General features: G+C 41.0%; 2 protein-coding genes across 5 annotated transcripts in view; one reads left to right on the top strand and one right to left on the bottom strand.

Annotated features, from left to right (window-relative positions):
• The first annotated feature begins 23886 nt into the window (after window positions 1-23886).
• On the top strand, window positions 23887-59643 carry LOC128689031 (uncharacterized). Of its 4 annotated transcripts, none has more exons than XM_070087327.1 (7): window positions 23887-24086; window positions 25521-25576; window positions 33368-33460; window positions 41845-41896; window positions 43446-43531; window positions 50128-50358; window positions 57411-59643. In XM_070087327.1, exons 3-7 carry the CDS (start codon window positions 33368-33370, stop codon window positions 57582-57584), a joined length of 636 nt encoding a protein of 211 aa, XP_069943428.1. In that variant the 5' UTR covers window positions 23887-24086; window positions 25521-25576; the 3' UTR covers window positions 57585-59643. The 4 variants fall into 4 exon arrangements, with proteins under 4 accessions (XP_069943428.1, XP_069943430.1, XP_069943432.1 ...); XM_070087330.1 differs by lacking the exon at window positions 23887-24086 and adding an exon at window positions 24269-24289; XM_070087329.1 differs by lacking the exon at window positions 25521-25576.
• Window positions 59644-62846: 3203 nt separating this feature from the next.
• The window catches only part of LOC138853032 (uncharacterized), a 10618-nt gene continuing 1375 nt past the window's right edge, over window positions 62847-72089 (bottom strand). The window contains exon 2 of the mRNA XM_070087332.1: window positions 62847-70507. Within this exon, the coding sequence (XP_069943433.1) occupies window positions 70282-70507 (226 nt within the window). The 3' untranslated portion in view covers window positions 62847-70281. The remainder of the gene's footprint in view (window positions 70508-72089) is intronic.

Below are 72089 nucleotides of genomic sequence, written 5' to 3'. Positions count from 1 at the left end.
TTGCCAGGCGTCCATATGCTGCAGCAGTTATCTGATTGATGTGTGCTTCCGGAGATATGCTCGGTGTTATACTCACCCCAAGATCTTTCTCCTTGAGTGAGGTTTGCAGTCTTTGGCCACCTAGCCTATTCTCTGTCTGTGGTCTTCTGTGCCCTTCCCCTATCTTCATGACTTTGCATTTGGCAGGATTAAATTCGAGAAGCCATTTGCTGGACCAGGTGTCCAGTCTGTCCAGGTCTCTTTGAAGTCCTGCCTGGTCCTCATCAGATTTAATTCTCCTCATTAACTTCACATCATCTGCAAACAGGGACACTTCTGAGTCTAACCCTTCCATCATGTCGTTCACATATACCAAAAATAGCACTGGTCCTAGGACCGACCCCTGTGGGACCCCGCTCGTCACAGGTGCCCACTGTGATACATCATTACGTACCATGACTCGTTGTTGCCTCCCTGTCAGGTATTCTCTGATCCATTGCAGTGCCCTTCCTGTTATATGCGCCTGATGCTCTAGCTTCTGCACTAATCTCTTGTGAGGAACTGTGTCAAAGGCCTTCTTGCAGTCCAAGAAGATGCAATCAACCCACCCCTCTCTCTCGTGTCTTACTTCTGTTATTTTATCATAAAACTCCAGAAGGTTTGTGAATCCGTGAATCCGTGCTGGTTGGCATTTATACTCTTGTTCCGTTCCAGGTGCTCCACCACTCTCCTCCTGATAATCTTCTCCATAATTTTGCATACTATACACGTCAATGACACAGGTCTATAGTTTAGTGCCTCTTTTCTGTCTCCTTTTTTAAAAATGGGAACTACATTTGCCATCTTCCATACCTCAGGTAGTTGCCCAGTTTCCAGGGACGTGTTGAAGATTGTGGTAAGTGGCACGCACAACATATCTGCTCCCTCTCTAAGGACCCATGGGGAGATGTTGTCCGGTCCCATTGCCTTTGAGGTATTGATGTCCCTTAGCAGTTTCCTCACCTTCTCCTCATCTGTATGTATGTCGTCCAGCACTTGTTGGTGTATTCCTTGCTGGTGTCCCCATCTGGTCTGTCCCCCCAGAGTCCTTCCTGTCTCTACTGTAAATACTTCCTTAAATCTCGTGTTGAGCTCCTCACATACCTCTTGATCGTTTCTTGTGAGTTCTCCACCTTTTTTCCTCAGCCTTATCACCTGGTCCTTGACTGTTGTCTTCCTCCTAATGTGGCTATACAGCAGTTTCGGGTCAGATTTGACTTTCGATGCTATGTCGTTTTCATACTGTCGCTGTGTGTGTGTGTGTGTGTGTGTGTGTGTGTGTGTGTGTGTGTACTCACCTAATTGTGGTTCCAGGGGTCGAGACTCAGCTCCTGTGTGTGTGTGTGTGTGTGTGTGTGTGTGTATGTGTGTGTGTGTGTGTGTGTGTATGTGTGTTAGTTACCATTTTGTCTTAGGCACATGTCGATTAGACACTAGGCCTGTTGTTAGTTACCATTTTGTCCTAGGCACATGTCGATTAGACACTAGGCCTGTTGTTAGTTACCATTTTGTCCTAGGCACATGTCGATTAGACACTAGGCCTGTTGTATATGCGTGCTTGTATGTGTGCATGTGTGTGTGTGTGTGTGTGTGTGTGTGTGTGTGTGTGTGTGTGTGTGTGTGTGTGTGTGTGTGTGTGTGTGTGTGTGCTGAGGTGTGACTGACCGCTACTGGGTCCTCCCTCTCCCTGCTCCATGAGCTTTATCATACCTCGTCTTAAAACTATGTATGATTCCTCCCTCTACTACATCACTTGCCAGACTATTCCACTTCCTAACAACTCTGTGGCTGAAGAAATACTTCCTAACATCCCTTTGACTCATCTGAGTCTTCAGCTTCCAATTGTGACCCCTTGTTTCTGTCTCACATCTCGGGAATGTGTGTGTGTGTGTGTGTGTGTACTCACCTATTTGTACTCACCTATTTGTGGTTGCAGGGGTCGAGTCCTAGCTCCTGGCCCCGCCTCTGTGTGTGTGTGTGTGTTTGTGTGTGTTTGTGTGTGTTTGTGTGTGTGTGTGTGTGTGTGTGTGTGTGTGTGTGTGTGTGTGTGTGTGTGTGTGTGTGTGTGTGTGTGTGTGTGTGTGTGTGTGTGTGTTGTGTGAGTGTATGTGTGTGTGTATGCGTGTGTTTATGTAAGCAGTCCTTATTTCCCTCGTATCTACTACATATGTTTTGCATATGTATCCAATCTCTTGGTTCCCACTGTACTGTCTTGTGCCTAAAATTACGTTCAATTCTGTATGATAGGCTTCGCTAGGCTATCTCTCATACTAGGCTACATGTCATTAACTGCTTAACTCTCCTACACTTCAATAAATTCTGTTAAATACCAGTAAATGCTGCTTATTCTAATTCTGATAGCTCGAGAAGAGTGACCCCCAATTTCCAGCTAGAGACTGGTGCTGACCCCATGCAACTCAAACTAGGTGAATATTATGTGCGGCTGGTAGTGGAGTAATGTTGTCGTCCCTCCTGGGTCCCAGTAGTTGAAAAATGCTTGATGCTTCTCGGTAATTTTTCCACTAACTTCCTGTAGGCACTGTAGTCTCTAGCACCTCTAATTTTTTTTTTCACTCACTCACTGTATTTACTGGCACATCTATACATATCTCTCATCTCCCTGATCTTGAATCGCACTTATTCTTCAAATACCCCACTGCGTTATTATGGCAACACTATTTAGGGCTGACACAACCGTTCACCTTCCTTCCAACGGCCCCCACAAAGTAACTGTCACTATTTACTAAATTGCTTTTCTGTGATCACTTATATTTCCTTTTTTCTGGGCTTAAGTGATTATATTCACTCTTATGCGTGCACACGCCTATATCCCACACTCTATTCCTTATGATACAGTCAGAAATTACCACCAAAACACGAGCTCAAACCGCGTGACTCCTCCACGAGTGTGTGCATGTGTGTGTGTGTGTTTGTGTGTGTTTGTGTGTGTTTGTGTGTGTGTGTGTGTGTGTGTGTGTATGTGTGTGTGTGTGTGTTGTGTGAGTGTATGTGTGTGTGTATGTGTGTGTTTATGTAAGCAGTCCTTATTTCCCTCGTATCTACTACATATGTTTTGCATATGTATCCAATCTCTTGGTTCCCACTGTACTGTCTTGTGCCTAAAATTACGTTCAATTCTGTATGATAGGCTTCGCTAGGCTATCTCTCATACTAGGCTACATGTCATTAACTGCTTAACTCTCCTACACCTCAATAAATTCTGTTAAATACCAGTAAATGCTGCTTATTCTAATTCTGATAGCTCGAGAAGAGTGACCCCCAATTTCCAGCTAGAGACTGGTGCTGACCCCATGCAACTCAAACTAGGTGAATATTATGTGCGGCTGGCAGTGGAGTAATGTTGTCGTCCCTCCTGGGTCCCAGTAGTTGAAAAATGCTTGATGCTTCTCGGTAATTTTTCCACTAACTTCCTGTAGGCACTGTAGTCTCTAGCACCTCTAATTTTTTTTTCACTCACTCACTGTATTTACTGGCACATCTATACATATCTCTCATCTCCCTGATCTTGAGTCGCACTTATTCTTCAAATACCCCACTGTGTTATTATGGCAACACTATTAGGGCTGACACAACCGTTCACCTTCCTTCCAACGGCCCCCACAAAGTAACTGTCACTATTTACTAAATTGCTTTTCTGTGATCACTTATATTTCCTTTTTTCTGGGCTTAAGTGATTATATTCACTCTTATGCGTGCACACGCCTATATCCCACACTCTATTCCTTATGATACAGACAGAAATTACCACCAAAACACGAGCTCAAACCGCGTGACTCCTCCACGAGTGTGTGCATGTGTGTGTGTGTGTGTGTGTGTGTGTGTGTGTGTGTGTGTGTGTGTGTGTATGTGCATGTGTGTGCATGTGTGTGTGTGGATGTGTATGTGTCTGTATGTGTGTGTGTGGATGTGTATGTGTCTGTATGTGTGTGTGTATGCTTGTATGTGTGTGTGTGTGTGTGTATGTGTGTGTGTGCATGTGTGTGTGTGTGTGTGTGTGTTTCTGTGTGTATGTGTGTGTGTGTGTGTGTGTGTGTGTGTGTGTGTGTATTCGCCTAGTTAGTTAGTTACCATTTTGTCCTAGTGCAGGTGTGTGTGTGTATGTGTGTATATATGTGAGTTCGTGTGTATGGAGGAGGTGTGAGGGGGAGATACTGCTAATACATACCAGTAATTCTGGGTTATAAAAAGCTGAAATTGCTACTAGGGTCTAAAGCTTCTATGAGTGTCTGCCCTTGTGTGTGTGTGTGAGGGAGGAATGGTTAGGGGGGGTAGGTGGGGTGGTTGAAAGATCCGTTATACCTCTCTGTCGTGTAGGCTCAAATTTAGTCCCAGCTGTCATTCCTAGTAATGCTACTCTCTCCACTTAGTGCACTTTTTGGGTTTAAGTATCAATTATTGCTGGTTATTATCCTATTACTTGTTCACATTGAGAGAGGACTTCCTAGCTTCCTAAGTATTCATACTGCTAATAACTACCAGTAGTAATACTGCGTTACCCCTCGCTAGTCTGCTCTACACCTCACACTCGTCAACACTATCTTCACTTTATCTAAGCTATTTCTACTTTAATTCTGGTAATAGCTTGCAGGAGTGAGTGACCAGTATCTAACAGTGATGCAAGACCAGGAGCCAGAGCCCACATGCAAACCACAATAGATGAGTAATACTTGCGCTGGCAGCGGTGCAGTGACAAGTTGCCAGATGCTGATGACGCAGTTGTCGTACATAGGCCTTAAATTACTATTTTGGAGATCCTTCACCCGTGATGTTTATACCCATATATGCTCATACATCCTGCGTTCGTCACGCAATTTCACTTTTCACTTATGATAGTATACACTTCACATTACATACACTTCACTTTATATTTATAATGGCACGCAACTTGTTGTGACGTCACTGCCTCATCAGGCCTACTACTGCCACCTTCCCTTGTTGTATATTTTATTTTTCCTTTCTCTTTTTGCTTATTAACTTTTTCACTCTCACTGTGTGGTGCCCCACATTTCACTTGTTAACCAAACGCTGGTAATTCTTGAACACCCACTTCCACACTCACTTTGATCTTTGTATGTTTGAATCTGTGTGGCAACAGTGCCTAGTAGACCCACAACGGTTTGGCACTTTGAAATATTAATGATTTCAGGCTTCCTCTCGACTTTTTTTTAACTAATAACTTTACTTATCACTCGCAGGATTGTTCACTAACGTTGTCACTACCACTGATTACTGCTAGCAGTTACTGCACGCCTTAAAAACACTAAGGTTCTCGGAACCTTGTGCACCCACGTGTGTGTGTGTGTGTGTGTGTGTGTGTGTGTGTGTGTGTGTGTGTGTGTGTGTGTGTGTGTGTGTGTGTGTGTGTGTGTGCGTGTCTGTGTGTGTGTGTGTGTGTGTGTGTGTGTGTGTGTGTGTGTGTGTGTACAGAACAACCAAGGGGGAGTTAAATGATAGCTTTAGGCCTTTCTTGCTGTAATCAACACATCATCAGGAACTTGCAATGTTGCAGAAAAGAGGAGGAGGTCCAAGCAAATACGATCACAGGAACGCCTTTGTAGGAATGAGGCAGAGAGACGGGAGGCAGAATGAAGGAGTCAGGAAGTGCCCCCAGGCATACCAATACCCATAGCCAGAAGGAATGCTTCTTATAGCATCAGGAGACAGCCAACCCACAAGCACTGATATTGTAATAGTAACCTAACGAACGTAATATGGCAATTATCAAAAATTCGGACAGATTACGATATTATATAAATGACTTTACATACCAAATATAGATATCACCGAGAAACAGGTCCATTTAAAGGGATTTATTCAAGGCAGCCATAGTTTATATATCCTACAAGTTTTTGAGGCAGATTTTGGATATGATATAAAAGACTTTACATACCAAATAAAGGTAGATTTGGTAATTATCTTAGAAATATTCGTACCTCTATAAAACGTTTCCATTTAAAGGGACTCATTTACAGGGAGACATCTGTAATTTATCCCACGGAAGACATAGTTTATCTATCCCACAAGATTCTGAGGCAAACGGTGGTCTAGCCATCAGAAAAAAAAACAGGAAAAACAGGCCCTAAAGCTAGATGATACGGCTATGTAGATGACATCTTGTGTCTTTGGCCAAATGATATGGCCCTTGGTACATTTTTCCCGAGACTTAACTCTTTGGTCCCGTCTAATAAATAACATGGAGAAATAAGCGGAATCAAAACTTCCATGTTTAGATGAAGAGGCGGGGCCAGGAGCTACGAATCGACCCGTGCAACCACAATTAGATTAGTACAATTACGTGAGTACACACAGACTCACATCAGGGCAAGTGTCTATCGACAAATGCCGTTGACATCTAGTAACTACAAGAACATTGCATGTCTCTGCGGCCATAATGCGCTGCGTGACGTGTTTCTTTTCACCTCAAGTTACTGAGAATGTTACCGAAGCTCAGGAAGGTAAATATTATGGCATTACGACATCGTACGTTTACCCTGAATGAGATGTTGTTGCCAGGTACGTATTATCAGTGTACGAAAATGGCGTTTATTCAGGTGTCAGTCCCTTAAGCGTTAAGCCTCCATGGCAGAGTAGGCACAAGCAGCAACCAACATTCCCTACCTCATATGAAATCATTTTTCCACCCGGTAGTAAGCGGCTTAAATAATTTGGCCCTTGCGCTTACAGTGATATGGAAAATATTTCCCGTCTCCCGTCTGGGTACTAGATTAGTTTCCCCACCACCGCTCTAAAACTAGCAATACAGTCACTGTCACTCTTGTTCTTAAGCATCTTACACAGCTGGTTATTATACACTGTTTATATTATACACTTGTGAGCTGTTAAACTGCTTACAACTGTATTTCCCATCCTGTTAAATAACAGCTCAGAGCAAAATGTGTGTGTACTCACCTAATTGTACTCACCTAATTGTACTCACCTAATTGTACTCACCTAATTGTGGTTGCAGGAGTCGAGACTCAGCTCCTGGCCCCGCCTCTTCACTGATCGCTACTAGGTCCTCTCTCTCTCTGCTTCCTGGTCTTTGTCATACCTTGTCTTAAAGCTATGTATGGTTCCTGCCTCCACTACATCACTTGCTAAGCTATTCCACTTCCTGACAACTCTATGACTCAAGAAATACTTCCTAACATCCCTCTGACTCGTCTGAGTCTTCAGCTTCCAATTGTGATCCCTTGTTTCTGTGTCCCCTCTCTGGAACAACCTGTCTCTGTCCACCTTATCTATTCCACGCAGTATTTTGTATGTCGTTATCATGTCTCCCCTGACCCTCCTGTCCTCCAATGTCGTAAGTCCGATTTCCCTCAAACTTTCTTCGTAGGACATATCCCTGGGCTCCGGAACTAGCCTTGTTGCAAACCTTTGCACTTTCTCTAATTTCTTGACGTGCTTGAACAGGTGTGGGTTCCAAACTTGTGCTGCATACTCCAGTATTGTCCTAACTAACCCTAATGAAACACCACTGCATCTCACTAACACAGCTAACAAGATAAACGACTTCTTCTCAACCATAGGATCTAATCTCGCCAATAAAATCCCACGTACCAATGCCCATGCCGGGGAATACCTAGATGGGAATTTCCCACATTCCTTCTATCTTGCACCAACTGAGCCCACGGAAGTCACCGAGGTTATAAATTCACTTAAAAATAACTCAGGGAATCTGTCTCATGTCCCACCATTATTGTACAAGCGAGCGGCCCATGTCCTTTCGCATGCTATTTCATTACTTTTTAACAAGTCACTAGAAACTAGCACCTTCCCGAAACTACTCAAGACGGCAAGGGTTACACCAATACATAAAGGTGGTGACCCTACAGATTTAAACAACTATAGGCCAATATCAAACTTACAATTGCTATCTAAAATCTTTGAGAAACTCGTGTACAGGAGACTATATTCATTTATAACGGCACAAAACATACTCAACCCCTGCCAGTTTGGATTCAGGAAAAATAAAAGCACTAACGATGCAATTATAAAAATGCTAGATCTGCTTTACACAGCATTGGAAAATAAGGAATATCCACTAGGAATTTTTATTGACCTAGGAAAAGCTTTTGACACAGTGGACCACGGCATCCTACTCCACAAACTTGACCATTACAGTATAAGAGGCCATGCGCTTGCATATTTCAAATCTTACCTTACTAATAGGTATCAGTATGTCACCATTAATGACACAGCATCAACAACACGGCCACTTGATACTGGAGTTCCGCAGGGAAGTGTCCTTGGTTCCCTGCTCTTCCTCATATACTTCAATGATCTTCAAAACGTATCCCAACACCTGAACCCCATTCTCTTTGCTGACGACACGGCTTATGCCATCTCTCACCCTAATCTTGCCACCCTCAACACCATTGTTAACGAGGAGCTGATCAAAATATCGACTTGGATGACAGCCAATAAACTTACGCTTAACACTGACAAAACCTACTATATTATGTTTGATAGCAGAGCAGGAATTGCGCAAATTAACATTAAGATCAACAACACTCTAATTGCCAGACATAATGAGGGCAAATTCCTAGGCCTATACCTTGACAACAACCTGAATTTCAGCACCCATATCCAACACATAACCAAAAAAGTATCCAAAACGGTTGGGATCCTCTCCAAGATACGATACTACGTGCCGCAAAATGCACTTCTCACACTATACCACTGACTTATTTATCCATACCTCACCTATGCTATTCGTGCTTGGGGATCAACTGCAGCAACACACCTAAAGCCAATAATAACCCAACAAAAAGCCGCAGTAAGAATAATCACTAAATCCCATCCCTTGCAACACACCCCCCACTCTTCATAGATCTAAACTTACTCCCTGTTCAGTACATCCACACTTACTACTGTGCAATCTACATCTACAGGACCTTAAATTCCAATATTAACCTTGACCTAAAACGCTTTCTTGATAGTTGTGACAGAACCCACAGGCATTACACCAGACACAAACATCTATATGACATTCCCCGTGTCCGACTAAACCTTTACAAAAATTCAATGTATGTAAAAGGCCCTAAAATCTGGAACACCCTACCTGAAAACTCTAGAACTGCAGACACATTCATCACCTTCAAAACTACCATTAGAAAACATCTTATCTCCCTGATACACCCCGACAACTAACTACACGAATATCACCTGGTGATTCACACTTACACTCACTCACCCATTTGACCATAAACAGAAATATCAATCTCAATCTTAAAATAATGAATCCTAACCAGTCATAAGTTGGCCTGTGATACTCCAATACTGAAACTATGTACTGTACCAAAACAAAAGCATTCGCATTGCTAAACTCACAAACTAGTATTTAGTCACTTAGCCATAATACCAACTTACCTCATAATTTGTAATATTTTAAATTTAAGAATTAATCTTAGTCTGCCAGAAATGCCTAGCCATGCTAGGTGTTCTAGTGGTACCCTCTGTAATTATTATTTTACTACATGTAAACCACACAATAACCAAATTCTGTAAACTCAGCATTGTAATCCTTATAGAGAATAAACTTTGAATTTGAATTTGATGTACACAGTGTACAGTGACTTGAACGATTCCTTACTATGGTTTCGGAACGCTATTCTCAGGTTTGCCAGGCGCCTATATGCTGCAGCAGTTATCTGGTTGATGTGTGCCTCTGGAGACATGCTCGGTGTTATAGTCACCCCAAGATCTTTCTCCCTGAGCGAGGTTTGCAGTCTTTGGCCACCTAATCTATACTCTGTCTGCGGTCTTCTTTGCCCTTATCTGATCCTCATGACTTTGCATTTGGCAAGGTTGAATTCAAGAAGCCAGTTGCTGGACCACGTGTCCAGCCTGTCCAGGTCTCTTTGAAATCCTGCCTGATCCTCATCTGATTTAATTCTCCTCATTAACTTCACATCATCTGCGAACAAGGACACTTCTGAGTCTATTCCTTCCATCATGTCATTCACATATACCAAAAATAGCACTGGTCCTAGGACCGACCTCTGTGGGACCCCGCTCGTCACAGGTGCCCACTGTGATACCTCATCCCGTACCATGACTCGTTGTTGCCTCTCTGTCAGGTGTGTGTTTGTATATGTGTGTGTGTACCCACCTAATTGTGGTTGCAGGGGTCGATTCATAGTTATTGGCCCTGCCTCTTCACTGGTCGCTACTGGGTCACTCCCTGAACCATGAACTCTATCATACCTCTGCTTATAACTATGAATGGATTCTGCCTCCACTATATTGCTTCCCAAACTATTCCACTTCCTGACTACTCTGTGACTGAAGAAATACTTCCTGACATCCCTGTGATTCGTCTGTGTCTTCAACTTCCAACTGTGTCCCCTTGTTGCTGTGTCCCATCTCTTGAACATTCTGTCTCTGTCCACCTTGTCAATTCCTCTCAGAATTTTGTATGTCGTTATCATGTCCCCCTATCTCTCCTGTCCTCCAGTGTCGTCAGGTCGATTTCCCTTAACCTCTCCTCGTAGGACATACCCTTTAGATCTGGGACTGGTCTTGTTGCAAATCTTTGCACTTTCTCTAGTTTCTTTACGTGCTTGTCTAGATGTGGGTTCCAAACTGGTGCCGCATACTCCAATATGGGCCTAACATACACAGTGTACAGGGTCCTGAACGATTCCTTATTAATATGTCGGAATGCTGTTCTTAGGTTTGCTAGGCACCCATATGCTGCAGCAGTTATTTGGTTGATGTGCACCTCAGGAGATGTGCCTGGTGTTATACTCACCCCAAGATCTTTTTCCTTGAGTGAGGTTTGTAGTCTCTGACCCACTAGACTGTGCTCCGTCTGCAGTCTTCTTTACCCTTCCCCAATCTTCATTACTTTGCACTTGGTGGGGTTGAATTCCACGAGCCAATTGCCGGACCAGTCCTGCAGCCTGTCCAGATCCCTGTGTAGTTCTGCCTGGTCCTTGTCCGATTGAATCCTTCTCATCAACTTCACATCATCTGCAAACAGGGACACTTCGGAAACTTTTCCTTCTGTCATGTCGTTCACAAATATCAGAAACAGCACTGGTCCTAGGATTGACCCCTGTGGAACCCCACTCATCACAGGTGCCCACTCTGACACCTCGCCACGTACCATGACTCGCTGCTGTCTTCCTGACAGGTATTCCCTGATCCCTGTTATCCCTGCCTGATCCTCCAGTTTTTGCACTAATCTCTTGTGTGGAACTGTGTCAAACGCCTTCTCACAGCCCAAGAAAATGCAATCTACCCACACCTCTCCCTCTCTTGTCTTACTCCTGTCACCCTGTCATAGAACTCTATTTGGTTTGTGACAAAGGATTTCCCGTCCTTGAAACTGTGCTGGATTAGATTTTTAGATTTTGCCACCGAAGTGGCTAGTTTATTGTGCACCCCATATCCATCCTGTGGACGGTAGCGCGAGAGCATATGGATACACAAAAGGCCTAGGAACTAGGCCCCAAAGGGTTAACAGGAATACATATGGATTTATATCTACATATCTATAGTTCACTTATCTGTTACAAGCAAATTTAGGAAATTTGCTTAGTATATCTGGTATCTTATTTTCATTAATAAGATATCTTGACATGTCACATAGGTTATTATACTGTCTGTCTCTGTATTCCTCAATAAGTGGACAATTAAGCACATAGTGTTCAAGAGAGTGACCATATGCCTGATCACATAATTTACATTTAGTTTGATCATCATCTGTGTGTCTCCCAAACTGCCAGAAGTACTTGTAACCAAGCCTAAGCCTGGCCACTACAACATCAGTCAGTCTGTTCACATTGCAAGTTGCTCCATAAACATACTTATCTACGTTCATGTTATCATAGTGGGTTATAGATCTACTCAGGCTTCTAACTGCATTCCTATAACAATAATTTTCATTATTTACTTCTCTCCTAATATTATTCCTAATGCTAGACACAGTTATACCAAAGTTATATTCTACATTCTCCTTCTCGATACTCTTCTTGGCTAACATATCAACTTTATCATGAAGGAGTAATCCAATGTGTGATGGGATCCATAGCAATTGTACATTAATTCCTTTGTCCCTAATTTTTGAGTATCTATACCTGGCTTCCCCAATGAGCATGTTGTTGGAGTCATTATATGAGCCAAGAGCCTTCAATGATGACATAGAATCAGTAATGATGATAGAGTCAAGCTCAGTGTCATAGGTTAGCTTTAGCGCCATTAGGATTGCAAACAATTCAGTTTGCAGTGTAGACGCCCAGTTGTTAATTCTTATGCCTAACTCAACAAATTTATTATCGTTCTTAACTAGGGAGGTGGCAACAAGAGCAGATGCAGCCCTGCCAGAAGACTCCTGTTTAGATCCATCAGTGTATATAACTTGTGATAACTTGTTACTACCAGCTAGGTGAGAAATTTCTTCTTGAGCAGTTGCTCTAACAAGAGATTTAAGGAAGGGATTACTAGCAATGAGCTTCTTGGGAGGAACTTGTAGGTATGTGATATTAAATGAACACATCTTCCATGGAGGGGTGAAATGCTCTTGTTGCCTACAGTGATACAGTTCATGCAGGTTATAAAACTTAATGCAATTGCACGTTTTCACAATCCATTTAGATCTGTGTGTATTTACCTCTAGACACTTGGTAAGATTCACTGTGACAGTGTCTGGTTCGTTTCTCAACATTCTAATACCGAGTACAGTGTTAATTTCAACAATCCTATCACTGATACTAGAAATACCAAGCTCCTTCCTCATGTTAAGAACTTTTGTAGATCTGGGACAGCCAAGAATAATCCTGAGAGCTTCATTTTGCATTAACTCCAAGGGTCGGAGAGAACTTTCTCTAGCTAATATCAACATGGGAGCAGCATAATCAATTAAGGACCTAACATAGGCTATGTACATCATTCTCACGATTCTCACATTTGCACCATAGTTGGGATTGTAGCCAGCAACAGCTTTGAGAGCATTTAGCCTAGCTTTACATTTCTTGTTTAGTTGTGGTATAGTGGATTTGTTAAAGGGTACATCTACACCAAGATATCTGTAAGTTTTAACGTAGCTAATGATTTCACCCTGCAAATAGATGGGTGGGGGATGTCGTTTGCTTGTTAATATCTTAGTTTTAGAGGAAGATATTATGAGGCCTAGTCGATTACAAATTGCTTGAACTTCATTAAGAATGGTATTCATCTTCTTATGCCCTGTTGTATGGATCATGATATCATCAGCATAGCTTATAGCTATATGTTTAGGTGAGGCAGGTAGAGCATTTAGGAGAGCATTAATCAGAATATTAAATAGCATGGGACTAAGAACTCCTCCCTGCGGTGTACCTAAAGACATTTCTTTAGAATCACTTCTGAAGCCTTGGTAAAGGACAGAGGATACTCTATTTGACAGGTATCCTATTATCCAGCAGAGTAAGCTACCACCAATATTCATTTTGGCTAGTTCATGTAGTATAACGGTTCTGTTCGCAATATCAAATGCAGATTTTAGATCAAGAAAAGTGGTAAAACTAGTAGAGGTGTGTGCAGTGAGAAAGGTGGAAATACAGTTCTGCACACTTTTACCTTTCATGAACCCATAGAGGTAGGGGGAAAGTTGATCTCTGATTCTGTAGTACAGTCTGTTAAGCATCATTCTTTCAAAAGTTTTACAAAGACAACTAGTTAAGGAGATCGGCCTAAATGTATCAGGCTGTTGGGGCTTAGGGATAGGCACAATGAGACTATTGGTCCAGGAAGTAGGAAGAACGCCCTCAATGTAACTGAGATTATACAGTGCCAACAAAGGGTTATCAGGCACGTGCCTTAGAGTTCTGAGAATATCATAGGTTATACCATCCTCTCCAGGAGCAGTTGATCGACCTTTGGTTAATGCATTATCTAATTCATACTCGGTAAAGAGGCAATCACTCTCATCAATATTTTGGCTCATAAAATTAATCAGTTTCAACATTTCTTCAGAAGTACTCTCTAATTTTTTTCTAATATGAGATGGAAGGCTTTCATGCCTGGATGTTTTGGACCAGTCATTTATGAGGTCATTTGCTTTTTCAAGAGGAAAGGGATGAGCAACATTGCCAGTCTTTTTCCTGGTTATTTTATTTATACCTTTCCAAGCCAAACTCAAAGGGGTGGACCTATTTAATCCACTAACAAACTGTTCCCATTCCTGTTGCCTAAGTTCTTCCTTTCTATTCCTTGCATTTGTTAGTGGAGCTTGGAACGTTCTGAGCAGGTCTGGGGTTCTACATTCACGGTATGCTTTACCAATCCTCCTAGCTGCATGTGTGAGATTGCGCAGCTGTGGATCATTATAGTATTTACATTGGTTTTTATTGGTATTTATAGTGGAGGGTTTTTGTTTCCTATTCCTGCCCACTTGATCTGTGAGAATACTCTCAATAGTGGTAATTAAATCATCATTAAATTTTTGTGTGCCAATGGGCTCGTAATTCTTATACCATTGATCCAAGTGGTTAATAAAGTTGTCTCTGTGTTCTGGTTTGAGAATAAGTTTCCTCCTTCTGTATTTAGCTCCTTGATTGCTGGAGATGTGATCAAGATTGACAGTTGTTAGTCTTGGGAAGTGATCAGATAGAAGATCATCAACTATGACAGAGTCATGCATCGTATATGATGTATTAAATCCAAGACACAGATCTAGTATGCCACCATATATGTGAGTAGGCTCAGTAGTGCCCACAATTCGAACATTATCATGCTCATTTAGCAATCTCACTAGTTTAGTTCCATTGGTGTTTGTTATAGACCCACCAATATTCTTATGTCTGGCATTAAAATCTCCAAGAATGATGGTAGGTTCACTATTGATGCGATCTGGTAAAGCATCAGGTCGAAGCTGGTTCGCTGGGGCATAGAGATTAAAAATGTTTATGGAAAAATCGCCTGCATATACTTTGACACCATGATACTGCATGTTAACTCGACTCTGCAAGGAAAGGAGTGAATGTGGCAAGCTCTTTCTGACATACATCACACAACAGTTGGTTGACCTTAGGTTATAAGCTGCATATCCAGGCAAGTTTGGTGGAGGTGCTCCATCTTTCAATCTACATTCCTGCAAACAGATGACATCAATATTCTTGGTTGCACTAATATGATGTAAGTCAGGCAACCGCTTCCTGATGGAAGCAATGTTCCATGAAAAGATTTGTAATGTATCCATTGTAGTGAGTTATTACAATCTCTTGCTCATAAGATGGTAAAACTATTATGCTTTGACTACAGTGTGCAGATACTTAAGAGCAAATAGCATAGTTTGTACGTCTTTATCTTCAGGACCTTTATGCTGGCTGTTGTGATAAGCTCATTTCTTTCTAGGTGTATAGGTGTACTCACCTAGTTAAGGTTGCAGGTGTGTGTGTGTGTGCGTGTGTGACGGTGACCCAGTTAATATTTGCACTAATAATTCATTACAGTTGTGACCGGGTGTGGACGTGCGAATTGCTCATTACTTTGTAATTTGTTCATAATTGTAACCATATGTAGACGTGTAGATGATTCATTGCCTTTGTAACTTGGTCATGATTGTTACCAGATCTACCCGAAGTTCATTACCTTTGTAACTTGTCCAGCTATCAAAACTTTGGGCCCAGTTCCAAGACCCATTATGTACCTCTGTAATAATTTATCTACCACCCACGTGATGGATATGGATTGCATAATAAAGATATTAAACTAATAAGCTACGAATCAACGAAAAAATATAGTATATGTTATGTAACCAAATCATAGAAAATGAATCCTTCTATGGTTAAAGAGAATGTAACAATGTATAGGTAGACTAAAGAAAAAACGACATGGCTAGACCATTCTAATAATAATAATATTAATCTTTATTTATACAAGTACATGTATATCGTATACAGACCTAGGTGACATCACTGACATACTATACAGAAAGTCCCTTGTTATGCGAACCATTTCGGACAAATTAGGTTAATCTTATCCTCAGGATGAGACCCTCACCATCATCTAACACCCATTTGAGTGGTGACGTGTACTTAGCTCAGTGGTGACGTGTACTTAGCTCAGTGGTGACGTGTACTTAGCTCTGTGAAGACCTGTTTGTGTGCTCTCTGTGAATCTGAACCAGGATGCCCTCTCTTGAGCAACTTTACCAGCAGCTGAGAGAAGAGCTCAGAGTTGCTAAGATGGAGATACGGCGATTAACGGAGGAGAACAAGAGGATTCGTAGTAATCCTCCTGTTGTGAGTCCCCAGGTTAAGAGGGGAGCTTGGTCAGTGGCCGGGCAACATGGAACCAAGCTGAAGATCAAGAAAACGGTTGGAGAGGCAGAAACAACGAGAAACCAGAAGACTACCGTGGAAACTTCCAACCCATTCTCTGTGCTACCCGACGAATGTGAGTGTTCTACTGGGAATGCCACAACGAGCACCAAAGAAGCATTGGCAGACGTGTGTGAGACATCCCTAGAAACCTCAACGAAGACCATCGAGAACGTCTTGACGAATTCTACAAGTGGTGTAATGCTACCTGGCGAATGTGAGTCGACTACTCAGAGCATCACGATGGACGACGCCAAGGAAGGTAAAAACATTGTAGTTGTTGGGGATAGCCAGATTAGGTACATGGATAGGGCATTCTGCTTGAAGGACAGGAGTAGGAGGCAGAGAGTGTGTTTTCCTGGGGCTGGGATGAAGGATATTGTTAGCCGTCTGGATGACATCATGAGAGGTAATGGGAGCAATCCTATTATCTGTCTCAGTGCTGGAGGCAACGATGTTGGCAGACGTAGGAGTGAGGACCTGATTAGCAGGTATAGGTCAGCAATAGAGATAATTAGGAGGAAGGGTGGGAAACCTGTCATATGTGGCACTTTGCCAAGGAGAGGAGTTGGAAATGAATGGTTGTCCAGAGCAATTGGTGTCAATTGCTGGCTGGACAAATACTGTAAGGAAAATGCGGTAACATTCATTGGCAACTGGGACCTCTTCTATGGCAGAAATGACATGTATGCCAGGGATGGGGTTCACTTATCTAGGTGTGGGGTGGGAGCACTGGCCAACGCAGTGGAGGGAGCTGTTAGGTCTTTAAACTAGGAATAGTTAGTGGTATGGGTTTTTGCGGGAAAACTGTGAAGTCTCAGGGTAGTAATATGAGTACTAGGAGAACTAGTAATAGGCAAAATGAGGTGGATATTGGAAAGCCAGTGGCACTAATTGACAAGGACAGTAATAGGTTTAGTGGAATAACAGAAAGGAGCAGGAAGGGTAAAGAGAGAGGAGGGTCTTTAAGTATTTATTACACAAATAGTCGCAGTGCTAGAAATAAGATGGACGAGTTGAGACTAGTTGCTAGTGCAGGTAACATAGATGTATTTGCCATTACTGAGACGTGGTTTAATTCAAAAAGTCGGGACATGCCTGCAGAATGTCACATTCAGGGTTTTAAATTGTTCCAAGTAGATAGAAGTATCGGGAAGGGGGTGGGGTGGCATTGTATGTCCGAGATCGCTTGAACTGTTGCATAAAAACGGGTATTAAGTCTGAAGTAACACATACAGAGTCTGTTTGGATAGAATTTTCAGAGGGGCATGAAAAATTAACTTTAGGTGTGATATACCGTCCCCCAAATTTAGATAGGGACCAAGGGAGACTACTATGGAATAAAATTGTTAGGGCCACAAGGCACGATAATGTAGTAATTCTAGGAGACTTTAACTTTAGTCATATTGATTGGAATTTCTTGACTGGGAATTTAGAATCATACGACTTCTTAGAAGTATTTCAGGATTGTTTTTTGAAGCAGTTTGTGACAGAACCTACAAGGGGTAATAACCTGCTTGACTTAGTTCTGGCAAACAATGAATCCCTTGTTAATAATTTAGAAGTTTCAGAGGAACTGGGTGCTAGCGACCACAAATCAATTACATTTAGAATTGAATGGAAGTATGATAGTAGGGATAACTCAGTAACAGTCCCAGATTTTCGCTTAGCAGATTACGATGGGCTTAGAGAACACTTATCATCTGTTGACTGGGGTAACGAAGAGAGCTATCAATATGACAGTTTTCTGAACACAATACATGCTGCTCAAAGAACGTTTATCCCTTATAAAGAAATTAGATCAAATAGAAATGACCCAAAATGGATGAATAATAGGCTGAAATATCTACTAGGGCATAAGAAAGGAATTTATAGGCGTATCAAAAGAGGCGAGGGTCATCTTATGAATCAGTATATTGACATTAAGAGGGACATTAAGAAGGGGATAAGAAAAGCTAAAAGGGACTATGAAATTAAAGTTGCTAGGGATTCTAAAACTAACCCAAAAAGTTTTTTCCAGGTATATAGAACAAAAGTCAGAGATAAGATAGGTCCCCTTAAAAATAACTATGGGCATCTTACTGACAAAGAGAATGAAATGTGCTCGATTTTAAATAATTATTTTCTCTCGGTTTTTACACAGGAAGACACTAATAATATTCCGGTAATTAATTTTTATAGTGGGCCAGAAGAAGATAAATTATGTAACATCACAGTCACTAGTGAAATGGTTGTGAAGCAGATAGACCAACTGAAGCAAAATAAGTCACCGGGTCCTGATGAGGTTTTTTCAAGGGTTCTAAAGGAATGCAAAATGGAAGTCTGTGAACCATTAACTAATATTTTTAATTTATCTCTTCAAACAGGTGTAGTGTCTGATATGTGGAAGATGGCTAATGTAATTCCTATTTTTAAAACAGGGGACAAGTCGTTACCGTCAAATTACCGCCCAATAAGCCTGACCTCAATTGTAGGCAAATTACTAGAGTCAATTATAGCTGAGATTATAAGAAGCCATCTCGATAAGCATAGCTTGATTAATGATACTCAGCATGGATTCACAAGAGGCCGGTCTTGTCTAACTAATTTATTAACTTTCTTCAGTAAAGCTTTTGAGGCTGTTGACCACGATAAAGAATTTGATATTATTTACTTAGATTTTAGTAAGGCATTTGATAGAGTTCCGCACCAAAGACTGTTGAAGAAAGTAGCAGCTCATGGCATTGGGGGAAGAGTGCTCTCGTGGATCGAATCATGGCTCACAGACAGGAAGCAGAGAGTGTCTATAAATGGGGTTAAATCCGAGTGGGGATCAGTAACAAGTGGCGTTCCACAGGGATCAGTCTTGGGCCCGTTGTTGTTTATAATATATATCAATGATCTTGATGAAGGAATTACTAGTGATATGAGCAAATTCGCCGATGACACGAAGATAGGTAGGATAATTGATTCAAACGTAGATGTTAGGGAACTTCAGGAGGATTTAGACAAACTCTACTCTTGGTCAGAAAAGTAGCAGATGCAGTTCAATGTAGATAAATGCAAGGTTCTGAAGCTCGGGAGTGTCCATAACCCTAGCACTTATAAGTTAAATAATGTAGAACTTAGCCATACAGATTGCGAAAAGGACTTGGGGGTTATGGTAAGCAGCAACCTTAAACCAAGCCAGCAATGCCTAAGCGTACGTAATAAGGCAAATAGATTATTGGGATTTATATCAAGAAGTGTAAGCAACAGAAGTCCAGAGGTCATACTGCAGCTTTATACATCATTAGCAAGGCCTCACCTAGATTATGCAGCTCAATTCTGGTCTCCATATTACAGAATGGACATAAATTCGTTAGAAAACATTCAGCGTAGGATGACTAAATTAATACATAGCATTAGAAATCTTCCTTATGAAGAAAGATTGAAGACTCTTAAGTTACATTCACTTGTTAGACGAAGAATGAGGGGAGACCTGATCGAAGTGTATAAGTGGAAGATAGGTATTAATAAAGGGGATATTAACAAGGTCTTGAGGATATCTCTCCAAGAGAGAACCCGCAGTAATGGATTTAAATTAGATAAGTTTAGATTTAGAAAGGACATAGGAAAGTATTGGTTTGGAAATAGGGTAGTTGATGAGTGGAACAGTCTACCTAGTTGGGTTATTGAGGCTGGGACTTTGAGTAGTTTCAAATTTAGGTTGGATAAGTACATGAGTGGGAGGGGTTGGATTTGAGTGGGACTTGCACATCGGAGCTTGTTTCTTGGGTGGCATTGAAAATTGGGTTGGTCAAATGTTTGTTAGTGGGATGAATTGTAAAGGACCTGCCTAGTATGGGCCAACAGGCCTGCTGCAGTGTTCCTCCTTTCTTATGTTCTTATGTTCTTATAATATCTTCTTTATTTACTACAAGTACATGTACAAGCCGCTTGTTATGCAGAGCATTTCTGGCAAATTAGGTCAATTTTTTTTCCCAGGATGCGACCCACACCAGTCGACTAACATCCAGGTACCCATTTTACTGATGGGTGAACATAGACAACAGGTGAAAAGAAACACGCCCAGTGTTTTTACCCTCGCTGGGAATCGAACCCAGACCCCTTGCCGTGTGAAGAGAGCTTTAGCCACCAGGTCAGGTGAACAGACACAGCAGGTGTTTTAAGGAAACGCGCTCTAATGTTTCCACCCATGCCGGCATTCGAGCCACGTACCTCAATGCGAGACTTGAGTGCGCTACAAACTGAACAGAGTACCTTTTTACCTGTAGTGTATGTATGTGTATTAAACCATTTCGTAAATATACTCATCTGCCATAACGTTGAATAATTCACAATGCAGATGAAAACGATAACTAGGAACAAGGGAGCTGATAACAGCAGAGAGCCAAATGGTACACTAAGAACAATGTAACTACACTGGCACTCAAATAAATGCCTACTCCACACCTGGTATAATGCATGAATGTTCTTAGCCATCAAAATGAACCAAGACACTATGTATAGGAAGGTAAAAGTCCTATTCTTCACGCTGAACTGCAGAATTTAAGGCAGTCAGGAGATTATGGACGATGGCCTCTGTTAAGAATAAAACCAGCATGTAGAAGCTCTGGCTATTATTATACAAGGAAAGGTTATTATGTTTTGTAATCGCTAACTCTTAAGATATTTCTTTATACATCTGGCGAACTTGAGACTATGATTTAGGGATCAAGCCAGCTAGATGGGTTATTGCAAACCCAAATGTGATTAAATATGGTGTATGACTTGTGCTGTCCATATCAAATATTAGTGGTGTGCTAATCCTGATTCAAGTGTAATGGTTTCCTCACTGTAAATAAAGCATTACCACATGTGTGTGTACTCACCTAATTGTGGTTGCAGGGGTCGATACTCAGTTCCTGGCCCCGCCTCTTCACTGACCGCTACTGGGTCCTCCTCTCCCTGCTCCATGAGCTTTATCATACCTCGTCTTAAAACTATGTATGGTTCCTGCCTCCACTACATCGCTTGCCAGACTATTCCACTTCCTAACAACTCTGTGGCTGAAGTAATACTTCCTAACATCCCTCTGACTCATCTGAGTCTTCAGCTTCCAATTGTGACCCATTGTTTCTGTGTCCCATCTCTGGAATAACCTGTCTCTGTCCACCTTGTCTATTCCACGCAGTATTTTGTATGTAGTTATCATGTCTCCTCTGACCCTCCTGTCCTCCAGTGTCGTGTGTGTGTGTGTGTGCTTGCGTGTGTGTCAGGGGGGTGTTCGTATGTGTATGTGTGTGTGTGTGTGTATGTGTGGTGCGTGTGACCCAATTAATATTTGCACTAATAACTCATTACAGTAGTGACCGGGTGTGGACGTGTGAATTGCTCATTACTTTGTAATTTGTTCATAATTGTAACCAAGTGTAGACGTGTAGATGATTCATTGCCTTTGTAACTTGGTCATGATTGTTACCAGATCTACCTGAAGTTCATTACCTTTGTAATTTGTTCAGCTATCAAAACTTTGGGGCCCATTTCCAAGACCCATTATGTACCTCTCTAATACTTTGACTACCGCCAACAGGATGGGTCTGGGGTGCGTAATAAAGATATTAAACTGTAGAAGCTAAGACGTTGTATAGTTTTAAAAATAGGTTAGATAAATATATGAGTGGGTGTGGGTGGGTGTGAGTTGGACCTGACTAGCTGGTGCTACTGGGTTAGATGTCGTGCCCCTTTCCTTAAGTGGAGGTGGCCTGACTGGGTGGGCCATTGGTCTTAACCGGGGGTTGACATGAATCTGCCACGCATGGGCCAGTAGGCCTGCTGCAGTGTTCCATCTTTTTTATGTTCTTAACTCCCAACGTAAAACAACAAGTTGGACCTGCTAGAAGTCACCTTGTATGCCTTTCCTACTGAGTTTGCTGGTGAATTCTTGATTAGAATGTTCTGAATTGTTCCTGAATTCTTGAAAACTACATGTATGTTAAATATGTTAAGAGTATTAGACCTTCCTAACTGCTATCGAAGTCTCGTGTCAGTACCATGGCTTTCCCAATTTCCTTATCTAAATAATCTAGGCAGCAAATGCATAACGCTCTCAGAAATATTGCAAGCAGCACACTCCTTTTACTCTCGTTTCGTAATTGGAATAATAGTGGATGTATCAGCAAACATCCATGAACATAAGTTTGTTATCAACTTCTTTCTCAATTGTAAATTTAATGGATGGGGCAAGGTCACTGAATCTCGAGAAACTCTTCAGATCCTGGGCAGATGGCCACGAGCATAGAACATCATCCATACCTAACCCATTTGGCTTGATGTGCAAGACTGGAGACCCCATCTACCTCCTTAGCCCTTTCCTGTCTCGACTGTGTTTTCGAACACACCTGCTTGAGCTTTACTAAATTTTCACAAACTATTCCCCCAATTGCATTACTCCTGAAGAAACATTTGCAAATGCAACACGGAAGGCCCAGAGCGACAACACTTCCTCTCCCATTTGTAGTTGTGCATTGTTCACTCATAACCGATGCCATTCATTCAATTGCTGTCTTGCCAGAAGTGTGCTAACATCACAGCAACATGCCCACCCCTCATTCAGAATGAAGGCACTATTCTTCCCGCCTCCAGGACTCAAGTCTAGCTAACCAGTTTCCCTCAATCCCTTTATAAATGTAACCCTGTTCACACTCCAACAGCACGAAAACTCATAGACACCTACTTCCTTCACACTTGGTATGTTTCCTTACTCGTGTTGTCCCTGTTCACCTAATAGTAAATATGCACCCAGGTGTTAGTCGAATGCTGTGGGTCGCATCGTGGGGGACAAAATTAAGGACTCCAATTGGAAATATGACACAGTCCTCGATGACGCACTCATGTGTTGGGTTATCTTGGGTAGCCATCTTTCCCCCGGCTTAAAAATTCCAACAAAATCTTATCTTATTTTATCTTAACAATACAAACTGTTTTCACATGGCATTAATGATTGAGCAATTCTGCTTTTGAGTGACATATTCTATAAAACAAATTACTGATTTTTTTTAACTGAAACAATAACATATTTGGGGAAAATTTACTTGGTTACTTAGTGATGTTACGCTACTACGGTAACTTACATGGTATAAGTTTCTATCAGAGAAACTTATTAAGTTTATTGCCAGTGTTGTCTGCAAGCCTCATCTTGAATATTTTTTTATTACTAATGCTTTTATTTTCTACTATATTCATCTACTTCTGGTGTAGTTCCCTTACATCAATGTCATGCCTAGCATTGTGCCTATGTAGAGAGAGAGAGAGAGAGAGAGAGAGAGAGAGAGAGAGAGAGAGAGAGAGAGAGAGAGAGAGACAGACAGACAGACAGACAGAAAGACAAATAAAACTACGGAAAGGCATAATTTCACATTATTTAAAAAAATTTTAAACCTCCTGTTCCTTTTTTGTGTCGTACACTTTAACATGAACATCCAAAGAATTATGGTACTGCGTTAAAAAAAAATTCTATAAGCGACCATTCTTCCATTATCTCGACTCTATCAGATAAGTACAGCCTCAGGCAGATAATGTGTAGAACGAACCTACCTATCTCATGTGCCACCACACAGGCATTTCCCCAGACACCCTCTGAACTAACCAGTTTCTTTGTAGCTTAGTCCATCTACCGCCCCTTAACTTAGCACCTGTCAGTTCCACCTGTACCAAGGAGGCTACACCCAGTACACTTTCACTACACCTAGACGCAATTCCTCCTTGCCGAAGGTAAGTATTACGACACCTCCATTGCCACTTGTCTATTGCGATGGGTAAGTCACAAGAGCCCTTCCATTATCTGGCGGGTAAATTACAAGGGCCTCTTTAATATTTAGTGGGCAAGCCAAATGGTGTCCTTCTAGTGTCTGAAGAGCAAGTTTAAAAGACCTCTTCATCAGTGGCGTCTCTGCTGTTTGACGGGAAGACACAAAGTTAGTAAGCCACAAGGTGTTTCCACTGACTAAGATGGTTGTTGAGGGAAAGACATTAATTTTTTATTCATAACTTAAGTGGTTACGTATAAAAGTATATTTGTATACGTGATGCTACTAGTGGCTAATGGAGAAGCTTGAGAATATATACTTCCAACCTAACACGTCAATATCTCAATAAAATAATTTTGATAAGATAAATTCAGAAAGAACCATTAATATTAAGGTAATAAGAGATGCTGTATTTAAAGGATCTGAAGAGGAAATTTAGAAGTTAATATATGGATCTATTATACAATGTTGTACAAATAGCAAAATTAACAGCAAAGTTAACAGAAAACACTAATTAAACGTCATGAGTTTTCACAACAGAGAATCTATTTATATATAAAATAAAGGGGGAAATTTTGTCTGCTAGTGGAGAATTTTTAATTGTTAACAGAACTGAGAAACTTCCTGGTGATGCTAAGCTGAATCACATAATGATCCGCTGGTGATAATTTTGGACATTTGGAAGCCTTTTTCTGCCTACTAATCTCTACATATAGAAAATTAAATGTCACATTATAAAATAATAATTGCAAAGGTCAAATAAATCAGGTAATGAAAGTATACTAATGAAGCTAACTATGCCATGCATAATTTTACAATCAGGTAAATCAAAGCAAGATGGGAGAGCTTCAGAATGAAGAGGTGACCAGTAGGCTCAATGTAGTCTAAAAAAAAGCAAATACGGAGACGCCCTTAGTGTAAGGAAGCGAAAAGCAGATATAAAAAAAAGTATTGCACTGAGCAAAAAAAAAAAAAGAGGGGAAGTGATAGAAAACTGGAGAGGAAGTCCATGAATAAGTGAGGATAACAAAATCAGGAGAAAAGAGGGAACAGTGAAAATAACCTAACCACTAGAAGATCGAGGAACCCAACCAAATAAGTTATGTGATGGGGCTGAGGGAGACACATGAGGAGAGACAAATATCCGGAAAATTGGCTCAGATAGACTGCAGACTCTGACAAAATGAAAAAAAATAAAGGTACCGATTTAGTGAAAAAAAAATAACTTTATCAGTGAAAATATTTTTTTTTTTTAAGTGTATTATTTAGTCAGGTGGAGCGTCCTCTTAGAAGCATTTTAAATTAAAAGCTTGTGGGCTCTGCAGTTCTTTACTTGGGACCAACAAGATTATTGTTTCTTTTACTGAGACTAATGATTTATTTTCTTATACCCTTTAAGGTAAGAGCTGTTGACCGAGGCATCAATAGCAGCTTCAGCAACCTCAGAAACTAACTGTAAGTTTACACTCCTTAAACTTTCGATTAGGTTAGAGCATATGAGGTTAAAATTGGCCAGCAACCATGAAGTCTCCAAGGGAGTCATATTCGTGATCCATACCTGCACTGTTTACTCAAAAATAGTATATTACAAAAAAGTTTGTGTGGAACTGCATGAAATTTACTCCAGACTTGATAGTAAAATGCCTTGACTCACTTCTGTGTGAACTTGTGGTTTCTGGAGAACTTAAGAATTTCCTTTTAAAGGTTATAATCCACAACTACTTGGGTAACAGAAAACCGTATATATTTAAAGCTGAGCCCCAGGATCAAATTCCCAAGTGTGCAGCCCAGGTATCAGCAGGCCAGCCACACGAGTAAAATGTATTCTCATATCTAATTAGATACGACGTGACGCCCCGTTAGCTGTGGGGTTTTATCAGCTTGGAAAATGGGTATTTCCTGTTCTACTTTTCTGAACCAGCTCACTCTAGAACAATTTTCTGAGCTGCCTAATCTTTTCAGAAGCTAAACCTTCTTGTTCTTTTTTCTTCACTGGTTTATGCTCACTACTTTCTGCTCACTCCTTTCCTTTTCCTTTCATTTTCTTCTCTAGCTAGCTTTTAATGCCCTCATTCCTTCTTTTCATCTCTGACTAATCTTTCGTGAACCTTTTGCAGAAAAAATGAACTCAAGAGAGTCCCTGTAAGACCCAAAGCTTATCTTCTTCTATAGTGAGAAAGTTTAGTCAAAATTCTTCACAAGAAGAATGAGATAGATTATTGCATTGGGTCAAGAAATAAGCAGGAATCACCAATATCAACTGGAGTGCTACTCCAATACAAAATATACTTTCGAGTGTCCCTAGACGGTTCCCTGGACAAAATTGCAGGGTTCATTGAAGTGTCCTGTCACTTTTGACTCTTGGGTTTTTAAATGTGATACCTCGACACACAGCAAGCCTAAACCACAGGCACTTATGTCAATAAAATGCATACCCGTATTGACTTTACTTCCAAACATGGACGAACAAGACTACTCATCCAGTGTTCTATGATCAAAGTTTTCCCCTGGCTTCTACCGTACAGACACAAATAACTTGACTGGCAGCTGGAAGTTGTCCCAAATGTAATAAGAACAAGAGGACATAATCCAAAATTACACACCCAGACGAGTCACAGGGACATCAGGAAACATATTTTCAGCTGAAGCGATTTAAGGTGTAGTGTTGGTCTTCCTGTAAAAAGTTATTTTGGTAACAGCTGGGACCTACACAAATAATCCTGCTAAAGTTAATTCTTAGGAAGTTCAACTTGATTCGAAACCTTATGCGTCGCACTTTTTTTTTACTTCTGCTAAATAAAGGGGCTGATGGTGAAAGTAATCACAACTGAGCTACCCTAAAAGAAACTGACAATATAGTAATACTGAGAGACGACCCCCGTAACCCAACTGCGTGATATGTAAACAGCCACGTTGGATGCAGGAATTGTCCCAGCAGAAAAAAATTTGCAAAGATATATTAAATGTTTAAGTAAACGCGAAAGACGTATATATTAAATTCACCTCAGAAGATGTCGCAATCTCGGTTCAACTTTGTATCCTTTTATAAAGTAATTCTTTGTGGAAAACGGATCAGCTAGCTCGGTAAGAGTGTAAGTTGTATCATGTCAAAAGACAAACGGATTTTATTACCTAGGCAATCATTAAAGGCAAATTACAGGTACGATCACTTCCCTTACCGTTTTTCCAGTCATCATATTACACTGATGACCCAGCCTCATTAACCTCACCCGCCTTATAAAGTGCAAGTACTGAACTTCTCATCGCTAAAACGGTCTGGCTGTCCGGCGTCCTTGACTGCGTTCGCATATTTATAAAACTATGATTATATTCCAACATATTATATTATTAAATGGTTATAAATGACCATAATTTTTAAAGGGGTGAACCGGTACGCCAGCGGAAGGCCTCGGTCAGATGACCAAAAGCTCCAACTATCGTAGGGGTTCTTAAATGGAGATATTGAGGGTTGAAGGTAGACACACTTGTTGGATGGTAACATATATTGTCAGACTGTGATGATGAACGTGGAGCACAGCCTCTGCCTGTCTTAGCCTGTCTAGGTCTACACGCCATCTGAGACCAGGGCAGAGATACGAACGTGCACATGCACATCCCGTGATGTCACACCATAGTGACAGGTCTAAAAGGGATCTCCTATCTAAAGCACATGGATGATACTATATGCTATGCTATATAACACAGGGATCAGCAACTATGCTGACAGCTCGGTCATGTTACGTATGTCGTCTCGACATACACTTCTATCTATAGGTTGAACAGGCAGGTGGTTCTGGGCTGATTCTATACAATAACAAATTCATATATAACTTAGAACTAATGGATGGTATCATAATGGATGTTAACAAAATGAGTTTTACGTAATGGGTGTTAACGTAATCACTTTTAACGTAATGAGTTTTAACGTAATGCATTACAAACTATAAGAACAAATCATTTTACAATATGGATGGAATTGATCGATCGATCTGTATTCATGCACTCTGTGGATTCTGAGGAAGAATAAACATATATATATACAAGGTGAAATTAACAGCAAAGGCATCTGGTGCACTCAGACTATTACTGTCAATTCTCAGAATACGGAGGGAACGTGAATACGAAAAAAAAAAAAAATTCTGAAAAACTAATCAGTTAATAACAGACAGCTGACAATTTACTTCATCTCGGACATCTAGTTATACAGACTATGTACATTTAAACCCAATTCTGCGAGGGTGAGGTTTACATATGCAGAATGGTTATCATCTCTGGGAGGATCGAATTCCTCTGCAATGGCTAACACATGCCTTGACTGAGGGAGATCTGAACGAGTATCTACAAAAGATACTTGTGGGTTTCTCATTACTTGTCGAGTACGCAAGGAGTAATGACATTCAGGTTGGTTATCTGACTGAGTATCTGAGGTAGAGGGTACAGAGTCAAGAGGATTTTCATCATCTGTCACATTAGTCTGGGTAGCAATATCATCAACATCGCATTCTAATTTCATATGATCTAAATGCGATTCTTTGTACTTGCCATTACTAATTTCTCTAACCTTATACTTATTACCAGAGATATGTTCTACAACTCTATAAGGTCCGACAAACTTTTGATCGAGCTTAGACATTTCGGATGTTTTGTTGAAATTTGTCAGCATTACTCTTGAACCTACTTTGACTTTTGATGGCTTAGCACGGCTATTAGTTACTCTAGTAAATTCTGCTGTTGATTTGTGAAGTGTTTCACAGATTCTTCTAAAAACACTTTGAGCCATGCTGGTACGAATTGCTACGAAATCATCAGGGTTGTAATTAGGTTTCAGAGTGGAATATAACAACTCATAGGATAAACGCTTGTCTACACCATACAATGCATAATGTGGAGTATCACCTATGGAAGCATTGTAAGCAGAATTTATGGCACATTGGACATCTGGTATGACTTCATCCCAAGTTTCACTATTGGGGTTGATAGTGGCTCTCAGGACATCAAGTACTTTCTTATTGGTTCGTTCGGCTAACCCATTGCTGGCAGGATGATAAGGAACAATGGTGGATTTAGCGATCTTGTATAAAGTACACAAATTTTCAAGAATCTCATTACAGAATTCACCTCCATTATCTGTTACTAAGGACTTGGGGGTGGTATGCCTGCAGATAATGCGTTCTTTAAACGCTTTAGCTACTGTCTCGGCAGTCTTATCTGCAATAGGAACTAACTCACAATATCTGGTGAAATGGTCTACCATAACACACAGATGTTTGTTGCCTTGGAGGGAACATTTAAAATTGGTTAACAAGTCAAGGGCAACTCTTTCCCACGGTTCGCTAGTGGTTGGGTATACTTGGATTGGATTAGGACCATTGACATTCCCTTTATGTTGCATACAGACACTACATTTCTTAACATACTCGGAAATGTCAGTTGCCATACGTGGCCAAAAGTATTTCATTCTGGCTTGTTTCACAGAACGATCCATACCAGGGTGTGCAACACCTGGTGCATCATGAACTAGCTGTAGAGCTACGTTCACTAGTGACTGTGGAATTACTAACTGGTAAACTCTTCTGCTTGGAGTACCCAACTCGGCTGTTCGATACAGTAATTCTTGGCTCATTACAAAGTCACTAATGGGTGCTGGTGGCTTCACAGTAAGAATAAGATCTTCCTGGAGCAGGAATCGAATCACACCAGACCACATGGGATCTGTTCTTTAAGCATTTTTTTTCCCATTTAAGTTCACTGTGTTGTTTGTTTCACAGCTACATTTTCTTTTGTTTCTCTAAAGTCTTGTTTTACATTTTGCAAATATGTCTCAAGTTTTCTCAAGCGATGCCTCAGCGCATGCTGCTAGTACAACCATTAATGCGTCAGCCCAAAATTCGAGTAACTCCTTATCAAACAATAGATATACTCAGACTTCTAGCCTGCGTAATTTCAGTCGTGATCCGTATGATGCTATGCCATTGTTCAATGGTAATCCAGACAACCTTGAAGGTTGGTTTACCGCAGTTAGAGCCAGAGCTGATGCTTGAGTTGATGGTCTTCCATCTGAGAGTTGTTTGATCAGTATCGGAAAGGAGAGTCTAGCCCGTTCTCCAGCAGCCTCACATGTATTTAACTTAATTCGTATGAAGGACTTTCAAGATCTAACCAGGTGGCAAGATTATGAACAGTTAATTCGCAATTATCTTGAACCGGTGCGAGAAACCGATCCGTTCATTGTTCTCAAAGAATTAGTTTGCACAGCTCCGAGACCAGAAGAGTCATTAGATGAGTTTGCTCTTCGTCTTAATAACCTAATGTCCTCATTCGTTAAAGCAGGTCAAAATTCAAAGTACCTTAAAGATAACGATAAACCAGCCCTTGATGGGTTTGCCAAATTAGCTGCATTTGGAGTTATTAAACAACTAATGCCAGCAACATCTATGTATGTGTACAATTCAAGTCCGCTAGATGCTACTATGGGACCGCTTGCAGCTCTAATCCATGTACGAAATTTGTGTCCCGAGGGAACCTTCCCTTATCGTAAGTCTATGCCAAACACCTTGTCCACTCCTGTACTTCCTCTAGTTTGTGCTACTACCAAAACTCCCAACCTTAATCACTCGCGTCCATCATCCAAAGCAAGTGTTAAGAGCCATCATTCCCGTAGCACCCGTAGTATGTACAGTACCCACAGTCAAAGAGTTTGCTACAATTGTGGTTACCGTGGCCATATCGCTATTAATTGTCATGACAGTCACCCTAAGAAGCGTCGTACTGATGATGAGTACCAGTCAGATCTTCCCTACTGTACTTATCATAGAATTCATGGACATGACACTTCTGAGTGCAATGCTCTCTACAACCTGCAGTACTCTAGATCTTTCCGTGGCCGTTCCAACCGCAGAGCCAGGAGAGGAAACAGACGTCGTGGTTCACAAACTAACCAGAACCAGGCTCATTCTTCCAATTCGGGGGAATCCGAGCGCCCAAGTCTACTCGTCCAGTCGTGACAGTAGTAGGTGATAACGAGTACACCATCCCAGTCCAGAATTCCTATGAAGCCTTAGCCAGCCTTGAGATTGACAGCCCTGCTGTTGATGCTGCTTCACACGTCTCTGACGTAGAGGAATTTGGGGATGAAGTAGAAAATGCCTTCTCCGATGACAACCCACCTTTCTGTTTGCATATAACTCCTAACGAAACGATTGGTCCTTTAGTACAAGCTTCTGTCCATAATGCGCCCGTTCATGTGTTCATGGACTCTGGTGCGCAAGTTAATATCATTAGGTCTAGCTTGTTTAAAGAGAAGCAGTTACGACGTGTCCTCCTCGTTGAACCAACTACTGTAACCTCCCTTAGTGGAGTAGCTGGTTCCCTTCTGCGAGTCCGAGGTCAGACTTCGCTCACCTTTACTATCAAAGGTAGAGACTTCACTGCTGCTTTTCTTGTTGTCGACCAGATTACTTTCCCTGGTGACCTTCTACTGGGATTTGCTTCCATGCGAGACTTACGTATTGTGCTCGACCCGTACCGATGGCATGCCCAAACTGACGACTTGATCGTTCCATTCTGGGGTTACCAGCTTGGATCAGAAATCTGTCATACTGCTGCAGAGTATGATGTACGCATTAAGTCCTTACAAGCCAATGCATTCTCCAGTAGCGTACCCAAGCGGTCAGGCAATGGTAATTCTGTCACTCCCATCTGTGTTCCACCTACACCTTCAGACTTGCAAGATAGTGTTCCGTTGCCTCAAGTGTCCGAGGACACTCAGACTGCCTTGAGTGCACAGCCTATCCCTGCAATGACTGCTAGTTCGAGTAGTAGTTTCTCCACAGGGGATGCCTTGTCAGAAAACGATTACTTGCAACTAGTAATGCCATCTCTTGTTGATGTCACATGCCGTCTGCACAGAAAGACGTCTCTGTTGCGGCTAGTGCTCTCACTAGAGTGTCTGTTGTTGTTCCTAATGTTCCAGATGGTGATAACGTCCTAGTTGACAGTGATTCCTGCAAGGTCAAGGGTTTATTTGTTGAACCTTCCTTACACGTTGTAAGAGACAGTAAGATCCATTTACTCCTTGCTAACACTTCGGGTCACAGTGTTCGTCTCAGAGCAAATACCAACCTTGTGATGAATGGTTTGAAAAACCGACAAGTTGAAGATTGAGACACTTATGCAGCATATGGGAATCTTTATTCAGGAAACGTTTCGCCACACAGTGGCTTCATCAGTCCAATACAAAGAGGAAGGCGTAAGGAGGAGTATGAGGTAATCAGTCCCTCAGCCTGGAGTCGATGTGTTCAGTCCATCAAGATTGATGGACTGGACACATCGACTCCAGGCTGAGGGACTGATTACCTCATACTCCTCCTCCTTACGCCTTCCTCTTTGTATTGGACTGATGAAGCCACTGTGTGGCGAAACGTTTCCTGAATAAAGATTCCCATATGCTGCATAAGTGTCTCAATCTTCAAATACCAACCTTGTTGACCTAGTTCACTATCCTTACCCTGTTCAAGTACAGGATGACGTGCCACCTGACCAGTGGGTCGGTGCTATTTCAACAGTGGAGACCTCATCCACTCCGCTGGATCAATCTATCCCACCAGTTGAAGAGAAAGACTTAGCTCCCACTGATTTCCCAGACGAAGTCCAGCGCTTGTTGACGCTGTTGAACAAACGTCGTACAGCCATTGCCTTACCAGGTGAGAAGATGGGTATAACGAACTTATTGTCCCATCGTATTCCACTTGAACCTGGTACCAGACCTATTTATATACCTGCGTACAGAATGCCTCATTCCCAAGTTCCCGAGTCAGAAAACACTTGTCTTGTTTCCTGACGAACCTTACCTAACCTCTAACATATCATTCGCATCCACTCGTTTTAAAGTAATACGCTTACAGATGACTGCAGGATGTTCAGACCTCTACCTCTTAGTCTTCTTACCCTGTTTCCGAAACTTCCGTCGACGTGCCCTAGAGGTACCTTTTAATACATTCCTTTAATTATTCCTGCACCATTTTATTTACACAACTCGCCCCATGAGTGATACGCTTGCAGATATGAGCGATTCTTTAGTTTATCAGTTACCACAGCCCCAGACGTGTCGCTCGCGACAAAACGAGGATTTATTGTTCGACATGAGCCAGTCACCTATATAAATAAAACTCTGGTGTTATTTGAATTATATTTTTCTTGGCACTACACAATCTAGTTCCTTTACTCTTGCTGCTCCGCTTGTTGCAGATGATGCAGCCAACAGGAGCGATGGACACCGTCAGCTGCTGTACAGCGACTGCTCTCCGGGTCTCCATCTATGTCATGGGTACCATCAGTCTGGTAAGCTCCTTTTTCTTTTCTTTTTTTTCTTTTTTTTTTACACGGGATTTGAAAAGGTTAGGTTAAGGATCCCTAACTTTATTGACAAGCTATTGACAAGTTAAGGATTCCTAACTTTATTGACAAGCTATTGACAAGCTAAGGATCCCTAACTTTATTGACAAGCTATTGACAAGTTAAGTATTCCTAACTTTATTGACAAGCTATTGACAAGTTAAGGATTCCTAACTTTATTGACAAGCTATTGAAAATTTAAGGATTCCTAACTTTATTGACAAGCTAAGAGCTGTTACCTACATCAGCTCATTTGAAAGCATTTTTGTTATGAAACTTACATGTAGGGAACAGGATGAAGTTGGAGCCATCTGTGGGCCAGTATTTTCATTTCATCAACTGACTTTATCTCGTTGACATCATAATGCTGTACGAATGTGTTCCAGACCGAGTCATCCTGGGGATAAATGATCTCAGATGAAGTGATGTTCTGGAGAAGGGTACAGCCAGAGTGAAGTTGCTGCTTTCTGCCCGTCTTGTGGTATAGAAGCTTGCTTCACGCTGTCCTCGAAGTGGATCCAAGTGTGGTACTTTGACTCTCTCTCTCTCTCTCTCTCTCTCTCTCTCTCTCTCTGTTGTGCTTCGGCCACTGTGCGATCCGGAAAAGGTATCCCTGTATTCAACAAGTTCGGCTCCTTTTCTCTCAGAGCATCCAAAAGAAGCAGTGCCGTGTGTAGTACAAATTTCCAGAGCAGTTAAATATACCACTGAATATCTGGAGCCAGTCAGAAAAGTCAGTCACAAGTTATCACATGGAAACTAATATCCCCCTCCCCTCCCACTCCCCTCCCACTCCCACTCCCCTCCCCTCCCCTCCCCTCCCCTCCCCCTCCCCCTCCCCTCCCCTCCCCTCCCCCTCCCCTCCCCCTCCCCCTCCCCCTCCCATCCCCCTCCCCCTCCCCCCCCCCCTCCCCCTCCCCTCCCCCTCCCCCCCCCCCCTCCCCTCCCCCCCCCCAAAATGACTCCTTATCACACAGCCCAAAGCTAATTCTAACCTTCCACTAAGACACACCGGCTTTGAAGGTTTGAAGCCGATCAGAAGCAGAACTCTGCAGTTATTGCTCAGAGTGGTTATGAATATTAAAAAAAAAAAAAGGTTTCAAGCCGACTGGAAGAGGCATTTAAAAATTATCGCATGAAAACTAGAACTTCAATTTTCCAAATTTCTTCAGTAAAATTGGCAAAATCGGCACCTTCATAGCACAATTTTAATTTAAACATTTCCCTAAGTCAGGTTTGAAGCCGATCAGAAGAGGCATTCCCTAGTTACTGCACTTTTTTTTTAAAGAAGGTTGGTGCAAATTAAAATTTAAAATCCCGAAATCAATGTAGAAACTTCCTGTTAGAAGATAACTCTGGTGCTTAAGGTTGAAACCGACCAGAAGATGCATTTCAGAGGTATTTCACAATTACAAATTTGTTTACCGTTAGTAAACTGACAAATTTGCATCTACATGACCTAAAACCAAACGGTATAATCCTTTTCATAACATTTATTAACCATTTAAGGACTGAGGCCATTTAAGAGACGCATACTCAAGTTCTTCACAGAAAAAAGTTTGAAGCCAATCTGATGAAGCGTTCACAAAATATCATATAACAGGCAATATTTCAGTTTTTCCAATTTTTTCATTAAATCTGGCAAATTGGCATCAACTCAGACTACGATCAATTCAATACTTTTGTAGTAAGATACACCAGAATGTAGGGTTTCAAGCCAATCAGGAGAGGCATTCTCCAGTTACTGCACGAAAAATATTTTGTTTAATGCTTATTATCTTGCATTATAGACTTGGTTGATATTTCAGTTACGTCTTGTATGTCGTTCCAAGCAGAGAGTGAGAGGCTCGATCCTCCTCCTGCTAATCACTAGGTCAAGTTTACTCTCCCCAGTAAACATTTATCCTTTTTCATATTATGTAGAGCATATGCTCTAAATAATGTGTGTGTGAGTGTGTGTGTACTCACCTATTTGTACTCACCTATTTGTGGTTGCAGGGGTCGAGTCATAGCTCCTGGCCCCGCCTCTTCACTGATTGCTACTAGGTCCTCTCTCTCCCTGCTACATGAGCTTTATCAATCCTCGCCTTAAAACTATGTATGGTTCCTGCCTCCACTACTTCACTTTCTAGACTATTCCATGACTTGACTACTCTATGACTGAAGAAATACTTCCTAACATCCCTTCGATTCATCTGAGTCTTCAACTTCCAATTGTGACCTCTTGTGTCTGTGTCCCATCTCTGGAACATCCTGTCTTTGTCCACCTTGTCTATTCCGTGCAGTATTTTATATGTCGTTATCATGTCTCCCCTGACCCTCCTGGCCTCCAGTGTCGTCAGGCCGATTTCCCTCAACCTTTCTTCGTAGGACAATCCCCGTAGCTCTGGGACTAGTCTTGTTGCAAACCTTTGCACTTTCTCTAATTTCTTGACGTGCTTGACTAGGTGTGGATTCCAAACTGGTGCTGCATACTCCAGTATGGGCCTGACGTAAATGGTATACAGGGTTTTGAACGACTCCTTACTGAGGTATCGGAACGCTATCCGTAGGTTTGCCAGGCGCCCGTATGCTGCAGCAGTTATCTGATTTATGTGCGCCTCAGGAGATATGCTCGGTGTTATACTCACCCCCAGATCTTTTTCCTTGAGTGAGGTTTGCAGTCTTTGGCCATCTAAACTATATTGTGTCTGCGGTCTTCTTTGCCCTTCCCCAATCTTCATGACTTTGCATTTGGCAGGGTTAAACTCAAGGAGCCAGTTGCTGGACCAGGCTTGCAGCCTGTCCAGGTCTCTTTGTAGTCCTGCCTGATCCTCATCCGATTTGATTCTTCTCATTAACTTCACATCATCTGCAAACAAGGACACTTCTGAGTCTATCCCTTCCGTTATGTCGTTCACATATACCAAGAACAGCACAGGTCCTAGGACTGACCCCTGTGGAACCCCGCTTGTCACAAGCGCCCACTCTGACACCTCGTCACGTACCATGACTCGTTGTTGCCTCCCTGTCAGGTATTCTCTGATCCATTGCAGTGCCTTTCCTGTTATGTGTGCCTGATCTTCTAGCTTTTTCAGTAACCTCTTGTGAGGAACTGTGTCGAAGGCCTTTTTGCAGTCCAAAAAAATGCAGTCGATCCACCCCTCTCTCTCTTGTCTTACTTCTGTCACCTTGTCATAAAACTCTAGTAGGTTTGTGACACAGGATTTTCCTTCCCTGAAACCATGCTGGTTGTCAATTATACACTTGTTTCTTTCCAGGTGCTCCACCACTCTCCTCCTGATGATCTTCTCCATGACCTTGCATACTATACACGTTAGTGATACAGGTCTGTAGTTTAGTGCCTCATGTCTGTCTCCCTTTTTAAAAATTGGGACTACATTTGCCATCTTCCATACCTCAGGGAGTTGCCCAGTTTCAAATGATGTGTTGAAGATCTTTGTTAATGGCACACACAATATCTCTGCTCCCTCTTTAAGGACCCACGGAGAGATGTTGTCTGGTCCCACCGCCTTTGAGGTGTCAAGTTCGCATAGCAGCTTCTTCACTTCCTCCTTGGTTATATGTACCTCATCCAGCACTTGCTGGTGTACCCCCCTGTTCTGATTTCCTGGAGTCCTACTGGTTTCCACTGTAAATACTTCTTTAAATCTCGTGTTGAGCTCCTGACATACCTCTCGGTCGTTGCTTGTGAATTCCCCATCACCCTTCCTCAGTCTGATTACCTGGTCCTTGACTGTTGTTTTCCTCCTAATGTGGCTGTACAACAGCTTCGGGTCAGTCTTGACTTTCGATGCTATGTCATTTTCATATTGTCGCTGAGCCTCCCTTCTTATCTGTGCATATTCATTTCTGGCTTTTCGGCTAATCTCTTTATTTTCCTGAGTTCTCTGTCTTCTGTACCTTTTCCATTCTCTAGTACACCTAGTTTTTGCCTCCCTACACCTTTGGGTGAACCAAGGACTCGTTCTGTTCTTCCCATTATTTCTGTTTCCCTTGGGAACAAACCTCTCCTCTGCCTCCTTGCATTTTGTTGCCACATAGTCCATCATTTCTTGTACTGGTTTTCCTGTCAGTTCCCTCTCCCACTGAATGTTTTGAAGGAAGTTCCTCATGCCTGAGTAGTTCCCCCTTTTGTAGTTTGGTTTTTCCCATCCTATTCCTGCTACTCTCTCCACTTGGAGCTCAACTATGTAGTCGAAGCACAGAATCACATGATCACTAGCTCCCAGGGGCCTTTCATACAAGACATCCTCGATGTCTGAACTACTCAAGGTGAATACAAGGTCCAGTCTTCCTGGTTCATCTTCTCCTCTCTCTCTGGTAGTGTCTCTAACATGTTGATGCATGAGGTTTTCCAGTACTACATCCATCATCTTGGCTCTCCATGTTTCGGAACCCCCATGGGGCTCCAGGTTTTCCCAGTCAATCTCCTTGTGATTGAAATCACCCATAACTAGTAACTTTGCTCCCCCCACGTGTGCTCTCCTGGCCACCTCGGCTAGTGTGTCGACCATGGCTCTGTTGCTCTCATCGTATTCTTCTCTTGGTCTCCTGCAGTTCTGTGGTGGGTTGTACATTACTGCAATTATCACCTTATGTCCCTCAGACTGGATTGTTCCTACTAAGTAGTCCCTTTCACCCGTGCCATCCATTCCTTCCATTTTCTCAAAACCCCACTGGCTTTTAATGAGCAGTGCAACTCCTCCTCCCCCTCTCCTCCCTCTGTCTTTCCTGAAGATTTGATATCCGGGTGGAAAGATTGAATCTGTTATTATTCTGGTGAGTTTTGTTTCTGTGAGTGCTATTATGTCTGGGGATGTCTCCTTGATTCTTTCGTGCCACTCCTCATACTTATTTGTTATTCCATCTGCATTTGTATACCATACCTTCAACTTCTTTTCTAAGACTGTGGTCTGGGAGGTGTATTGGGGTTGGGGAAGTGGGAGACCTGATAAGGAACTATGGGTGGTTGCTGTGGGGGTGGAGTTTGTAATGTAGTGGGTGGGGGCATTGGATATGGCATGGGTGTTGTGGTTTAGAGTGTTTGGCTGCACTGGGGTTGACCTGGTTGGGAGGCTTCTATAGGAAGCTGTGAGGGAGGTTGTATTTGATCTTCTTCCTGTGTCTGGGATCTCCTGTCTGTCTTCTCCATCCCTTCTCTTTCCTCCTTTCGCCTTTGTACCATCTCTCTCAGTTTCCGCCTTTCGTCTTGTGTTCTGTCGCGGTCGAGATACACCTTCCTGTATCCCGGCATGTCCCTTAATCGTGCTTTTTCCTGCAGTATCCTGTTCCGAGTCGATTCTGCCTTGAAGGTCACTTTCACTGGCTGGTTTCTTTTTTTTACAAACCCCCCTATTCTCCGAAAATTTTCCAGCTGGGTCATGTTGTCTTCTCCGATTACTTTCATGGTGCTTTCAATTGCTTTTTTTTCCCCTTGTTTTCTTGCTTCATATGTTTCCCCTTCAACTTCCTGTACCCCATACACAAAGACTGACCTCACCCTTTCATTCTCCCACTGCATATCCCTGTGTATCCCCTCATTCAATTTGATTTCCTCCATTGCAGCTTTCCTTTCTTCAGTTTCACTAGCTACTGTACATGGGCTCAGTGGCCTGTCATTTTCCCATCTCGGCTTTCCCTGGGCTCTGTTGTGGTCTTTTAGGGCCTCCACATATAGCTTAGCTCTTTCATTTACTACAGTCTCCACTGATAGAGCTTCTACATGCAGTTTTGCTCCTCCTTTCCCTACAGTCCCCTTATTTGTGGCTGAGGTAGCGGTCTCTGTTGTCAATCCCATAATGTTCTTTAGTTCTTTAGGCTGTTTCAGATTTTCCAGTTCCTCTTCTAAACTCTGTATCCTGGCCTCTGCTGCTTTGACTTTCACCTCCCACTTCCTGCTTTCCATGTCTATCCTCTCTTCCATTCTCATGCTAAGTTCTTCTAGTTTCTTTTCCCATTCTTGTTCCCTTTTTGTGAGCTCTGCTGCCCAATCTTCCTTTGCAGTTTCCTCCTCCTGTCCCTTGGGTTTTCTTGTTGCTCTCTGGCAACCCATTTTTGTTTTATCCTGATTGCCTCAGAGTGGGAAACCTATGTAATTCTGTATGTTAGGTTAGTATTGTATATGTCAGAGTGTGGGGGGGGGGGAGGTAGAGGAGGAACTGTGGCTATATGGGAGAGTAGTGGGGAGGAGGAGTGGGAAGGAGAGTGAAGCAAGTGGGTAAGTGGGTGAGGGAGTGGTGGGGAGGGGGAGGGTGAAAGAGGGAGGGGAGGGATCAGGTGAAGGAGTGAGATGTCGGTGGGGGAGGGGGGGAGTGTATGTGTGAGTCTGGCAATATGTGTGTGTGTGTGTTGTGTGTGTGTTGCGTGTGTGTGTGTGGGGAGGGGTGGGGGGGTGTGTGTGGGTGTGTGTGGGTGTGTGTGGGTGTGTGGGTGTGTGTGGGTGTGTGTGTTTGTGTGTGTGTGTGGGTGTGTGTGGGTGTGTGTGTGGGTGTGTGTGTGGGGGGTGTGGGGGGTGTGTGGGTGGGTGTGGGTGGGTGTGTGGGGGTGTGGGTGTGTGTGGGTGTGTGGGTGTGTGTGGGTGTGTGGGTGTGTGGGTGTGGGTGTGTGGGGGTGTGTGGGTGGGTGTGTGGGGGTGTGTGGGTGGGTGTGTGGGTGGGTGTGTGGGTGGGTGTGTGGGTGGGTGTGTGGGTGGGTGGGTGTGTGGGTGGGTGTGGGTGGGTGTGTGGGTGGGTGTGTGGGTGGGTGTGTGTGGGTGTGTGTGGGTGTGTGTGGGTGTGTGTGGGTGTGTGGGTGTGTGTGGGTGTGTGTGGGTGTGTGGGTGTGTGTGGGTGTGTGTGGGTGTGTGTGGGTGTGTGTGGGTGTGTGTGGGTGTGTGTGTGGGTGTGTGGGTGTGCGTGCGCACACTAGGCTACGCTACTCTTTTGAAGATTATAAAAAAATTTTCACAATCAATTCCTTATTATATGCACTAATATATACTATATAATATTAATTGCGTACACTTGTGTTTGTGTGTGTGTGTGTTTACTAGCTTGTCGTTCTTTGAAAAAGAGAGGGGGGGTTACGTTAACACTATTTGTTATTGTTGTTGGTTCACCGGTACTCTCCCAGCCCAGATCTTCGCACACTAGGCTACTTTACTTTTTGAAGATTATAGGATTATTTTTTCTCACTCAATTCCTTATTATTATATACTAATGTTTATTATAACAATAATTACGGGTGCACACGTGTGTTTGTATGTGCGTACTTGTTTACTAGCTTGTCCCTCAGAAAAACGGGGGGGGGGTTCACTAGGCTACACAACTCTTCTGGAGTTTACCTGGCGATATTTAGATAATTTACTAACCACTATCTATCTCCTGGTACTGAAATAGGGAGAGAGAGATGGTATAGCATACAACCAGCAGGGCAAGACACTTGAGACTTTAGACACTAACCAAAATTAACCACAAATAGGCAAGTGATGTCGTCTGCACAACAATGGAGGTTCCTGCTGGTCGTCTATCAACTCCTTCAATTTTGTAACTCCTTCAGGAACTTTATCATGCATTCAAGTTTTTATTTTCTTTTTCTTTTAAGACTTGGTATTCCCTCTTTTTTCTTTAGTACAGTATTATGGTCATAACAAGTCTGATGATGTTAGCTACATTCACAACACCAACAGCTGGGGATTGACTAATTTTTCTTACTTTCAGTATTTACTTAATCACTCTTTTATGACCTTATCACTACACTGCTGTTATAATCAACCAACATATGTATTTGTTAATATTTCAGATCACACCGTTAACCCAATTAACTGTTTGGATATTTTGTGTCAACACTGCGGCCAGTAGCCTGATCAGCTGACTGCTACCCTCCCTCACTCAAATTTCATTCAAATTTAAATTGTAAAATTCTTGATCCTATCACATTATTCGCACTCTTGAAAGCTATTACACTCTTGTAGGTATGTTCACTGATTCACTCACGTACGATGACCGCTAATAATATCTTAGGACAGCCACTAGAACGCTAAATCCTGGGAGCACTATTTAGCGATACTGCTTCACGTGTGTGTGTGTGTGTGTGTGTGTGTGTGTGTGTGTGTGTGTGTGTGTGTGTGTGTGTGTGTGTGTGTGTGTGTGTGTGTGTGTGTGTGTGTCTGTGTGTGTGTGTGTCTGTGTGTGTGTCTGTGTGTGTGTCTGTGTGTATGTCTGTGTGTGTGTCTGTGTGTCTGTGTGTCTGTGTGTCTGTGTCTGTGTGAGCATATTCTCCCCACATATCTTCCACATATTTTCATCTATATATGTGTTACATTCTCATGCCAGTTATCTCCTTCACAGCTGATCTGGGGAAACTCCATTGGCTTTACACTTGGCTATGGGAACCTCCTAGGTAAGTAGATTTGCGTAAGCGGCTTTACAGTTGGCTATGTTTTCCTCCTAGTTAAAGAGACAAGTAATTACTAGTGTAGAAATTACAATCTCATTTGGGTAAGAAGGATAGTAATTATAATAAGGATTTTGAGGTGGTTGGTAGAAACGAAGGGAAATATTGGATGTAAACCACTTCTGGAAAGTGGTTTCCAGAAGTGGGTGGAGGGTGAGGGTTCTGCTTCTCAAGGAGGAAAATAAGAAACTGAAAATTCGCCTGGATAAGTGTAACAATAAATATGAGGTGATTGGGGTTAGTGAAGGGAAACAGGTTACCAGCGGTAAGGATCAGGTTGGCAGCAGTAACAAGTGGGAAGTGGTTGCCAATACAGAAGCATCAAAATGAGTGTGGCATGCAAAGAGTATGTAACCTTTATTCGGCACATGTACACACCCTCACTGAAAGGATATCTCCCCATCCAGTTAACCAGGTACTAAGGGTTGATGATCAATCAGTACCCAAGTTCCAGCCAATGAGAAGATGGTTTTGGCAATCGCAGAGGTGTTGAGAGTACCACACACCTGTCTGCCCTTGTCATTCTCATTCTAGAGCTGGTTGAAGCACGGTCTGCTCTCTAGTGGCTTCTATTCTGCCTTGCTTACCGTGGAGTGCACTAATACCTATTGTTGTACATAGTGTATATAGTGTACATACTTCTGTTCTAAATTGGTGAAGGATAATACAAATCAAAAGTTTTTCTGCTGTGTTTATTTTGCTCCCTTTACACCCAGGATAGCAGTCCTTTGGGACTCCTGGGTTGTAATAATGAGGAAGGCTAAAAGAATAGATTTGAATGTAGAGAATCGCTGTTCTTTTCTACAGAACGAATGTAATTCACTGATCAGTGAGGATAAAGGTTCCATCAATTCCTCTGTTAATAAAGGTAAGAATATCCTTGAGGTCGGTAACTTACAGGTAAAATATATGGACCGTGTATTCTGTAACAGAGTAAGGAAGGCGAGACAGAGATTTTACCCTGAGCTGGTGTTTGTAACATAAGTCAGCAGGTTGGATATCATGTCAGGTAATGGGAACAAGCCTATTATCTCTCTTCCATAATAAATTCTTCGATAATAATTCTGGAATACGCTTCTCCCGGTAAGCCCTATGATGTTTTCTTCCCCCCCCCCCCTTGTAAAAATAAACTGTGCTAATTTTGTGCCACTTATCAGGTACCACCCCTTCTGCCACATATATATTAATAATTTCAATAATTTATCCTCACCTACTATTAGCATGTCAATCGTAACCCCATCCATCCCTGATATTTTAACCCATTTCAACCTCAACACTGCCTCAACCACCTCCTCCACCCTCAAATAAATTATATTTCCCATTGCCACATACATGAAAACTCTACCTCCTGTTTAAACATCTTACATTTAACTCCTCAAAATATCTTATCACATTCTTCAGTGTCTGTACTTCGCCGTGTAACATCTCACCACTTTTTTTTTTTTATTGGGTGGCTAGTTACCAGGATCACCTTTAACTCTGTCTTTCGCCTCAGGAGACACATTCTACGCTTCACTGCTCTCGATACCTGTCAACGTTGGCTACATCTACTTGACTTGCCGCATCATCTTCCTCATCTCGGTGAGATAACCAAAAAAAGTTTGCAGTGTAAGGTTATAGTTTACAGGGAGAGACGAAAGTGTATTAGTTGAGGGAGAAAAGTGCAGTGAGGAGAGGAGGATATGTAGTTTTGTGAGAGAAGAGTGAAGTGGGGTGAGGGGGGGCCAAATACGTGAAAGGATGCTGTAGAGGGTGTAGTGCCGAGGAAAAGATGTAGGTGAATGGGGAAGATGTAGAAGAGTGATTAACACTGCATGGGAGTTATAACACTGCTGTATCACACTACTTGGATAAGTGGAAATACAAAGTATACTGGTGCAAGGAGTTCTTGCAATTAATCTTCAATTATTCAGTTATAAATCCATCAACCCACCTGGCATAATGAACAATCCTGTGATTTTGTATAGCATTATTGCTTAAGATTGTGTACAATTGACTCTACTAAATAATTATCGAGCTTGTATAGCCCATAATTTGAGTTGTATACTGTATTCCTTTCATGTTTCAAGAGGGAAGATTCAATTATGTTTCTTTCCATGACAGAACTGTTTGGTACTATAATCTGGGCAGCATCCCACCCCGGTGGGTGGTTACATGCACTAACATGGTTAAAGATACCATTCGACTCCTGCCCTGTCCTTACTGAGTATTTATGCTGGGCAATTCTGGTTTCCAGAAATTTACTTGTTTGAGCTATATATTAGAGAGGACACTGAGTACATGGGACCTTGCAAACCCACCATCTTTGTTGGAGGGTGTGTTTTTAGTCAGCCTTTGTTTCACACCCTCCAACAAAGTTGGTGGGGTTTACAAGGTCCCATGTGCTCAGTGTCCTATCTCATTGACCCATACATACATACATATATATATATATATATATATATATATATATATATATATATATATATATATATATATATATATATATATATATATATATATATAGTGAAAATTTGTGTGAACTGCCTCCAAGTGAGTCACCTACCCTGGCAAACTCTGTTGACACCGAGCTCTGAGGTGGGTACCTCAGCCTCACAAGTGGCTTATAGGACAGATTTTCACAAATGATTGATGTAGCAGGAAACTCGCCTGCATGCACGTATAAAGGACTAACTTACTTGGTGTTGCAGCATATATCCTGATCTTCAACTTCCCTAAGCTTAGCCTTAGCCCCTCTGGACTTTCCCTCAGAAACCACGTGCAACCGGGAGCCTTAATTCCTGCAATATTCAGTCGTAATTAGTGTCCTGCCTGCACCTCAGAAATTCCTATATCCAAGAGGGTATATATCCCCTAGTATAACTATGCAGACTCAGACACTAGCTTCCAGACTGCTCTGAGACACTGGTACTTACTGGGCATGCTCTGCCTGTTGCTCACCGGGCCCACAGTTAAAACTCAACTCACAATCTCCCCAGACACTGGCCAGAAATCTACGAGAATAGTGGAGGGCTTGTCTTACTGTATGGGCCTGACGGAGGAGGTCATCTACGGTACATCGAGGTGCCTCTACCAGATTTCCCCAGGTTTCAGATGTGAAGACATGTGGAGGGCGCCGTCTGCTGATCACGGCACGTCTTGTCCAGTTGGTGTCTGTCTTAAGAAGAACGAGCTGGTCCCTCTTCCAGACCCTCGTCTCTTCGTTCAAACTAGGGCTGCCAGTTCTCCCTAGCTAACTTATCCTAGTGTTTGCCTACATTATCGGCCTATTACTACCTATGTTAAGGTCTTAGGTCTACATTATTATTATCTACAGTTGCCTTAGTAAACCTAATATTAATATACTAACAGTAAAACTACCTACTCCTTCCCTGAAGAGTAAATCTATAAATTAAATACATGCCTACCAACAATCCATCGCCAACAAGAGAGAATGCTTTCATGTTTGGGTGGGGTATAAGGGCCATCCAGCTCAGCCGTCCCATACGGCCATGCTGGATCTGTCCTGTGGAACTTTAGGGACCAAATAAATTTCCACATCCTCCCGTCGGCGAAGGTAGGTGCTAAGTCTAAATCAAGTTCACCTTCCACGAGCCCCCACAGCGGACACTGGACACGAGTGCCATCTGGCCACTCTCGTCGAGCAGACTCCGGTCTAACTTCAACCATCCAGTTTCCCCTGTGTGGACCTCTGGGGGTGTAAACTTGTTGGTTCCGGTGGTCTTAGCACCCTTTCCTTTAACTTTAGCATCTTTTGTATGTCTAGCCTTGACTGAGTGGCTCTGTACTTTCCCACCCAGTGGCCCACATGCCTTGGTAGCCTTTCCTCCCACTGTTACGAGGTTCCCTGGATTTAATGGCAATCTATCTCCCTCTTTACGTACCCTGTAAAAGTGTTTTCCCAAGGTGGCCGAGTGTTCGTCACTCCCTACCTGGTTCAGCCTCCCTGGCGGTTCATCGTGTATACTGGTACTCATTATCACTACTCCCCTAGCTATCATGGGGACAGCTTCTCCTCTATCTGGCGTTGCAGGGAATTCAGGTGGAATCCTGCCGCCTATGATGTATCCTACTGGGGATCTGTATAAACCAATTCCTTCCTTAAACGTCCGTTGTGTAGACAGGAAGTCATCTATATGATTGGCTCCCACCAGGATACCTACATTTCTGACTGTGTCAGTGGTAATTCCCTGGTCTGCCAGCTTCACTTAGCTGCTGCAGCAAGACCTCTTGCTGTAATTGCCCTGGGTAATGTCTCTACCACCAAGGCTGTAATGTCTCTGTGATGTCCACCTAATTTGACTGTGACATCCACCACATCATAAGATTTGGGTGGGACCTGACTTATAGCCCCTCCCAACATCATACTAACTTTCCTTGTGGCCTTCAACTTTAGTTTAGCCACCAACTTCTTTGTTATCAAGGATACCTGTGCTCCTGGGTCAAAGAATAATCGGGTTGTTTCGGACCTGTGCCCACTCACAACCTTTGCCATGACTGTAGGTAGGGCAGCACCTCCGTGATTCTCACTCAGATTAGAGACTTCACTCCCACTAATCACGCTGGCTACCATTTCAGGCTCAGACTCACTTTCTATCTCTACCTGAGAGATATCCCTACTAGCTTGGGGTTCCCTTAAATTATTGGGACATAGTGCAGTATGGTGCTTACCTTTGCAACAGACTCGACACTCACTGAGCTGGGTGCCACAGTCTCTCGCAAAGTGTTCCCCACAACACTTGAAGCAGAGTCTCAACTCCCTTAGTCTCTGTTGCCTACTGCTCAGTGTTATATACTCCGGGCAACTCGTGCTAGCATGTTCGCCTTCGCAGAACACACATATTCTGGCATGAGTGCCTCTGAGGTTCTGCTTAGAGGTTCTTACCTTAGACACCTCTTTACCATAGTACACTCCAACGTTAGTCGTATGAGCTTTAGACTGATCTCTCGAGATCTTTGAGTGACTTTCTGGGTTTTTATGTGGCGATGGTGGTGACTCTTCTCTCACACCTATACTCAAATGAGAAACGAGATCTCCCAACCCCTCAACGATTTGTTGTATCGTGAACCTATTCGTCCGATATTTTAAGTGTAACTCATGCACTGTAGTGCTAGCCAGTTTCCTCTGAATCACCTGGCTAAGAACCCATTCTGAGTCATCCTCATCATGCAAATCTCTGAAACTGTTTGTCAAGCTCATAATTTCAATACGGAACTTCTCTAGGCTTTGACGGTCATGTCGGCAAGCCTCTAGATCCAACAACCGATAAAGTATAGCTACCTTTATCTCTTCAGTGTTGCCAAACATGTCTTCTAATTGGTCTTTGGCATGTTGGTAATTAGTGTCAGTAATCTGGTAGTGCCGGACCAGGTCTAAGGCTTTACCCTTGAGCTGCGACCGCAAATACTGCAACTTGACGGCATCTGACAAATCATTCCTGTCATCTATCTGGGCTTTAAACTGATCCCAGAAAGCAATGTACTCAGTTAGGGTTCCGTCAAATGTCGATAAATTCAACTGGGGCAACCTGGGCAACATATTGACAGGTGTGTGGCTGTTTGGGATACCTGCGGTGTTCGACACCGCCCTTGGAATACTAGCCTTTAATGTACTTAACTTATCTTTGTACATATTCATCTCCTGATGACAATCTACATCATCCTTAGTGAATTCGTCCAGAGACTGCTGAAGACTACCCTGGTATTCATCATCCTCAATAGCCTGTAGCTCATATGCTGAGAATGCTTGTTCATAGGCTTCCCATTTTTCCCCCAAACTCTTCAAGCAGTCTTGCAAATCATCGCAGTCTACATTACTGCGTTGGCAAGTAGCCTTGCACCTGTTACGCGTTCTGTTCAGATGCCCTTTGTATGCCGCTACTGATCGTTTTAATTTTGTTAACACTGAACCAGACTCTCCTGAACCCCCATCTGCCATTGTTGAAGTTTAATGAGGAGTGTGACACTAATTGTACTTTACCCAGTCCACCCCACAGCACGTCACAGTGTTAGGTAAGAATGAACGAGTCTTAAGGCTTCTCAACAAGCTTAACAATTCCCTTTGTAATATTGACTCTACTCTGACTTAAAATGTACACTGTTAGCTCTCAAATCCCAATCAAAATGTGTATCGATGTGAAAGCTTAACCTAGCACTTTCCTGTACAATGCCAGCAAATAATTACAGGACTTAACCTAGTCTCAGGTACAATTCACAAATCCCACATTAACATGAATCAAAGACAATGAAAATCACACAATGAAAGTGCAGTATACAAATTAAAATCACTTGTTTAACACAAATAAATTCAACAAATCAACTTGTGAAACAGTAAATGAATAATGTATGTAAACAGCTTGGCCTAACTGTGCCCAGCTTACTCTGTCTAGCGTGGATGGTTGGATAAGGTAAATCCTAACCTAGCTATTGTGCTAGAGCTTAAACCTGACTTTATAACTCCCTGTAAATAATAACTAGGTTAAATCTGTCCTAGCTACTATAACTTTTGTAAATATTGCACAAGCCTAGCCTAGCTGTGGCTACCTTGCAAATCCACTGTAAGTAATCAACACACAAGTCTCCTACTCTGGATTACTTGTAATCACTGTAAATAATTAAATTCACAAGCTTCTCTAGCCTACCTGGCCTGCCTGTAAATTACTGCAAATAACAACTTCTGTGTATAGTCAGCTTGGCCTAGCCTCTGTGTAACTTTGGGACTGGGTGTGCTAACTTAACCTAACTTTTTTAAACTGGTTCCTAACTGTGGCCTAGCTAAGATAGCTTAACCTAGCTATTCCACATCACGGTTTTTGAAGGACCACTTTTGTGAAAATTTGTGTGGACTGCCTCCAAGTGAGTCACCTACCCTGGCAAACTCTGTTGACACCGAGCTCTGAGGTGGGTACCTCAGCCTCACAAGTGGCTTATAGGACAGATTTTCACAAATGATTGATGTTGCAAGAAACTCGCCTGCATGCACGTATAAAGGACTAACTTACTTGGTGTTGCAGCATATATCCTGATCTTCAACTTCCCTAAGCTTAGCCTTAGCCCCTCTGGACTTTCCCTCAGAAACCACGTGCAACCAGGAGCCTTAATTCCTGCAATATTCAATCGTAATTAGTGTCCTGCCTGCACCTCAGAAATTCCTATATCCAAGAGGGTATGTATCCCCTAGTATAACTATGCAGACTCAGACACTAGCTTCCAGACTGCTCTGAGACACTGATACTTACTGGGCATGCTCTGCCTGTTGCTCACCGGGCTCACATTTAAAACTCAACTCACAATCTCCCCAGACACTGGCCAGAAATCTACGAGAATAGTGGAGGGCTTGTCTTACTGTATGGGCCTGACGGAGTAGGTCATCTACGGTACATCGAGGTGCCTCTACCAGATTTCCCCAGGTCTCAGATGTGAAGACACGTGGAGGGCGCCGTCTGCTGATCACGGCACGTCTTGTCCAGTTGGTGTCTGTCTTAAGAAGAACGAGCTGGTCCCTCTTCCAGACCCTCGTCTCTTCGTTCAAACTAGGGCTGCCAGTTCTCCCTAGCTAACTTATCCTAGTGTTTGCCTACATTATCGGCCTATTACTACCTATGTTAAGGTCTTAGGTCTACATTATTATTATCTACAGTTGCCTTAGTAAACCTAATATTAATATACTAACAGTAAAACTACCTACTCCTTGCCTGAAGAGTAAATCTATAAACTAAATACATGCCTACCAACAATCCATCGCCAACAAGAGAGAATGCTTTCATGTTTGGGTGGGGTATAAGGGCCATCCAGCTCAGCCGTCCCGTACGGCCATGCTGGATCTGTCCTGTGGAACTTTAGGGACCAAATAAATTTCCACATATATATATGGGTCAATGTTTATGAGCTGTAGTTAGTAAATCAATAGATTCGTTTCATTGCGACTGTAATTTGTCATTTGTTCTCGTAATTTTACCAATACAGGATGGACCTGGGGTGCATAACATAGCTATACAACTAATTCAAGGATATATAAACTGAAAGATATATTTTAGGGATTAGAATTATTCTTGACTGGTAGTAAATAAGTGACAAGAGGCCTTAAGTATTTGATAGACTTTAAGCACAATTAACCAACTCAACCCAAGACTTCTTAATTGATGCTGGTATACATATTTCTCTGTGCACCTTCCCAGGGAATCACGGTTGTCCAGGGCGAGGTGCTGAAGGACCTGCGCAGGCTCACCGCCTACATGGTGGCCTTGCTCATCGTCGGCTTCTCCGGGTGGGTCACAAGCGTTGTTTGGGTCTCCTTGTACATCAACAACGACTGGTACTCGACGCACTACCTGATCTTCTTCGGCTGTAACTTTGGCTTTGTGTTCGCGGCCGTAATGGCAGGACTTGCCGGAGGTCTCTACGACGTGGTGAGTCGCCCGCTCTCCAGTTTCCATTGTACTGCATTATTTATTATTTATTAAGCGCAGCGAGTGGTAGAGGCTTCATTCTATCCTGCTAATCATCAGCCCGGTTCCTGACCTTTAACGCTCTATGTCAACCTCTTTCTTCATTAAGGTTCCCATCCTGTTCAGCTGCTACACTGGAAGGTCTCTTCAGGCTCTGGTTGCCACTCCCGAAGAGGTACAAAACACAGAGCGATTGACTAACCTGGCCCGTGGCCTGGTGGCAAAAGCTCTCCCCTCACATGTTGAGTGTCCGGGTTCGATTCCCGGCAAGGGTTAAAACATTGGGCGTGTTTCTTTACACCGGATGTCTATGTTCACCAATCAGTAAAAATGGGTACCTGGGTGTTAGTCGACTGGTGTGGGTCTCATCTTGGGACAAAACTGACCTAATTTTCCAGAAATGCTTTGCATAACGAGGGGCTTTCTATGTAGTAGTATGTCATTGATGTCGGCTATGGTCTGTATACTTTGTACATGTACTTGTAGAAATAGATATTATTATTATTATTATTATTATTATTATTATTATTATTATTATTATTATTATTATTATTATTATTATTACTGTAATGCAGTTACCTAGCTTTAATATCAATATGTTCCATAATCTGTATCAGTATAGAGTAAGAATTATTATTAGTCTGCCTGAAATGCCTAGTCATGCTAGGCATACTAGTGGCCCTCTCTGTAATTAGTATTTTATAATATGTAAACCACACATTGTAATCTTCAGAGAGAATAAACTTTTGATTTGGTTTGATTTGAATAATGACGCAGAGTCCAGTTGCATCATCCGTGCTTATTTATAATATGTTTTGATTATGTTCATTATTATTGTGGAAAATACTGTATATATTTTCCGGAAATACGGTAATTTATAGGTAAATAGATGCCCTATATTGTATTTTTAAAAGAAGTATGTTATCGAAAATGGGAAACCTGCGGCTGGGGAGGTGAGGCGCCATTTTGTTTGAATTTGGATTAGAAACGGTGTAATGGGAAGAATTTTTCGTGCTGTAGAGGTTAAAATTGGGCTGACACCTCTCAAATAGGAGACGAAATTGTTGGATGTGCATTCCTGCATAACTTGAGATATCAGGCGACTGGACAAGACAGCTCCAGGAACCTCAGATAAGTCTTATGTAGTAACCTGGCCAGTGTTATTTTCATTGATAGACAGTGAGGTTTTCTGAGTATGATACACATTAATCTCCAGTCAAATTGGCGAGTGAAATATATTAAGATATTTTCCTTCTGTTATGTATACGTGTTTATATATAATCATTTTTTAATTTAATATACAGTCCACAAATTTATATATTTACCAGCATTCCTGGTGATGTATATTTTATTTATAATTAATAGGTCCAGAGCAACTTGTGGATATGACAGTGGTAGGTATCGAAGGGGGACATTTTTTGCGACCTAGGTGTCCCAAATTCCTACTTGTCTAACTGATAAATAATAATTATCTATGTTCATTTACTGTTATGTATATAATGATACCTTCAGATAAATGCAATTTTCCACATTTAATTTGCCCGTTGGTCCTTCTTGAACCGGAGGTAATTAGTGAAGTCATTAATTAGTTAATTACTTAATATTTATATGTGAAATAACAGAAGGAGGTGGATGTTAAGTTCACTTATTTACTTAATGTGTAGTGGATTATAATTATTACAATATTAATTTGGATAAGTGTGGCTAAAGATTATATTAATGTGTATAAGTGTATGTGTAACTGATAAGCCAAGTGTAGCTAATTATATTAATGTGTATATAAATTTTGCAAAGCCAAAGTGGCTAGGATTTATATTAATGTATTTGTATAATATTAATTTGATAAGATAATTCTGGCCAAGATTTATATCAGTGTATGTGTAATTGATAAGCCAAGTGTAACTAATATTAATGTATATAATATTAATTTTGCTATGCCAAATTCTGGTAAGGATTTATTAATTTGTATAATATTAATTTTGATAAGCCAAGTTTGGCTAAAGGTTAGTATTAATGCATATTTAAAATTATATTATATTTTTTTATATGTAATTGCTAAGCTCAAGTAGCTAGGATTTATTCAAAGGTAAGTTGTATCAGTGTTGTAAGTTGTAATCAGTGTTATTAATAAAGTTGAATTTAATACATTGCATCATGGCTGAAAATGAGGAAATTTATATAGAAGACAAACATATGGAATATAGAGCAAAAACAGCATCACTGCAAGCTAGAAAAAGGCATGTAACAAAAGCATACAATAAATGCTTGGAATTAATGAATCAAGAAACTGTGAATACTGATGATTTAAAATTGTATTTAGATGCTTTAGATAATAGATATGATTCATACAAATTATATTACAACAAATATGAAGGAGATTTATTATTAAACTGTGTAGATGAGACTGAAGTAGATATCATTATTAATCAGTATTATGAATTAGATTAGAGGAAAAGATTCTTTCTTGTAAAAGTCAGGCCTTGAATAAATTAAAATGTGTAAACCAGGCAGTTAATCAGTCTGCTCCAACAAATAATATGTCTTTGCCAAAACTCCCAGAACTATGTTTACCTGTATTTAATCCTGGTGAAAATTGGGAGGAATTTTGGTCAATTTTTAAAGCAGCTGTGCATGACAGGAGTGACCTAGCCTGTGTAACTAAATTATTTTACCTCAAAGGACAGGTAAGAGGAGATGCTCACATACTCATACAAGCCTTTCCCACTGTAGATGACTCTTACAAGGAAGCAGTTGACTTGTTGAAAGTCACTTATGGTAATATAGAACAAAGTAGGTTGGGTCTAGTGAATATCATTGTTAATTTAAAACCTCCAGATCACACTTACAAAGGTTTACAGCAGTTTAGAGTTAAACTGGAGAGCACTCTCAAAACTTTAAGTAATAAATATAATCTGAAGGAATCAGACTGGTTACTGAGTGCCATAGTACAGAATAAATTAAGCTGTAAAACACTTGAATGGCTCTCAAACAAATATCACAAGGGTTATTGGTCTGGAGGAAATAAGACTAGGTCTACAAGAATTAATTGTGCAGTTGCAGACAGCCAACTAACTCATTTTAAAGATGCAACACATAATAACTCTGAGGTATCTGTCAAGTTTCACAAAGGGAAAAATTATCCCAATGTTGTTAATCAAAATTCATTACCTAAAAAGAGTTGCATAGATGCATATCAAGTAGCAGGAATCAGAAATAATGATTCTCCACAAGGTAAGAAGAATAAGTACCCTCCTAAGAGTAGCCCAGTTAATAAGAAACCAGTCAAAGAAAAGAGAGATTGTCTCTTCTGCAAGGGTACTCATTTTTCTAAGAATTGCAATGCATAAAAATCATGGAATGATAAAGTTGAAAGATTGGAGGAACTTGACAGATGTATCAGGTGTTTAGGTAATCACAATATAAAGGATTGTTAGGCCAAATTAAACTTCTGTTATCAATGTCACCAAGGAAGACACCATATAGTCATGTGTAAAGGTCTATATGATAATGATGATGATAATGATAATGTTGACAATCCTGACACAACAGTGGCTAATGTAAAAATTGCTGCTAATGTTAATAATGATGGTTTTGCTGAAGTAGCCTTACCTGTGTTACAGGTAAAAATTGATGATAAAAGGCATAAATCAAAAATTGTAAATGCATTATTGGACCAGGGATCCCAGCATACTTTCATAAAACGTAAATGTCTTGATGGTATGAAAGTACAGATGGGAGATCCCACAACTTTAAAATTATCTGGTTTTCTCTCAGATAAAAGAGCTCAATTGTATGACACTGTTTATGTAACTGTCAGGTTGGGCAATGAGAAAAAATGTGTTAATGCAGTAATTGTAGATAAACTTCCAGAGAAAATATCTACAGTAGGACTTAGTAAAGCTACAGAAAGACTTTCACATAATGTAAATTTAGCACCTTCTGGTGTTAGTGATGATTCTGTAGACCCAATAAATATTTTGATAGGTAGTGACTATTATGCCTCCTTTGTAAAGGGTATGGTAAATTATTATTATTATAATCAAAAAGAAGCGCTAAGCCACAAGGGCTATACAGCGCTGCAGGGTAGGGAAGGAAGCGAGGGTATTGGATGGCAGAAGGGAGGAGGGATGATCAGTAGGTTACAGAAAACAGTGAGGCAGGGGATAGTACGGGGGTAGAGGTTAATGACTTATGGAGAGGCTAATGAAATAATGCAAAGTGCAAATATGCCTCTGAGGGAATGGAATAGTAATTCGTCCAAATTAAAGGACAAAGTAAGTAAAGATTACCCTGGAGATGAAGTGCCAAAATGTAGTAATGTATTGGGTTTAACTTGGGATACTGAGACAGATTTGTTAATGTTAAAACCTAATAATTACAGTACGCCCAATAAATTAACTAAGAGAGTTTTGCTTGCTGAAGTTTCCAAATGTTTTGATCCACTAGGCTTAGTGTCACCCCTTAGTATAAGAGGGAAATTATTAATACAGGAAGCATGGAAACTTAAATGTGCTTGGGGTGAAATTCTACCTGAGGAATTCATTAGCAGGTGGGATGAATTAATTGGTGATTATGAAAAAATTTCAATGTGGAGTTCCCACGCCAGGTTACCAATCCAAATGGGAAAAATGTACTCCACATTTTTTGTGATGCTTCAAAATTGGCATATGGAGCAGTTGCTTACCTTCAATGTAATAGTGTTATTTCTCTTGTTATGTCTAAGGCTAAAGTGTCTCCAATTAAATCACGTACCTTACCTCAGTTGGAATTAACAGCCATTTATGTAGGTGTCAAATTAGCTAATTATATAAGAAATAAGTTGCAGGAGATAAATATTAGCGACACTGTAATTTGGTCTGAAAATGAGGTATCCTTACAATGGATTCGTAATGGAAACAGTAAAATTGTGTACATACAAAACAGAGTCGCTGAAATTAATCAGATGCAAGAGAAGTATAATAGTTTGGGTCAGCATATGTTAACATTTAATCATATACCTGGTGAGGAGAATCCAGCTGATTTCTTGTCTTCAGGTTTACCTTATGCTAAATTTGTAAATGCTGTATCATGTTTAAAGGACCGAGCTGGTTGGTAAATAAAGCTAATTGGCCTGTACAAAAGGCGTATATTGCTCCTGTTGAAATTACTGTGACCACCACTCCAATAGTTTGTCCTTCCTTAGCCATTGATATAAATAGGTATTCTTCTTTACCCAAACTAATCAATGTAACTAAGTTGGTGTTTAAATTTCTAAACAAGATGAATATTTCATTTAAGTTTTCACATCCTCTTGAATATTGGATAAAGAGGGTACAGGAGGAAATCTATGGAAATGAAATTAAATTGATGATGGAAAGAAAAATTGTGAACGGTTCCATAATAGAGAAGTTGGGGCTGTATTTAGAGAACAATGTAATTAGGTGCAGAGGTAGGTTACAAAATGCTGAATTGGATGATTATGCTAAGCACCCTATCTTACTGCCCAAAACTCGTCATCTAACAAATTTAATTGTGCTAAATGCCCATAAAAATGTAATGCATGGTGGGGTACAAGATACCTTAAATTGTATTAGGGAAACTTTCTGGATTCCACAAGGATGGCAAAGTGTAAAAAGGGTGATTAAATCTTGTGTAATATGTCGCCGTGCGGATGCCAGATCCTATATGTACCCAGGTCCTCCACCATTGTCAAATGAGCAATTTGAGTTGTTTAGCAACGAACTCTGGCCGACCGCAGTGTGGAAAATACTGTATATATTTTCCGGAAATACGGTAATTTATAGGTAAATAGATGCCCTATATTGTATTTTTAAAAGAAGTATGTTACCTGCGGCTGGGGAGGTGAGTCGCCATTTTGTTTGAATTTGGATTAGAAACGGTGTAATGGGAAGAATTTTTCGTGCTCTAGAGGTTAAAATTGGGCTGACACCTCTCAAATAGGAGACGAAATTGTTGGATGTGCATTCCTGCATAACTTGAGATATCAGGCGACTAGACAAGACAGCTCCAGGAACCTCAGATAAGTCTTATGTAGTAACCTGGCCAGTGTTATTTTCATAGATAGACAGTGAGGTTTTCTAAGTATGATACACATTAATCTCCAGTCAAATTGGCGAGTGATATTAAGATATTTTCCTTCTGTTATGTATATGTGTTTATATATAATCATTTTTTAATTTAATATACAGTCCACAAATTTATATATTTACCAGCATTCCTGGTGATGTACATTTTATTTATAATTAATAGGTCCAGAGCAACTTGTGGATATGACAGTGGTAGGTATCGAAGGGGGACATTTTTTGCGACCTAGGTGTCCCAAATTCCTACTTGTCTAACTGATAAATAATAATTATTTTTGTTCATTTACTGTTATGTACATAATGATACCTTCAGATAAATGCAATTTTCCACAATTATTATAATCAAGGGGGAAGCGCTAAACCCGGAGGATTATACAGCGCCTGGGGGGGGGGGGATTTGGAAGGCATTCAGGCTTAATTCGGGGAACTGGAGCACAGATCCAATTCCCTAAATCAAGAGCCCCTCACCAACATCAAGGAACCTTCCCTGAGGGGTGATTATGTTCAGCGAGTTTTAAACAGCAGTTTGGACACAATGCATGTGGATGTTTGAATAATATGATTAACCCGTAGAGATATTAAATATTCTGATATACTACTATAGATTACTAATATAAATTTTTTTAGGAAAAATTTCAATGAAACCCCATATTGTCTCCGGAGCTGCATGGAGTAGCTTCGGGAGCTGCAGTTTGCAGACCGTTGCAGTCTAAACCACTCAGCCACAGATGCCCAGAAGTTGGGCATGGCTTGTAAACAAGGCTGCCCAGCGTTTGAGGCATGTGTAGCCGAGTGGTCTCGAGCGTCACTTGCGAACTTTGTCAGCCTTTCCTGACGGCTTTGAATCCTGCTGACTGTGATATCTCTATCTCTCTCTCTCTCTCTAATTTCATTACAGAATATTCATAAAATTTCTTTCTTTCCTTTCAGTACAAGAGTCAAGTGAAGATGTTCATGCCAGATTCAGAGTCGAATCCGAACACTGTTCATCATTTACGTGAACAGCAGCAGCAGCAGCAGCATCAACGACAGCAGTATCCTCCACTGTATAACGTTCATCCTCACCATCAAAATCCCTATCCTCCAGTCTACCACCAAGCCTAATAACCAGCCGCTACACCTGTCTAGTGAGGGTACTGCTAAAACACCTGTCTAGTGAGAATGCTGCTAAAACACCTGTCTAGTGAGGGTGCTGCTGAAACACCTGTCTAGTGAGTGAGGGTGCTGCTGCTAAATTATTATAATGAAAAATGAAGTGCTGAACCCACAAGGGTCATACAGCGCTGCTGCTGGAATATAAAAATAATCACATTAAAACAGTAGAAAAATCTCAGGTGTGGTCAATGTCACTTTTAAAGATTACACAAAAATTATTAAATTAATTGGGGGATTATAATCAAAACTAAATTTTAAACCCACAAGGGTCATACAGCACTATATTACTAGAGAGAGCGCTCAAGCCGCAGGGGTCATACAATGCCTAGGTGAATGCAATACATTTAGGTTGTCCAATGAAAGGATAGGTAGCTTATTGTTATTATAATCAAGGGGGAAACACTAAACCCGTAGGATTATACAGCACCGGTGGGGGGATGGAAGGTATTCAGGCTTAATTCACGGAACTGGAACACATCCAATTCCCTAGATCAAGAACCCCTCACCAGATAGGTAGCTCAAGTGACTTGGATCAAGAGCCATTTACACTTATCACCTCTTTAAGGGTCAATTTTTTTTAATCATGGTGATGCACTAAACTTGTAGGGATTGCATAGTGCCTAGAGAATGAGAGGGAATGAGGCTCAACCCAAGGAAAAGGATGATAACTCCAATTTCTTGGATCATGAGTCTCTCATTGGCATCATTACACTCATGAGAAGTGCTAAACCCACAGGGTCATGGGGAGCCCATAGTGGAAGGGACGGAGAATACATAGTTCTAATTCCTTGAATTACGTCAAAGGGGGTCACTTGACATGGCAAAGAGACTCTTAATCCTGGGGAACTTGGCTTCTTGTCTCCTTCCTTGGATCAGATCTAATTACCCTCGCCCACTTCGTCCATTCTGCTTTTGGGGATATTTTCCCTTGTAAATTACAGCTCCTGCGTTGGAGAGAGATCACAGTCCGTCCCATTCCTCCAAGGCCTCGGTGGTGGTGGTGTTTGCCATGGGATTTGGATTATATGGAGCTGTGCTGGGTTGCCTCTGGAGTCCCGGTGGGTGGCCTTGTCTGTCCTTGAGTGAGGAGAGTAGCCCTGGAAGCTGCCCCTCAGCTCCAGGAGGTGCTGGTCAAAAGGGGTATGAAAGCTCGCTAGCCTGCTATTAACTTCATGCTTGATCTTTCTTGATCACTTCCATTTTATCAGCATTCATGCAGCATTCACTTCCATCATTTCCACTGCCCCAACACACTCTCTCGCTAACCTTCCTGGAAGTTCCACCCTTGAAGCAGACTCTCCTTGATTTTTTTTAAACAGAAACTTAATAATTGCACCAACTATGATTTTACTGTTCTTCTTGCATTCTTCCCTACCCTCGCACACTCCTTCCCATTGCTCCCTCCCCAGGCCCGGTGGCCTGGTAAGTGGCCCGGTGGCCTAGTGGCTAAAGTTCCCGCTTCACACACGGAGGACCCGGGTTCGATTCCTGGCGGGTGGAAACATTTCGACGAGTTTCCTTACACTGTTGTCCTGTTCACCTAGCAGCAAATAGGTACCTGGGTGTTAGTCGACTGGTGTGGGTCGCATCCTGGGGGACAAGATTGAGGACCCCAAAGTTAGACAGTCCTCGATGATGCACTGACTTTCTTGGGTTATCCTGGGTGGCTAACCCTCCGGGGTTAAAAATCCGAACGAAATTTTAATCTCTCTCTTACTTTTGCTCATTCATTTCACACATCCTGCCCTGCAGTGCTATGACTCTCGGGTCTAGCACTCAATCTTACTATACTATTATTAATTCCTTTGATTAAAAACCCTTCACCAGCATCAAGGCATTACCCACTGAAAGGTCTGTAATTCAAGATATTACATGATTTAAAGTTTTTAATGTTCAACTCTCAAAATCTATCATTATTGTGAAAATGTTTTGTATATTCCAGTGTTAATCTATTATATTAATTATTATGAATTGTACCTCATAAGAAAAAATATAATGTCCTTATTTATATGGAACAGTTTATTTACATATTATTAAATGTTTATACGTGTGTTGATAACTTTGTGTTCAGTCAGCAATTTACCAAACCAAACTAACCCCTGCCCTCACTCGTACACTCTGCCCTGCCCTCACTCACACCTGCCCTTCACTCCGTCTTTCCTTTTGCACATCCCTACCTGCAGCGCTGTATAACCCTTTCGAGTTTAGCGCTTACTTCCATTATATTATTGTAATGAAGGCCAAGTGATGTAAATACGTATTGTCTTAATATGTCAGATAAAAATCTGGCATTCCTCCTTGTTAACACAAATTTTCCTCGTGGATAATCATGAGGAACTGTTATAAGAGGTTGGATTAGTATTACATTCATAAGAAAGCACTAAACCCATTGGAATCACACAGCAACTGGGGCAATGGAAGGCATTCAGACTCAATTTAAAGAATTGAAGCACAAGTCCAATTCCTTAGACCAGGAACCGCTCACCAGCATAAAATGTTGGAATTTCAACTACAAATTCAGACTCCAGTATCAGCTCACGTGTGAACACATGCCAGGATGGAAATTCCATGGCAAGAGGCTCTTAGTCCAAGGAATTGGGCCTGCACTTTCATAGAGCAAACTTAAATGCCTCCCATTCCCCAGGTGCTGTATGACCCCTATGGGTTTCACGGTCTACCTCCAAGGAAAGCTCATTTTATGCATAATCCTGTATTGCAAAGCTTAAGAATAGGGAATGGAGTTTCTGAGGGACCTGAGAGAAAATATTCTAGGCAGAATATTGCTGTATAATGAGATGATCCTAGACATATTTGTAGATATAACATTTTCTCATGCATTCTGTATTCTTAATGATTTCACATTTGAGTTAATATTTCTCTGTTGATATTATAAGTGTGATGTTATGAGTAGTAATAAAGTTCTAACAGTTTGTCAAATTACCCGGTAGAATGCACAGTGAATTAAACCTTATTAGGTGGTTCTCCAGAATAGTCTTTAAGCTCTCACTTTAATTCTGATGGCAATACTGTTTCAAAGGAATCATATTCCTTACAGTTTTTAATTAAGTCCATTGTCTAGAAGGGTGATATGTCTTGACCAAGGCAGTTTAAGGATACAGTCAAGTGCACACTGAATGTAATGTAAGTCCCATCAGGACAACATCAAGTAATAGTGAATCAGGGAGCCGTATAAACGAATTTTTGGGTATAACTTGAAATGTCTGTAACAGTGAATTGCCGTTAAGCGAAGCACTGTAAAGTGGAGCCCTCCTGTACATCACAGTCTAATAACGGACTCAAGTGACCCATGCTAAAATGAATACTACAGAATATTAATCCCCCACAGTTATATTAGGGAATCACTAAACCTATTGGGTTAATAAGAACATTTTAAATGCCTGTTCTCATATTCCTGGGGAGAGGCCAAAGCTGGAAAAACCATACATGGCACTTGGCTTATTATTACGTTCAAGGAAGGGAGCGCTAAACCCTAAGGGTCATGCAGCACTTTTGGAATGTAATACAGTCAGGTTTAATCCAACAAATGGCAAGGTTGCTCCAGTTCCTTGGATCAAGAGTCCTGGCATAAATGGCATAGAACAATTTCGTACAAACAAGCTCTGGAAAATCTTGCTGTATGAGCAAGCCCATTATATGCCTCAGTGCTGAGGGAAACAATATTTTGAAGGGCAGGAGACAGGTGCTGCTAGATAAGTACAGGACAGCTACAGATCTAATTAGGTCCAAGAGAGGGATTCCAATCATATGTAGCATTTTGCATAGAAGTGTGGGCATTGAATGAATGTCTAGAGCAACTGGTGTAAACTGATGGTTAGACAAAGTATCGCAAAGAACTTGCAATCCCATTCATTGAGAACTGGGACAATTTTTATGGCAAACATATGTATGCAAGGTCTGAAGTACACCGCTCTGTGGCAAGGGTGGTAGCGTTAGCCAACTCTAAAATAGCCCTTCAGATAAATTCTGATGCTACAAAATCTGGGCAGGATGATGCAGTGGTCAGCAAAGTGGCAGATATAGTTTAATGCTGACAAATGTAAGGTTCTAAGCCTGGAAAAGGAGAATAACTATGGCACTTATAAATTACACAAAGCAGATCTCAATCATTCTGAACCAAAAAAGATGTAGGGGTCCTGGTTAGCAAATATCTAAAGCTAATAAAACTATGCATAAGTTTCCAATCAAGCTAATAGAATTCTTGGCTTCATATCCAGAAGTATAAATAATAGAAGTCCTCGGGTTATACTTCAACTTCATGTACCCTTGGTAAGGCCTATGCTGCACAGTTCTGGTCTCCATATTAATGAATGGACATAATTGGACATAATCCCATGTAACAGAAATCTTTCCTAGGAGGACAAATTGAGGGCAAAGAATCTTCAGTCTGGAAAGGCGTAGAATTAGGGAGAAATGGTTGAAGTGTATAAATGGAAAACAGGAATACATAGAGGATATAAATAACATGCTGAACAAAAGCTAATACAGATAGAACTCACAGCATTAGGCTCAAGTTGAAAAAATTTAACATTTAGAAAGGATATGGGAAATCACTGGTTTGGTAACAAAGCTGAGGATGAGTGGAACAAACTCCTGAGTAGTATCACTGAAACCAAGAACTGTGGGTAGCTTTAACCCTTTGAGGGTCCGTCCCGTAGATCTACGGCTTTACGTTCAGGGTCCAAACCGTAGATCTACGTCATGAGCTCAGCTCACTCTGATAAACTGTGAGTGGTACATTTGGGCCTAGATATGAGAGAGTACATCTATGTGGTATGTGTGCACCACATAAAACAGATCCTGCAGCACGCTGTGTATAATGAGAGAAAAAACTGAAATCATGATTTTTCGATTAAAACAGCGACTTTGCAGTGTTTTTTCGTATGTTTTTTATAGTTCTATTTGCGATTTCTTGGTCTCATTTGATAGAATGGAAGACATATCACAGAAATAAAGATGATTTTGATTGGTTTTAGCACTGGAAATGGCTTGAAACTGAGCTCAAAGTAGCAGAAATTTTAAATTTTTGCCGATATTCAAGAGTAAACAAACGACCTCACACGTCTAATACACGCCAGCTGGTGGGTCTAATATGCATTCACAAATATGGTGATGATATTTATACAATTATTACAATATTGCATAACAGTAAATCTTCTATTTTTTGGTGTGAATAAAAATTCATTATGTGAATAAAACATAAAAATGGAATTTATTTGTAAAGCCTCAAAACGTAACTAATGAACAGAGGAAATGTTAGTTTAGTTCCAGGAATACCTACATTGTTTATTCTGGACCCTATTTTGAAATTGGAATATTTTGAACTTTGTGTAAAATTGGCCAAATTAACAATTTCTGATCACTTTAATTTGTAGTTGAAACAGTTGACTTGGCGATTTCTTGTGCTCAATCGATAGAATAGAAATAATACTAGTAAAATAGCTAAGAATTTGGTTGACTGGAATAATGTAATTGGCCTAAAATGGAAGTCAAAGTCGGCAAAATCGCCGATTCGTAAATATCGCTGACACATCAAAATTCGCGAGAGCATAATTTCGTCAATTTTCCATCAAATTTCGTACTTTTTGTTTTATTACCTTCACAAAAAGATTCTCTACCATTTCACAAGAAAAAATAACAAATTTTTTTTTTGAAAATTCTTAGACACTGGGACACCACTTCAGGTTTGGGCCTTGGACCCTGAAGGGGTTAAAAATAGATTAGACAAGTACAGTATGACTCAGTACAGTATATGAGTAGGTATAGGTGGGTGTGACTCACAAAATCATAATGACAGTATTGCAAACAAACCATACCACAGGCAGGGTGAGTTGAACCTGCCTAGCATGAGCCAGTAGGCCTGCTACTCATTTCTTATGTTCTAATGACACTTTCGGGTTTAACACTTAATTTGATTATATTGTTATTCTGGAAAATCTCACTGTGAGTTACCAAAGATATGGAAGTAGTACCAAACTCACATGGGTCAGTGACTGAAGAATGCGAGATTATCAGGTCTTATCCAAGGAATAGGATAGTAACTTCAGTTCCTTGGATCAAGAGCCCTTTGTCAGCATCAAGGGCACACACCCCTTTTCCCTTCAAGGGTCAGTGTGATGACTCATCAGGGCGGTAACCCAGACGGATGATTCAGCGCTCTGCCATCAAACCGAGACTCCAGGTGAAGGTCCATCAGTAAACATGTCAAGTGGCACCAATTACAGGCAAGTTTAAAATAAATTACACTGTTTCCAACTAAACCTATAGGGGCCATACAAAGCTTGGCAAATGGGAGGTAATAAAGTTTGATCAAAGGAGAATAGATCTAATTCAATAGATCAAGAACTTTTAATCACCAAACTCTCAAGGGAGGTTCCTTGATGCCAGTGAGGGGCTCTTGATCTAAGGAACTGAACTTGTGCTTCTCTTCACTGGCTGCCATCCTGTATAACCCCCCATCAGGTTCAACACTTACCTGATATTATTCCCTTCATGGGAGTGAACCTGAATGCTTATGCCCTCAGGTACTATATGACTACAGGTTCAGTGCTCCTCATGAATGTAATAATATTCATTAAGACACCCCTTGTCATAAAGAGTACACTTCTCTAGCACTGCCTTGCATGCTCTCTCTCCTGGCTCTTACTCGCAGGTGAGGCCGAGCACTCTGTGAAATTCTTTCAGGCTGCACTAAGCAGACAAACATCCTAGGCCAGGTGATTTTAAACTAGGTAACCAATTTATTTATTTACTTTCATTAGGAATGAGTGGGCAGCTCATTTTATTTATGTGAAAGTAATAAACCCATAGGGGTAATACAGCACATGAATAATTGGGAATGGGAAGCAATCAGGTTTAATGCAAGGAAGTGGAAGGTAGTTTTAGTTTCCTATATAAGTGCCCTTCACCAGCATTAATGCATCTGCAAGAAACCCCCTTTTGCCTGCCTTAAGTATGCTATGGAGAGGGAGCCTGAATATGGGTGTGATCCCACTACTTCTAAAAACAATGGATATAACCCCACTCTATAAAGGTGGCAACAAAGCAATAGCAAAGAATTATAGACTAATAGCTCTGATGCTCCACACTATAAAAATCTTTGATAGAGTTCTCAGCACCATGATTCCCGACAACTGCACAACCCTGGGCAACGTGGGTTCAGAGCAGGTTACTCCTGCCTCTCACAACTGCTGGACCGCTATGACGTGGTCTTGGATGCACTTGAGGACAGGCAGAATGCAGATGTATACGCAGATTATGCAAAAGCCTTCAACAAGTGTGATCATGGTGTAACAGCACACAAAATGTATGCTAAAGAAATAACTGGAAAAGTGGGCACAAGGATCTTTAAATTTTCTAACCAATAGGGCACAAACAGTAATGGTAAACCAGAATTAAGTCGAAGGCTACAACAGTGAAAATCTCCGTTCCACAAGGTACAGTACTTTCCCCCATACTTTTCCTTGTCCTCATGTCTGAGAGACAGAAATGTAAATCATAGCACTGTGTCTTCTTATGCAGACAATACCAGACTCTGCATGAGTGTCATCCATTGAGGACATAGTAAATCTCCAAGTGAATATAAACCAAGTTTTCCAGTGGGACACAGAAAGCAATATGATGTTCAATGAGGACAAATTTCAGTTACTCAGTTATGGAAAACAAAGAAATAATAGCTAGAATAAAGTATCTTACTTTTAAGGATGACAACAGCATCACTATCACATCTGCAAGAAAAATGATAGGATGGATAATGAGAACTTTCAAAACAAGGGATGCCATGCCACTGATGATCCTTTTTAAGTTACTTGTTCTCTCTAGCATTGAATACTGCTGTACACTAACAGCCCCATTCAAGGCAAGTAAAATTGCAGATCTAAAGACTGTACAGAACCTTCACTGCACGTATTAGTTCAGTCAAGCGCATTAATTACTGGGAATGCTCAAAGTCCCTTGACCTGTACTCCCTGGAATGTAAGCAAGAAAGACAACATAATCTACACCTGGGTCCTAGAGGGATCCAGGCAGACAGTGCAACATACCCCAATGAAGAGCGGTTGTGCCATGACTACACTATGAGAAAACACAGTAAGTGTTCGAGGCCCAAGACTGTTCAACAGCCTCCCATCATACATAAGGAAAATTACCAATAGACCCCTGGCTGTCTTCAAGAGGGAACTATAGAGATAACTAAAGTTAATGTCCTCGATTAGCCAGGCTGTAGTTCATGCATTGAACTGCATGCAGCCAGCAGTAAAAGTCTGGCTGATCAGGCCCTGATCCACCAAGAGGCTTGGTCGAGGACAGGGCCGTGTGGGTGTCGACCAGTATAGAGGGAGGGAGCAGCTCAGAAAGGTATTATGTTCAATTAATTTGGTCTTTTTCAGGCTGAATATTAGACCCAACTTCTTGCATTATATTACACTAATATTATTATTATAATGTCAGTGTTATACCAAAAGAGTCATAGAGCAAATTACCCTAATACCTACTATACTGCATGGGCCGTAACGTATAGGTAATTAGGCTCCTCAAAAAATAAGTGTTTAAAATATTAACTGACCTAAAGTACATTACAGAAAAATATGATTTGGTTCTTAAGACCACCAAAAATCCAAGCAAGTCTTTTAAGTTCTTAATTCATATAAAATAATAAAGTTTTTGTACCTTACATTGTAACTGAATGTACTGAAGTGAACATTAATAATATGCACTAAGTGTAACAAATAAAAAAGGCTACATAAAACATTTTTTTATCTTAAATTCTGGAGGGTGTATTTGTTGAACTTGAAATGTGAGAACAAGGTTGTTGGATGGCTGTGGTTCTTGTTGATCAAATGAGTAAGGCATCACATTCCACCCCCTCCATGAATATAAAAAATCAACACTTTCTTCCATAGTCTGATATTCACTCATACTTTTTCCTCTTGGCACCACCTGTAATAGTGCAGTATTCCTCTTGGATGCCATGGTTAATATCCAGAGTTGAGATGGTGATAAAACTGTCTAAAACTGATGTGATAAAACTATCTTGCCTCTGGCATGACATTGATAGAATGGGAGACAGCCAATGTGTTAAAAGAAAATTACACATGTTAGAGTTTGATACTTTTGATTTCAACATATGATGGAATTCCTATTGATATGAGGAACTAACTTGTGAAGATGAGGAGTGGTGCATTCTAAAGGATGCAAAAGACATGTACTGTGAACATCATTAATGTGATGAATTATCATTTGTATTTACAGTATAATATTAGCCCTTTTGCTGGATAATGGAGTCCCTTCCATTGTTCCCAGAAAGTGTCATACTGTCATGAAAAATCAAAACAGCTCAATAAGGTTTCTGTATTTGGCATTCATTTTTCGTAAAAATCATAAAGTAATAAAAAATATATGTATTTTTTTGTGCTTTGCTTTAAGAAAACATTTTGACCTAAATCCCTGAAATGGGGTCAAAAGTATTTCACACACAATTCTTTCTTTATAACAAGCATAAAATTGTAGTCCATTTTTTAACACACCAGCCATCTCCCAATGAGGTAGGGTGACTCAAAACAATATACACTTTCACCATCACTCACTCTTATCACTGTCTTGCCAGAGGCATGCCGTACTTCCCACCTCGAGGACTCAAGTCCGGCTAACTGGTTTCCATGAATCACTTCACAAATGTTACCTTGCTCATGTTCTAATAGCACATCATCATAAAAACCACTTGCCTCCACTCAGTCCTATCTAACATGCACATCTAGCACACACAACCTCCTTTACCCCCTCCCTCCAACCTTTTTTAGGATGGCTCCCACTCCTCCTTCCCTCCACTGGACATTTATAAACCTTCTAAGTTTTCCTATTTTGCTCCAAATCAGCTCAACCTCTCCTTGGCCCTCAGAATAATTTTTTTAGTAACCCCACACTTTCTAATCTCCAAACTACATTTTTTCTGCATAATACAAATACCCCCATAACCTACATTGCCCTCAGACACAACATCTTCACTGTTTCCAGCCTCCTCTTTGCTGCAACATTTAAAACCCATGCTTCACACCTATAAGAGTGTTGGTACCACTATATTCAGTACATTCCCCTTTTTACCTTGTCATTTATTCAACTTTTTTAGAGATATTCATCTCTGATAACCCCTCAAGGAAGGTTCCTTGACACTGGTGAGGGGCTCTTGATCTACGGAATTGGATCTGTGCTCCAATTCCCTGAATTGAGCCTGAATGCCTTCCATCGCCCCCACAGGCGCTGTATAATCCCTACGGGTATAGCGCTTCCCCATAATAATAATTATCTTTGATAACAAATTAATTTGATCATACATCTTTTATAATATAACATACCAAGTTCATTCCTGTCTACAAAGAGCAAGTGCATGTAAAAAAAAAAAAATTGTTAAATGGTTGCAAGGGCAGTTGCATCATTATTTATTTAAGGGGAATAAAAATAGCTATTTCCACATTTGATACAGGTACTATATGCAACAGCTATTTTGTGAGTTTTCTATGTTATAGTATCTATCTATATCTTATGGTATTTGGGGTAAAACACAATAATATGAACAAGAAATGTGCTGTCATGCAGCAACAAAGAGGATGTGGTAAATCTTACTCGTACAAGACAATTTATTGGATGTTTAGGTCCTGGGACCTTAGTCACTCCGAGTGATACATAAAAGTGTACCATTGTCTAACTGCCATGTCACATAATGGCTGAGAAGCACAGCAGTATCATGTGTGTTGAGATATATTTGTTAGCCCTTTGTTCTATGGTATTGGAAGCAGCAATTACGGAGGTCTCAATACAGTGGCAACTATCCCTCTTGTGTTTTCAATACATCATTTTAGCATTATCCAAGTGCATGAGATGGCTCTCATTAGGCCTGTGCCCATCAAGGTAGGGTGACTTGACAAAGAAGAAAACCCTTGCACTGTCATCACTCATTCAAACACTGTCTTAACAAAGGACACTGACATCACAGTTCAGATGCCACTCCAAACTGCAACATCCCCATTCTTCCACTATATTTCCCACCTCCAGGACTCAAGACTAGCTGGCTTCACTGAATTCCTTCATAAATGTTAGCTCGCTCCCACTCCAACAGCACGTCAACTCATAAAAACCATTTGCCTCCACTCACAACTATCTAAGATGCTCACATAAGGATGTTAGATGTCAAAGCCCCTAGCACTCAAAAGCTCCTTTACTCCCTCCCTCCTTTATGCCCTCCTAGTCATCCTATTTTCTCCCATCCTCTGAATGTCCAGACCACCTCAACTTTTGGTATCACCACACTTCCTAATCACTGCCCACCTTTTGCCCTTCATCAATTCTATGGTTCACCTCATCTCTCTCAATACAATTTCTTCCTCTATACTTCTTTCCTCCACTCAATATCTCACTGCCTATATTTCACCTCATCACCTTGCTCTTTCCTATATTTGCTTTTAATTTACTTCTCTTACGTGCCCTCACAAATTTGGTTAACAACCTTTACAAATTCTCTATCAAATCTTGGTAGAGAAGTTGCAAAGGAGGCTGGAAGCAGTAGAGATGTCGGTTTGATGACACTGGGTGGTGTGAATATTATGCAGAGAATTTGGAGTTTGGAGATTAAGAGGTACAGAATTACCATCTCAACAACCAAAGGGTTGTTGAGATGGACTTCCACATAACAGAATTCATATAACAGACATCCATATTAAAGACTTCAGAAATACCATACAAATTCTGCTCAGTCATTCAATTTAGAATCATTGGACAAAGTACTAGTTACAAAATTGTCTGTTATCGTTACAATCACTGCAAAAGAATCTCTTCTCAATCCACCACAATTTGCCATTGTTCGCCACCTCCTCCTCACAATTAGTCTGTTATATTTCAAGTTTGCTGTATGTATATCAATTTAATCTTTATGCATTTTCTGAATAGTGCATAATAAAGGATGGTCAAAATATGTCAAAATCTACTTTATTTTCTTTCACTGAAAATGAAGAGAAATGAATTTGTAACAGTAGGACTAGCTGTGTCACCTCCGATACATAAAACTGGCAATATGTTAATGAAAAATATGTAAAACTGTACATCCATATTTAGCTATTGAACATAACAGAGAAAAGACTCAATATCACAGATGAGCAACTGCTCCATAAAAAATTATTCATCTGCAGATATAAATGATGAGCAGAGAGAAATGTCTCTGTCAAAATAAACATGTTTATTCATGCAGCAGGATGTTCAAAATTTTGTCTCACTAACACCCTACACTCTATTCTTCAATAATATTACACCAAAGGCCACTGACCGCTAAGTAAAATGTATGGTATGAAATTAGGTAAGTCCTCAAGTGAGCCTTCTCTTTGTGAAAAGACACACATGCAATTATCAAGACATTTATAAGTGTCTTGTTAATCATGTATGTGTCTTTCACATACTTTTCCATGTTAATTGCCTAGTCTGACATTTCCCTTTTAGAGGAACAATTACATTCCTCTCAATTTCATAATAAAAAGAAAAATGAAAACAACTTTTTTCTTTTATAACATTTCATTAAACATATCTGAACTAATTATTGCTTTTACAAATGACCATTTACCTCTTTTTTCCCGTACTTCATATTAAATCACTCTGTATCCTCACCTTCTGAATCACCATGAAGCTCTTCTTCTGAATCTTCAAAGAAACTTTGCTGCCTTTCATCTACACTTGTCATTTGTTGTTTTTTGCCATATTTTGAAGCTGTAGTTAATCGAGCCTTTGACTGAATTTTTCCAGTTTCGTAGAATGAAGCCAACAAGCTTGGAGAGCACTCCAAAACAGCATCTTCATTTATCTGCATTTTACGATGCCTGTAAACAATCAAATGAGAATTTCAGGAATGTTTAAAAGTGTTATATATTGTACTACTGTTCCTTGCACTATGATGAAAACAAGTTCCAGGCTGGTGCATAGAGCACAATCTCCCTCACTTTATGTGGATTTGCTATTATGAAATATCCTATTTCTATGGATAATTCCCCATATGCAATTTATGGTTATAATAGGTGATCAGCAAAGTTTGCAAAGTGAACTGAAAATTCTTGTCATCTGTAAATGTTTATAGCCTAATCAAGTTTGGTACAGATGCCAGAGGTCTGGTACATACGTACCATATGGAATAAAACATGAGACACCTGTAGTGTAAACAAAAGAGACAGCCCAATGTAAAATAAGAATACCCATGTTCAAAGAAAATAATGGTAGAGAGACATAAAATAAAGTAAGGCTAAGCATAACCAAGTACAGTAACTGAAAGAAAATATTTATTGAAAGATAACTTGGATATAACAAACAGTATAAGATACTTGTAATAAAGTACTGAATGTCAACTTGTACAGAAGTTAGCTTAACATTAGCCTGTAAACTGTCAACCACATCAAACAATCTCAAAAAAGAATATACAGTACCCAAAACAATTTTCAGGTGAAACTGTATTAAATGAACTAATAAATGAACTCTTGAAAATGCACATGCCCAGATAACCAATAACAATACAGAGTATACAGTATATAATGAATCTATTCATCGCTTCCTTGGAACAGACTTTCCAGATGATCCCATGTCAACCCTCTTCAAGGAAAATATATTGAATATCAGCAACATCTGGCTTCTTAGTATGCAGTGCTATTTACAAAATATTTTCCCACAATAGTTTTGAATCATATGCTATCTCCCATTTTTATTTGAATGATTAATAAGAACATTAGAAAGGAGGAGCATTGCAGGTGCCCTAACCATAATTTTTTTTGTTAAATACAACCTGTTCTAAATGTTTTTTTTTTCTATTTGTTTATTATGGCATTGCTATCTTCTATTTTAGCTTTATATTCCTCATGCACATTTTATCTTTTTCTCATATATTTTTCTGAAATTTTCTGCAATATCATGAGCTAAGTGCCCGGGGCCCAAGACTTCAACAGCCTCCCACCAGCCATAAGCTCTGGTGGCCTGGTGGTTAACGCTCTCGCTTCACACGGCGAGGGCCTGGGTTTGATTCCCAGCCAGAGTAGAAACATTGGGCGTGTTTCTTTCCACCTGTTGTCTATGTTCCCCATCAGTAAAATGGGTACCTGGGTGTTAGTCGACTGGTGTGGGTCGCATCCTGGGACACTGACCTAATTTGCCCGAGATGCTCAGCATAACAAGTGGCTTTCTATGTAGTAGTATGTCAATGTTGTCAGCTAGGACTGTATACCATGTACATGTACTTGTAGTAAATAAAGATTATTATTATTATTATTATTATTATTATTATTATTATTATTATTATTATTATTATTATAAGGGGCATCACCAGTAGACCCCTGGTTGTCTTCAAGAGGGAGCTGGACAAATACCAAAAGTCAGTGCTGGATCAGCCGAGCTGTAGTTCATATGTTGGACTGTGTGTGG

This window comes from Cherax quadricarinatus, chromosome 21, assembly GCF_038502225.1.
Source record: "Cherax quadricarinatus isolate ZL_2023a chromosome 21, ASM3850222v1, whole genome shotgun sequence".
In the NCBI taxonomy this organism is placed as follows: domain Eukaryota; kingdom Metazoa; phylum Arthropoda; class Malacostraca; order Decapoda; family Parastacidae; genus Cherax; species Cherax quadricarinatus.
The sequence above is the reverse complement of the archived record's forward strand: the minus strand, read 5'-3'. Positions and strand labels throughout refer to the sequence as shown.

What these genes read in the sequence shown, in the direction of transcription:
- LOC128689031 (XM_070087329.1), top strand. Translation starts at nt 33,368, where the DNA reads ATGATGCAGCCAACAGGAGCGATGGACACCGTCAGCTGCTGTACAGCG. An exon ending in TGGCTATGGGAACCTCCTAG is followed by an intron (nt 41,897 to 43,445) that starts GTAAGTAGATTT and finishes CTTTCGCCTCAG; the next exon opens with GAGACACATTCTACGCTTCA. An exon ending in GCATCATCTTCCTCATCTCG is followed by an intron (nt 43,532 to 50,127) that starts GTGAGATAACCA and finishes GCACCTTCCCAG; the next exon opens with GGAATCACGGTTGTCCAGGG.